Here is a 71,261-nt window from a genome sequence, read left to right as displayed (position 1 = left end):
ACCCTCCTGGACACGTTCCTGTGCAACCTGCTCTGGGTGGACCTGCTTCGGCAGGGGGATTGGACTAGATGATCTCCAGAGGTCCCTTCCAACCCCATATCATTCTGTGATTCTGTAATCAGCTGTTTAGGGCAGATATTTGAGCTGTGCTCCAGGAACTCGCTCATTTATTAGCATTTACTTTGACACTGCAAGAGTAGTACATAAATAAGTACCTCTATATTTAGGCATTGGTGCATAAAAGGAAGTTTGCTGGAATGGGGCATCTGAACTGTGGTGCAGCACACAGCAAGTGGGGGACAAATGCTGGTTGAAGCAGTGGAAAAGAATAACAATGCTGGATCTTTAGAGACTGAAAAACCCTCTTTGCCTCTGGAGGGCTCTGGGGAGAGGGAAAAGTATTTTTCTTTCTGACTATTTTTCTTCAGTTCTAGAAAGGCATAGGCTGAATGACTGCACGCTGTCTCCATTAGCATCTCGTGTGCTTCAGAGAAATACACCTGCTGATTCCTCTGAATAATAGGAGTTAAATGAGGTACATTAAACACGCATTTCCTTGTCGTGAATTTCCAGGAGCTCAATAACGCTGTTTTGGCAGGTTAATTTGGCAGTCCTTGCAGTGATGTCTTTAAAGGTTCATTAAACCTTTCAATGAACTCTTGTTTTTTCTAAGCAGAAGACTAAAACAAAGATTTTTGTGAGTAATAACCTGAGTAAAAGGGCTTGATAAAACCTTTGTTTCATCGTGTGGTACCTCATCATCCTTACAACGATGGTACAATCGTTCTTATGATGTCTTGATGTGGGATAGCATCTAATTGCCTGGAGCTTCCCTGCAAATATGCTGCTTTCAGCAGCTCTGCTGCCCAAGGTGTGCCCTGTCCACCTCAGGCATTTCAGATTTGATGTCACTTCTTGGTGACAGACAGCTAGAGGTTAGGGGTGAAATCCTGCCCAGCCCTGGGCACCCATCAGGGCTGAGGAGCTCTTTGAAGGGAGTGGGATTCATCTCCCTCTTCCTCGCGTGGGGATGCGAAGGCGGCTACAGCTGGGATGCAGACAGGGAAACATAAACCAGCCCAGACAACCCAAGGAGATGACAACCTCCCTCGCATCGCCCAGCCCTGCCCCCCTCCCGTAAATCCGCTCCGTTGGTTTTGGCCAGTAAATGAAAGCCGAGCTGAGGCTTCACTCCAAAACTTGGTCCCAGGCTGTGTGGGAGAGTTTGTACACGAACCTACAAAAGACAGACTGTTTTGTTTGGGAGGTTTTTTGGTGGTTGGTTGGTTGGTTGCCCCCCTTCTCCTCCTCCTCCTCTCCCCCCCAACCAATTCACTTTAGGTTTCACAAACAATATTAAGCCAACAATGTCTGTGCCAACAAATTGTGATTCTAATCCTGCTTCCTGATATTTGCAATCCTGGTTGGTTGGCTGGGTGAGCAGTTTGTGTCAGCTGGCTTCTTCCCTGCCTACCAAATAACCTTTCTTTCCCACTCCTGGGAAGCTCAACGCCTAGGCCAAGCTGGGAATGGCTCTCCTGCCCCAGCAGCCTGTGCCAGCGGGGCTCCCGGCTCCTCTGCTGAATTAGCCATCAGCCAACAGTGATATCAATCTCTGCCCCACGTAGAAACAACATCACTATCTGCTGCAGGATAGGGGCGAAGGAAGTACTGACTCGGATGCTGGGATAAAAGTCTGGGTATAGGATGAGGGGAAAAAGAGGGAAACGTCATTTGCCCACGACAACTGGTTAATTTTCGAGCGGCCTGTGGCTATTTTAGTTACCGTCTCTTTTAAGGAGATCAACACTGAGGGCAAATTCCTTCCCAGATAAATCATGCTCATTCCACATGCACAAGAAAGTGGGGAATTTTGTTTTTCAAGTGGCTGCTTTGCATGTTTCTTTGGCTGGCAGCTTCCACACCAGTGCCAGAGCCGCGTTAATTGTGCAAGAGATGTTTGTCCCTCCTGATGAAGAGGGGAGTTTTAGCCTCATGTGATGCCTAAAGGATAACTCTCCCTGAGATAACACTCTGAAAAGGCAGAGGATTTTTTAAAAACTCCCTTTAGAGAAGGTGTCAGCCCCATGCTTTTAATAATCTTTTGAGTCTGAGGGTAAGTTGTTTGTTGTTTTTTTTGTGTTGGTTTGGTTTTTTTTTGGTTGGTTTGGTTTTTTTGTTTTTTTTTTTAAGAAAGGAAGGGGAAGAATAGCCTCAGGGCACAAGCTGCTTTCCCTTCAGCCTGACGTTTACATCCTAAACCCGGGGCAGCTGCATCCCACTCCATTCTGTGGATCTGCTGCAGCCCCTGCGCTCCCTGCAGGGCACTGAGGCCGCCCTGGGGCAGGGCGGGTGGCCAACAGCAACACCAGCGCTGTGGCCACCTCCCTTGTGCCGGACCCAGCTGCTTCCGATGTCACTTTGGGCCTGAGCTTTGCCGTTCACCTGACCCTGTTCCTCCGAAAGATCCCAGGGGAGATCCACAGAGGCTGGGAGTGATGCCATGGTGAGGACCACGGATGCAGCAGGCCTGTGTCTCTTTGCTGGGACTCTGAGCATCACCGTCTCATGCTTACTAATGACAGATGACAGAATGATATGGGTTGGAAAGGACCTTAAAGATCATCTAGTTGCAACCCCCCTGCCATGGGCAGGGACACCTTCCACTAGACCAGGTTGCTCAAAGCCCACATGAACACCACCAATTATTTAACGAGATTTATCTGCCACTTTTTCATGGTTGAGCCACAAGTGGAGTCTTAATTCTAGATCAGCCACAAACACAGTGTAAATTTTCCATGTCTGTTACCGTGAATTGGGAATCACTAAAGGAATTAAGATGTATTAGTCCTTAAACCAACGCTGGTAACTTCCATGCAATCTGCACAGGTTTGTACCGCGTGATGAGGCCAACACTGCCCTTGGATGGTTTTAAAACTCTGCGTGTTGTAATTGGTTTATAAAATTATGACAAGTGAAAGGGACTGTAAATCATCTGTTCCACTGGCCCAAAGCTAATTTGACTCTCTAGCCAAAATAATGGATTTGGCACCTATTAAAAGCTAGAGATAGCTTTCTTACATTTGCAAAAACAGCTCTAGATTTGAGGGTTAAACTGAATGTGTCTTTGAAGGAGTCAAAAACACATGGCTTGTGTCTCAGGGTCCCTCATGCTTTGTGCGAGTTTTTAATTTCCCATGAATGAGCACCAGCTGAAATTTTCTAGTCCTTGCTGTGGATAATAGCATCTCTTTAGAGGAAATGCTGCAGAACTGTTCCTATGTTTTTCAGTAGCTCTTGACCTTAAGCCAGGCTTCATTCTCTGTAGCTGGCTCCTGTCTCCAAAAGAAGCTGAAGACAAGGGCTAACTCAACCAGACCCAGCAAACCCATTGATCCTGGTCTGAATTCTGCCTCTTCAGCCTCTCTGCCATTTGGTTCATCAATGCTACATGGAAATAAGCTTGCAACGAGCTCGTCTCTGCTCACATGAAAGCGCTCTGATTTCCTGATATGTGTTGTGCATGTTAAACTTCTCGAGCAGATTTCTGTTTTGGGCAGCATCTGCTTTTCCCAGTTTCAGCCCTGCTGCAGCCCTGGTATTGTTTTACAGGGATCTGAAGGCCATGTGTGTTTGTCCCTTCCATGGATAATGTAGTTTCTGTTAAGCACCATCACGTGCTTTTTTGTTTTGATCCTTTTCCCATGTGTTTGGGGTCATCTTTGCTGCAAGCTGCAGATCACGTACAGGGCAGTGAATATTTATTTTCTGGATTTACAAGACAGGTGTTGACTGCAGTTTCAATGAGTTGTTATTACTCCTCGTCAATGGATTTGACAATAAACTGTTTTCTTTGCAAACTTTTACTGCTGTGGATTTGCATTGTCCACAGCAATAGGATGTTCAGAGATAAATACAGGGCTTCCATTTCATTTAGGCAATTCTGAAAATGGTATTTCCACGTGTTCATAGACTAACCTTTTATTTTTTAATATTTTTTTTCCTTAGTTTCAATGTCTGAAGGTTTCTCTTTGCTCATGTTTCAAATACCAGCATGGATTTGAGACCCTGCATGGGACTGCCAATAATGCTCTCCCCTCCATGCAAATTTTCTTACAGATAAGGTTTTACAATATATCCTTTATCACTGTGTGTAGATGGGGAGGCACAGACTAAATTTACCGAGAACATTGAAGTGGGCTGGTTACAGGGGAGCTGCTTTTGGGGAAATGATGCTTCTCCCTTCCCACCCACACACACGATCTCCATCTCGGTCAGTGAGGCTGCGTGAAAAATCCTCGGTGACAGGTCACACGTGGCCAGAGATGTGCCTGGTGTCAGCAGATCTCTTTCAACAGAAGCCGGAAATGCTATCGGTCTATCAGAAATACTGAGATACTTGATTAACATCTTCTTTGTCAGAGTTTCTGAGAGGAATCACTACGGCGACTTTCTCTCGACAAATTGCTGCGTGGGGCGTGTGGGAGGCAACCTCGGGGCGACACTTTCAATACGTGTTTCTGAAAGTCTCTTCAGGCCCCATCTATCGCTATGAATTTCTTTAAAACCCTTAAAAATCAAATTCTAGAAAAGCAGCTCTCGCTGTTGTCTGAACTCTTCTGTGCTTTTGAAAACCTTCCTGTGCGTCTTGGAGCCAAATGCTCCGGTGGTGTGCGAGTCTGTGCTCGGGGTTTAGTTCAAAGGAGCTGGGAGGAATTCCTGGTATTGCAAAACAGGCAGAGCTGGAGGCCAATCGCTGCCCCTGTGAGCGCTGCACGGGACTGGCCGCAGCCCAGGGATGGCAAACTGGTGACTCAAAGCATTAGGTTAGTCACTACTTGACTGGGAATCCAGTAAGACGTCTTGGAAGATCGCACTAGATAGGATGTTCTCCAAACATGGCAAGGAAAGAGTTGCTAAAACAACTGAGAATTCAATGCATGCCTTAATTTAAGCATGCCTTAATCTTCCTAGCAATGTATTGCCATGACAACTCCATCCATATTTCGAGAACAATCACTTCCAGCCATTAAACTATCAACTATGTACTCAGCGTAACAAAATAATTCATAAACCAATGGACTAAGTGCCAGGAAAAGATGTGATCAAGCGGTCTTATGATACTCAAGAGAAATACTGCACTGCTCCAATGTGCATTCGAGTTTATTTTTGGTTAAAAATAGATGGAGATGAACGTAAACTGAACACAGTGAATGTTTGAGATATCTTACAATAAATGCTGGGAGTGTTGAAATTGCAGCACTGAAGGAAAAACGTTGTAAGATCTTGCAGGGTTTGATAATAAGATACTCCTTTTCTTCTGCATTGCTGAGCTCTTGAAGGTTAAACTCCAGCACCATTCTAGGCTTTAGGGAAACGTAGATCCCCTTATATCAATCACTTGTGGCCAAGTGAGAGCTGACCATCTGAGCTCTCCATCCCACTGTTTTCACAGAGGACACTGCATGGTTTTGATACTCGGAGTTTCAGGACACTGGCAACGGGTTTTGCCTTACTAGAGGGGAAGAAAGCAGCAACGTCTATGGCCCTTTGTAGAAGGATCTACAAGTAGCAAGGTGTAGTTTGCAGCTGGCTTCCCAAAACACACACTTTTTTTAATGAATAGCTGACAGTCTGTGCCCAGAAAGTTTGGGACCGCTGAGGGGGGGCACACAGGTCTCTGTGATCCCTGTTTATTGGGGTTTTTTCATTATTAATGAGGATGAAGCTGACATGATTTCTGAGGGATTTCCTAAATATTCCCTTGGTAGTCTTTACTCCAGCTTAATCTCCAAAATCTTTTTCAGGGCGTGCTTTTCTCCTCCTCCTTGTTCCTCCCCTGGGAGTTTGGCTGTGCAGAGTGAGCCCGCTCTGTGCCCTGCACCCCTGAACAAAGGAGGTCTCCTGCAAGCGGGGGACACGTTGGGACACCCCAAAGTCCCCCCGACCATGAGCGCCCGTGCCCCAGCGGCCGGCCGAGCCCCACCGCCGCGGCCGTGCATTCCTGCCTGTAATCCAGGGCGAGACGAACCACCAGATGTCTGACCTTCTCACCCTCCTGGCAACACTAAATGTCCTTTCCTGTAAACTTCTGCCGGGTTTTATTTTCCTTTCTTTTCCCAGTCTCCGACTGCTGGTTATTATCATCATTAAGCATAAATGGCCTCTTTCACACTCCGCAAGGCGAGTTCTCCTATGAATAAAGCCTAACTACCGTGAAAGGGTTTGCACGATGATACTGTGAGTGATTCAGAAAGCATCTTGCAACTAAATTAATAAGAGAAAGGAACATTATGAACCCATTTCACTTTGTAGGCGAGGGGATATTTCCATATGCCTGGATCGTGAACGTATCCTATATCTTACTTTTGCAGAGGTAAAAAACAGACCAGGGAGATCTTTCCTTCGGTTAAGGAAGCTATCAGAAGCACAGCTAGGAAGGAGATTTCAAAAATTGAGCAGTGGATAAGTATTAAGATAGTGATTTGACTCACAGTCCAAACAAGCAGTTGTTTTTCAGTGGTGAGTGCAATTGCCTAAAAGGAAATCTGGCAAAGGGCATCCATCTACGCTACCTGACAAGGAAAAAAATAATATATATTTGACACGGAACAGATGGGTATTGCCCTTACATTGTACTTTTAATTTATCATCCAGCACATCTATGCACTAAGGGCAATCTGAATGCAAATGTTACTTCTATTTGCATGAAGGGCTGAAAATAGCTGAATGCAGGTTACAGTTACGGGCATGTAGATATCAAAAAGCCTCTAACCGCATCCTGTTACAATTAATGGTCTGCGTTCATACCACTTGATGCTGTGATGCCCTCAAATATCACAAACTAAGCAGAGTCGAGCAGGATGGTTATGAGGAAAGGAGAGCTCTGAAGAATCCTCCTGTGTTGGCAGCACGGGTCGCTCCAATTCCCAGCACAGCCACGGGGCAGGCTGCTGTACAGGGGCAAACTAGAAAATCCACAACCTGAGACTGAAATACAGCAGTCATATATATATATATGTGTATATATATATTTAATATATCTTTTTGAAGGAGGAAGGAGATTTTTATCTGTTCACTTTATCATGTTTTGATGCACAGCTCCATCATCCCAATATTTTCCCCGAAAGGCCAGTCTGATAACCGTGCAGAGTTCCTTCCTGCTGGGGAAAAGCTGTTTTGCTCCTCCCTAGGTAGAGTTCCTTCTAGGCTTAAATAGAACCATCTCTTCTCCCTTCATCGGAGATGGGAGCTGTGACACCTGCAGGTGAAGGGCAAGGGGCACACAATGCAGTATGAGGAAGAGAGCAACGATGGGCCACCATTTTTCCAAGAAGAATTGTGAATGTAAGTCCCATTTTGGAAAATGCATCCCATAGAAATGTCAAATCCAGCATTCGATAATCAGGAGGATGTTCAATCCGCCCACAAAATTCAGATCCAGAAAGGCAGGGGGTGACCGTGTCCCCAGCCTGAGTGGCTGTGTGTTTCTGAGTGCAGTGATTTCCTTATGGTCGCCAAAAGCCCCAGTTTCTGAAGGTGATTTTCCTCCCCCTCCCCGTTTCAAAACTGTTTTGCAGAGGTGCCGGGACATCTCTAATACTTGAAAAACATCGTGGTCATTTAGCAAGATATGCCCCCCCCCCACCTTTCCCCTTCCTTTTGTTAGAGCAGATGAGGCTGGATGGCTTCTTGTTTACAGTCTGGTACAGTGGGCTCTTTTACTGCCAATGCCACAAATGATGTCATTTGTTTAGCGGGAGACTGACTATTAGAAATGCCAAATGTAATTAGGATCTTTACTTTCAATTGCCTTTCACAAACACTGATGGTGAGAAACGGTTCCTACCTTTTGAACTCTCAGAACTAGGGGTGGGAGCCTTCCCCTGAAAGGGCTGTTGGCAAAGGTTTCAACCCAGGGAGAGAAGAGATTTCACACGGTATTCGCAAGTCTCCCTTGAATTTGGAAAGTTCATAAGCTGTCAGCCAGGAGGGCAGTGACGTCACCGAAAATAACTCCTCTCCTGGGTGAAAAAAAACCCATCGTTAACCTGTGGAGATTGCAGAGCTGGAGGCTCTGCCCGCTTCAGTTCCTCCAAGTCTGGGAGAAACGGGGCTGAGCCTGGCCAGATGCTGCCAGCTGGTTTGGAGCCAGCGTTCTGGGATCCTACTCCACCCATGACACTTAGAGAGAAACAAAGGGTGTAAAGGGTGTGTTAGGGACAGGAAGAGGCGTGAGGCTTGTGACTGTACTCCAGCTATTCTCCACTGTCAGAAGCCCCCTGAGGGAGGAGGTGGGAGGAGGCGAGGGGAGGAAGGCCAGTAGCAGATGGCATTAATTTAGCACAGCCCAAGGCTGCTGCACAATATGCTGAAGCTTGGTCCTTGCTTAGAACCCAGCCTTAAAAACCTGCAGCCCTGTGCTTGCGGGCTGCCCTTCTACCCAGCAGTGCGAGGAGAGGGAACCTGGGCATCCGAGCCACTCCTGAAATTCACCCAGAGAAGTCAAGATGTTGTTAGGATGGAGCGAAGCTCTGGGGGCCCATCCCAGCGCCTGCTGACGTCAATGGAAACCTTTCTGTTGACTTCAATAGACTCTGGATCAGGCCCCTGGTTTATAATTGCAAGCATACATGGCTTCTCTCCTTCCTTCTTCTGACCAGAGATGGTAAAAAAGCATACCAGACATCTGCTCTTCAACAGCTCTGGCTGCTCAAGCACCTTTCTTACCCCGACGAAGGGAGCATCTAACCAGAATAACGTGTACACAGACACTATTAGACTTTTATGGTATCTCTTTTATTGTGGTTTAGTTCCAGCGTATTCGGCACTAAGAACACCACTCTTCGTGGTAGCTGGCACTGCTGTGCACTGTGGTGTCCAGCCCTGCCCTCTCATCTCCCCTTCTTCAGCAAGGGTCGTCTTCTCAACCTGATGTTGAATTATTAGCTGTAAAAGTCACAGCCAAGCAAGCTCAAAGGGGGTATTTTATTTATTCTCTATTCACAAACCTTCTTAATTGTCGTGCGCGTAACTCATGGGTCCTCTCTGTTCTTCCGAGACAACAAAAGCAAATTGCCCACCAGAGAGCCCAGCCTGTGACCTGGCAGCTTTCTATGGATGTGAAGAAGCTGAATTCAGAACCCTCCTGCCGCTTCTGATCCTCCGGCGCCAGCTCCATGTCCTCCTCAGACTGTTTCCTTGATCCTCTGGAGTCCTCCTACCACCACCTCTTCCAGGGATTTTTGTGCAGGTTATCTGAGGTTACGGATGCTTGAGTGAGAATATGATGATGAAGCACCTGTGTTTTGACTATACACCATCTTTTGCTGCTGGTTTTAATGTTCCGTACATTCCTGTATGATTACTTTTTCTGTGTTGCCTCTCTTTCATTGAGCTTGTGAATGCAAATCAGTGCTGGGATGTTATTCGTTTTCTTCCAGCTGATAAAATGTCTGTGGGGTAGGAGGGAGCATCAAGTCTGGTCCGTGTCCTTTGAGCACAAACTGCACGCAGCCGGCAGTTTTACCCTGCAGTTCATGATTATTCCCACAATAAGTGGATCAGTACAAGAGTTACTGATTTTATTTGCAAATACTGGGAAAAAAAAAGGTTTTCTCAAAATTCTCGGAAAATTGAAACAAGGGAAAGGGGCTTGTTCACAAAACTATGGAACTGGTGAAAAAACAAGTGACTGTTACCTTTGTGCTGCCACTTTTACTGACTCACTTTTGCAAACCCTGGGCACTATGTGGTATTCCTTAAAAGGACAGTCTAGATTCACAGTGCAGAGCTTCCCAAAATGTTCTCCTTATTTTGTGTAAATTTGCCATCACGTTGTAGAAACCTTGTTATTGCTCACTACAGGTTTTGAGGCTAAAGCTTCCTTCCAACTCTTCACATTAAAAGAAATGAATGAAAAATCAGCTAAAACAGACCCAATGTATTTATCTGCTTATTTACAGCTTCTTGGTATTATTTTATTGCAAGTACTTTACGTATCTATGGTACTGAATCCATATAGCTACCTATTTTAATCACTCCTGAATCTATTTTCTGCTGGGTCGATAAGAAAATATTGTGTTACTATTCTTAGGATACATTCTTAGTCAATTGCAGGGAAAAAAATTCCAACCCAAGTCAAGTTATAAGGGAAATATCGTTAATGAACTTCATCTTTAGGGTTTGTAAATCAGCACAGAATGATAGAGATTTAAAGAGGGGGTTCTCGTGTTTCCTGTTACTGTGAAGGCTGCGTAAGTCCAGCTCACTGCCACCTGAGTAACGGGCTGATTTCAATATTCTTTTTCACCTCTGCTTTTCTCTTTAGGGACAGAAGATGGGATGGGAAACTTGTCATTGCATGTAAGTAACTTGGTATCCACTGTACAGGCCAGACTGCAGTTTAGACTGGATATAAGGAAAAATTTCTTCACTGAAAGGTTTATCAAACATTGGAACAGGCTGCCCAGGGAAGTGGTGGAGTCACCATCCCTGGAGGTATTTAAAAGACGTGTAGATGTGGTGCTGAGGGGTATGGTTTAGTGGTGGTTTTGGCAGTGTTACCTTGATGGTTGCACTCCATTATCTTAAAAGTCCCTTCCAACCTGGACAATTCTATGATACAGCGCATCGGCTGGGAAGCAGAGCTTTGGTTTCAGTGTGGGGTCATGAGACTGCTGATTTCTGGAGATGCATCGTGTGACGGTCACAGCCTGTGACTTCTGCCAAGGCACAAGCCAGCATGCTGCTATGGTCTCTATCCTTCGTGACCCTGCTTTATACGGCTGCTGGCTACTGGCATCCTGGTACTGTGGATGCTGAGTGATATGAAGGACCTTGCAAAGAGCTCCATGGCCTGATGCTCCTGATATTACTGCCAGGAGGAGCATCAAAGCGAATGGTCTCAGCAGGGCAGCTCCATCCCTTCCCTGGATGTCAGCAGGAACTGGTGTGGCTGTGTGTGCAGTGAACTCCTTTCCTTTGCCAGGAGGTTAGCCTGAGATGCCGTGATGTGGCCACCCTTTGTTCCAGGTAGAAAGCTGGTGTAGGACCCACGTCCTGGAGGCAGGGAGGAAGAAAACCCTAAGGGAGGATGATTAACAACACTCTGAGTCATGATCCAAGTCTCAGCCTGCCTCCGGGCAGCACGTGTCCTGCTCACCATGAGAGGGGTCCAGGGCAAAGCGACAACAGATGCTCCTCATTTAAGTACTCTGAAAAAATTGCTCCTAAGTTTTCAACTTGATGTTCTAGAATTTAGTGTCTAGACTAGTGTCTAGTGTTTCTCAAGGTGGACATATGGGGGAACATATAATGCCGTGGTTTGTTTAGGAAACGTTAGCGATGAGCACAGGTCAGCGCATAAGGTGAGATAACGAAGGCTGTGCTACTGCTAACGCATCATCCCAGTTTGATGTCCCATCAGAGTTGGTGGCTTTGGCCAATTCCTGAGAGATTCCAGAAGGGAGCTGGATAAGTCAGAAGGAGACTATCAGACTGAGAAGACTTTGCAGACCTTTTGTGACTCAACTTCATCTTGTGAGTATACAAAATCCTTCCATCGCTGACGTACTTGTTCTAAAGAGCTGAGGAAGAGTCAGGAATACTCAATAACTTGTGGCTTGAACTGTGCTGTGAGGAGCTTTGAAAGGAGGAAAATGCCCTTTCCTCTCGTCCCTTGCTGATGCTACATCCTTGACCTGTGTCACAGTCCCTTCCAGGCATGGCCACTCGCTAAGGCTAAACGACCTTCACATATCTGAAGAGGTAAAAGGAGGTTTGGGTGTTTCACAAAAATGAACTCATCAGAGATGTCCATTAACGAAGGGCTCGGTGCGGTTACTTAGCGGAATGTGATAATGAGATGAGTTCTTGTAACACAGTAAAAATGGCAAATCTGACATTTTCTGTGTTGGAAACATAGGAGTTGTTGACAAGAATTTGAAAATCATCAGTAAAAGGGTGCCAGCGGGGAACGCAGACCTTGTGGGGTTTGACACTGGTTTGCCCTTTGCTCCGCCCATGTAAATTCTGACACATTCAGTCACCAAAGAAATCACAGAAGAGACAAAATCATCAAAATTCAAGGCGAAATCAATACCCAGGTGAAAACAATGCAAATTTCTGAAAACAAGGGCAGCAAAACACTGAAGGAAGGTAAAAACTCTTCGCTAGCATTTGGCTCTCCAGCCTCAGATCCCTGGAAAAGTTTGATAACTTAATACAGAGATGTTCTTGTTTGTTGCTTCTCTCCAATCTTTCACGGTCATTTGAAAGTTAAAACAGATCCTCCTCCTCCAGACAGTCTAGTACAGTGAAAGCAGCTTGTTACAAAACACGGTTAAGAATGTTTAAATAAAAATATGTAGAATAAAGAAGGAACTATTCATGATGCATCACTCCTCTGACAGGCTGTGAAGTTATTTCACCCTTCAACACAAGCGCTAAAACATAATGGAATCCCTACTGAGTGTTTTCATGCCTACCAGAACATAAAAAAAAAAGCATAACAAAATGCCCAGTGTGCCCCTAACTATTAGCTTGGATGAGTAAGGAGGCCAAGAGAAAACAGTGGCACTGTGGGAAATATTTGTGGCGAGGGAAGGAAACAATAACTGAAAGTGATAAAAATGGATGATTCTCGCGCAACCACGCATCGGCCAGGGAAGCGCATTGTGCCCCTTGCAACGGAGGACAATCTGCAGAGCATCAATATAGACTATGGGTGGGTTGTTTTTTTTTCTCTCTGCTACCATAAAGAATTTTAAAAGCCAGATTTAGAAAAAAAAAAAGACCTCCAGTTGGGAAAGGAGGCCATTTCTGATCCTTTTGGTTACAAAAAGGGCCATTCAAGCTTACGAGCAAGACTATGCGAGAGATACTTGGAATGCACCATTTTAATCTGTTGGTTTTTTGTTGTTTTTTTTTTTTTTTTTGCTTCTAACTTAACTGAGAAAGTGAAACAGGCACAGATGTGGCATTGCAGTGTGCAAAAGTGGGGCACTAAATGGTGCATTAACATAGAGCTGAGTTCTGCTGTCGTTAATCAGGCCCTATTCAGAAAGAAAGCAGTGAGGCTTTTGCCTGCATTAAAAAAAAAAAAAAAAACCAAACCAAACGAAAAAACCATATGACTTGGCCTTTAATATACAATGACTCATTTAAATGTTACTGAATTCACTGAACTTTATGAACTCGGAGTGGTTGCTCAGGTACACACTAATGGTGAACCGTCTGTAAATGATAATTTGCTCCCAAGCAGCTATTAACTCTTGCTGCTTTTTTTTTTTTTCCTCCTCTGATATGCAGTGCAGATTGAAAGCGCTTCTGAAGCCTTATATCTTATTTGATGTCTAAATGCAAAGAACCTAAGAAGAATTGTCCTGAATTATTCTCATTTACAACAAGGAAGTGAACTTTTATGGGAAGTCCAAAAGCCCTTCCGTACTCAGAAGGTGTGGGATGGTTTAACTTTGTTCTCCCTTCGCATCGATGTAGCTTCATAACCATCCAACGGGAAGTGATGGTTATAGCGTTGTAAAACCGGTGGAAATAACAGGATTATCTTTGACTAACCAGTGGGTTTTCCATGTCAGGAATTTGAACAGCGTGAAATCATTCTGCCCCTGGATGGTTTTCTTCCTTTTAGAAAAAAAGGACTAAATAATATATTTAGGGCTTAAACACGGCATTACGCTCTTCTCAGTGCAAAGCCTGTGAAAGTAAGTGGAAAGGACAAAAGGCTGGCAGGGGAAGCAACCAGCCAGAGATGGACCTCTGCAAACCAAGCCTGGTATTTCTTCAACTTAGAAAGAAGGTATTTGTCAGGCAGGTGAAGGGTAGGGCCTGGGAAAGCCATCCTACTCAGCATTCCTGTTGTCCGTAACTTTTGGAGCCACCAGCAGCAGCACCAAGATGTTACAATTTGAGGGAAAACCCTAAGTTCTCATTGCAAGCTTCTCAAAGTGTCACTTCATTATCACTCATCTTCATTTCCAGCAGCAATACTGGCCTGCAGGACGGAAAGTCCGCTCTCCTTCCACCTCTCTGGGCTGGCCCAGCTCCCTGGGGTGCGGGATGGTGTGAGCGATGGCTCTGCCTTCTGCTGGGGACATCCTCAAAGGAGCATGTGACACCCAGAGCACCCACTGGCACCTTCCAGTTCTTGCAGAGGTGAACAGAAACTTTAAAAACTTTTAAAAACTCTTGGTTTTGAAGGTACCGGCTTTCCTGTCTGAAGTTCTCCCAGTATCTGCTCAGCATTGTTGTTCTTCTCCAAGGAATGCTTTTTCCTGTCTATGAAAATAATGGCAGTAATGCTCACAAGATAAAAATGGAAGTATGCTACATGCTTTCAATCTATTTTTTACACCAAGCTTTCATTAATATCACTCTTCATAGAAGTACTTGTATGGAAAACAGACATTCCGATTTTGCTGGGTTTGCTTTTGGTCTGGTTCCATCAACACTAACAGTGTTAGAAAACTCTGAAAATCTTTTCTTTCACGTTAACTGAAGTAACTGCGACAACGTAACATAATTTATTTCCTTTAAAATGGAATGGTAGTAAAATTGGCATTATTTTATGTCAGTTCTCAATTTGCATCAGAAATATTCTAGCCAGTGGTGGAAGCTGGTTTATGTTCCAATTTTTCAATCATTTTTCTACTTCTTTTTAAAATGGTCACTTCTCTGGTGAACGGATCAAACGCTAATGATGTTTGAAAGGGTTTTTTTGAGCCATGTAAGATTTAATAAAACCATAATTTTGCATTTTACTGCTTCGGCAGGGAAAAACCGCTAATTAGGAGTACCATGGCAAAGAAAACTGCTCTTTGGCTCTGCCAACCAACTGGTTTATTCTTCTTGTAAACAATTGGTCCCACTTAATGACCAGACCATACTGTATTTACTAGCTACCGTCAAGCATTCCCAGACCTCATAGTTTTATGTCTGTGAAACACTTGCATATTATGATCTCACCTCATGATACAGAATCTCTCTATTCAAGTTTATACATGACGTGGAAAGTCTCCGAGATGTACTCCGAGGTGTAAAATCAGTGTAATTCCCCTGGAATGGGAGAGACGTGCCAATTTATCTCCAGTGGAGCTATGGCCCACAATGTCTCAAAAAAACCTTGCTTTTGTCTAGCAAACAAGCAAACAAACGTTCTTCATTTCAATGGAAAATAACGCTTACGTCTCTCCTCGCTCATGTACAGGAGGAGATCAAAGATGGCACAACCTCTTCTCGCAAGGCAGCGTTTCTCTACCAGACAATTAATATGATAGTATCAGGGAAATGAAAATCTCTTCCATGCCTAGGTGCTTCCCCTCATGGACTGGAAAACGACTCGGTTTATCATTTTCTGTCTTTAGGCAAAAAAGTAACTCTTATTTGCATGTTTGTCAGTTTGTGCTGGAGAGTATGAGATTTACTTAAAAACAAGCTCAGCCAGCTAAATGAAATGCCAATGGTCTTATTATCCTGAGAGAGCAAAGCACTTAAGCCCCATGATTAAAATGAAGTTAATTGAATTTAAGCGTGTGCTTAAAGTAAAGCATAGCCATAAATACTTCACTGAATAGACAGGAGATTATTCTCATGCTTAAATGTATGTAATAATCAGTATTTCCTTAAACCCGAGGTTTATAGCCTTCTGTCAGCAGTTCCAGCTACCCCACCGATAAAACCTGACACCAAAATCAGAGTTTTTCTAAGAAATTTGTTCGACAGAATGAAGATCGAGGTGCTGCTTATACAATAAATTGGCAGAGTAGGTCTGGAAATGAGAACACAAATATTAAAATCTGGGTGTGATGAGTTATGTATAAGAAAGGCAGGAAAGAGCTTATTTCAAGTTGAATTGTGTGGCTTTCTCAGCACCACATCCAGGGAATCCAGAATGGAAACACCTCCTTGTTCTACGAAAACCCAAAAGGGCAGTACTTAGGGGGTACTGGGAACTGCAGCGCAACTATAACTCCTCTGGGTTTTTACACCCGAGATCCTCTGTATCAGGTTAGTCTTTGGAATTCAAAATTGGGGGTTAAATTAAAAATTTCAACTCTGAAGTTGCCACTGATATAACTGACATTTTGGATACGTGGGGGTTTTTAGCTGAAAGTAATTTTCTTTGTATTTCTAACAGGAACAAAAATGCCTTTCGCTTAGAAACTATAATAACTAAATATTTACCAAGTATTTTGTTGTCCTTTTGAGCTGCACCAAAGAAACTCTGGCCTAAATCTGTCCCATTGGCATATAGAAATTTGTTAAAATGCCTTGTGACATAACGTTGCATTTTGCTGCTAGTTTTGCACGATGGAGGAAAACAGACAAATGGAAAAGTTCAGCTGCAATCCCATCTCATCATTGTCAAAACACAAGTTTTGGAAATGACTTTTCCATTAGATGTTCCTCGTTTGCATTACTGTTTTAAAAGGAATTTTTTTCCTATCAAAACACAACTTTTCAAATGCCCAATGACCATCCTCCCTGCTACCATTTTCCCTTCACAGAAAATGTAAAAAAGACATTTTTTTTTTTTCCTGTTTGGAAAGGGAACTTTCCCATTTTTGCACAGCTCTGGTCTCACTAGAAGAGACCAGATGCTTGTTTCAAAACACAACATTTGTTGTACTTAATGATATAAAAATGTGGATGCAAAGGTATTATATGGTTAGTTCAGTGAGCATGTGCATTGGGCTATAAGCTCTGCATAGCTGTGCTCTACTAAACTGAAACTTCACTAAATTGAAGCTTCTATTTAAATTACCTTTAATGTGGCATTCTTAATGTAGATTAGAATAATTAATGCATTTTTGAGTTAGTGTAAACTCATTAGTGACTTTTTGGAAGCTTTGCTCCTGAACATACTGAGAAAGTCAGAGTGGTACACTCAACAAAAAGTATTTCAGTTTTTGACCAGAAGAGTTTTATTCCTATTAACAGATGCATTCATAGGTGTAATTTGTATATACATAAGGATATTTTTGGAATGGTGGAGAGGTAGAACTGGGATATCACACAATTTGGAAAAAATACAGACCAGAATTTGTGATAGTTTAGACAATAAACTGTGACTGCGGTGAGACGGGAGCTTCGGGATGAAAAGCCCTTCTCCTAAGAGCGCGTGAAGAACGTGAGCATGACCCTATGGGGCAGGATCAAAGGGTTGGCGAGGTCAGTGTCCTGTCCACCAGCCAGCAACAGGGGATGCCCAGAGGAAGGGTGTAAGAACAGGGCAAACAGTGATGGCACTGAATACTTGCCCAGCGATTTGTAACTGAGGGAATTCCGGAGCCAGATGTCAGTGTCTTTGTATTTAATGACCTTTAATGGGTTTTTCTTTTGTGAATTTGCTCTGTCACCGGTTCTGCTTTTTGAACACGTGTAAACTTTTTGGGTCCTCAAATATTCGGTTGCAGAGATTTGAACCACTTATTATGCTTTGCGTGAAGAACTACCTTTACCTTCTCAAAACCCCGCAGCTAAGCTTCCTCTCACTTCCTCCAGAATGGGAAGACAAAGTCTTCTTTCACCTTCCCTGTCCCACTTGGGCTTTTTGCAGAGGTCCGTCATATCCCTTCTCAGCTGCTTCTTTTCCAGATGGAAGAGACTATTTAGACATTCCCTGCACAGGACCAATTTGATGCTTCAGATCCCTCTTTTTGGCCTTGTCTGTACCTCGGCCAGATGTAGCATTTCTTTTTGAGATGGAGAACCGGCCCTTTGCGTGGAACCTGGGATGCAGGTGCACCAGGAATTCACAGCGTCAGAGCGATCTTTGCTTTGTTTGCCCTTCCTTTTGTAGCGCTTCCTGATATTCAGTGCACTCCTCGGTGATCAAAAATGCATCCAACACCTGCATGGAACTATTATAAAATATTGCTCCTGAGTAATAATTAGAGCATGTCTTGGATGTGACTTCACTCCCACGTGGGCAACTTTGCGTTTATATTTACAGCAAATTCCATCTGCCTTTTGTTCCCTACTCAGTATGGCCAACTTCTCCTTCAGTTCTTCACACTGAGCCCTCATTTTCACCTTCCTGGACAACTTCGTTATCCACAGATCATCTTACTGAGCCACGCTCATCCCTCCCCTCTTTAGGGGGGGTGTGTCTGAACCTTCTTTGCTACTGTTGGCTCAAATCTTGCCAGAAAACTGGAGCTCTGGCACAGGAATTCAAGCCTGCAGTGGGAGACCCAAGTTTTCTCACAAACTAGGGTCTGAGAGGGTTGAGCTGGTCGTTCAGACACAACCCTACTCATCTTCATGAAGACCAACGGCTAAATATTAGACACAATCATAATAATCTCATTATTTTAGTAAGAAACGCTATGATTCTGCAAACATCTAATCGCATTGATCTTATTTTCTGCTTTAAGTGTTTCTTCCAGGGTGTGCAGCTGTCAGACTGCTCCTATTAACTGGACTTTGACACCTCTATGAGCTATGTTGTCAACAAGAATAATCAGCTTTTATTGTGTTTAGCTCAGTAGATTCACAGGGAACAATCCGCCTTTTGCAGACTGACACTTTCATTTATAAATGTTACTCTATTTTTCGCCCTCTTTGTACACACACACAGAATGTGGAAGGCCTGGTATGAAGATCCTTCATACTTTATAATTGTATTTTTTTACATGAAAAGCACCATTATCCTAATTAAACTGGCCCATTTCGAGGTGTGTGTGTGTGCATGTGTGCACAGACATACCATCTGAATGCCTTAAATGTGTATATATATGTATTTATGTGTATATATATGTATTATGCATGTATATACACATTTATATCCATTAAACGCATTCAGATTGCGAGTATTCTTTTTGTGCCAAGAGACCTAACGCAAAGAGTCGATACACTGTGATTGTAGTCATTCCCATTTTGCAAACTAGATAAATTATTCACCGAAAGGGATCAGCCGGCGCTGGCAAAGCCAAGATTTACACCGCTGAAGCGTTTTTGATCTACAGATTTGTCCGAAAAGGCACAGCACAAAAAGATGGCTGCGTCGCATTGGACCAAAGAGCGTTATTACAGGATGAAGGAAGGCAGCAAAAATAGACTTGACACACAAGTATTGCAGAAAGTTTCTAAAGTGGGAATTTGAATTCTCCGCAGCCGGCGCTGGGTGTGCTGCTGGGTGTGTTACCCGATCCCGTCCCTGCGCTGGGGACCCTCCGCGCAGGGCTCCTCCCCAGCCCCAGCATGAGCCAGAGAGGAACAGAAATCGCTCGGAAAGGCAGCCGGTGACAAAATAAAAGGGTCGGAAAATGGAGCCGCAGTAATTTTCTGGAAGGTAAAGCTGCGTTCATTCCTTATCGCTGGTTGTTTTTTTTTTTCCGAGGAGAGCCCGCCTGCCGCTTGATTTGTTGGGCTTTGAAGTGCGTTTTGCAGCAGGGGGAAGGAGATTCGCGGAGATGGCGTCACTTTATAAAAGTTTCCAGATTTTACCGAGCTTCTTGTTTGTTTTCTCTCTCTCCTTTTTTTTTTTTTTTTTTTTTTTTTTTTTTTTTAAGGAGGGGGGTTGTACGATTCGTAATGCAAGTGGGCGATGTGGCCGAGAGCTAAATATACGCCTGTGAAAACAGAACCCCTGAGATAGCAACACCAATAGCAGAGGCTATTGTTAACTTTTGGGATTCCAATTAGATCCTGCAATGTTAAATATTTAATTAATTACTGGATAGAGAGCAGGAATTCTCTCTGACTACGCTAATGGAGTCGGAATAATGCAGTAAGGGAGAGTTTTTTCTCTCCTCTTCCCCCCCCCCTCCTCCCAATCTAAATAGCTATAAGCAAGCACAGGCGAGAATATGAACACTAAAGGACAAAAAGTTTCAGCTTTGTTTTAGGAGTTATGTTTCAGTCGGGTAAGCAAACTATATCTCACGTATTTTTCCGTATCTTCAGCTCAATCCAAACATAACATTCCAAAGGGTAAAATCTGTTATAAAATAAAACCGACTTCGTGACAGCTGAACTTCTACGCGGAGTCTAAAAATTATCTAAAAGCGCCTCGAGAATCCTAAATGTCATTCCCAAGATGTGGTGAATTGTAATTAGGGTTGTGAACTATTTTAGTGACAGTGCCTTACATGGGGCCCATCTAAGCAGCTGGAGCATTTATGAACTTTTTATTTTTTCCTTTACTGTATGACATATGAAGTTGTTTAGGCAATAACAATAATCCTAATTTGTTTCAGATTTGCAGAAATGTAACCAAAATTGAAAATGTGTTGGTTTTCCTTCCTGTGTTTCTTTTTAAAACATATGTCAGAGGGCAGTGCTTAAAGAGTGGAAGAAAACTTATCAACAACAAAACAGTGAAGAAAAAATAACATTTTTTATTATGATTATGAGGGAAAAAACCCAATTTTGTGATTTTCTCACCTTACTGGCTTCTCCAAAACGTCATCTTTGTTTTAGAAAATTATCCAGTTCCCTGCTCTCCTAACAAAAGCAAAGAAAGAAAAATAAAATTTCTGTGGAAATTTTGCAAAGAGAAGCAAATAGCTTGCAACACACTCTCCAAAAACTGCACTACACTATGCCCAAAAGCCTTTTAATTTTATAATAAACATTATTATGCCTGTATATGCAGATCTTGATATTGCAGAGGAAATTATTAAACCCAACTATTTGGTCACGAGGGTGGTAAAAAAGTTGTGTCCCTGAGTGTGCCACGAAATTTAAATACAAGTTGTGAAGGCCCAGCGTCCTGTAATGTGGGGACTTTGGCAGAAATACAGCCAGAAGGAGAAAGTCAGGTCCTGTCGGTTCCTACCTGAGAAAGCTGGAGGACTCTGCCTTGCCATCACTAATTGTTTTGTGTTGTGAAATCCCGAGGTGATAAACTGCTGTTAGAAAGTTGGCTTGTGAGTAATGAAGTGTAGGTCTAGCCATTAAAACCTGATTTGTTACTCACAGGCTGCACTCATCTGCTGCGTCTTCTCTCCAGGTACAGATAAACTCGGTGTCCTTTTCACTGGTCTAAGCCAAAAGTATCTGCATAATGAATGGAGAGAGATTTTAGCTAAAGGTATTGTTCAGACATACGTCGTGGGATGAATTACCTTTATCGTAATAGGTACAATTATTGTCATAGATCGCTTCTATCTCAAACTGTTCCTTTCCCCTGTCCTTTCATTTATTTCCAGAGGAAATACTGGAGGATGTGTACTTTTTTTCATTTAAAGTTTAAAACACCAATTTTACTCATAAGCAAAAGTTTCCCTTTTTTTAAAAAAAAAAAAATAAATTCTGTTTCAGAGTGTTTATTATATTCCAGCTTCTCCATAGAGTGGGTGTAACCAGGAGAAGAATTTGGCCCATGATGTGAGCTACGTTTTCAGTGCTTCCACTATTTAGAGCTCCGTTGCACTAAAAATAGCTTTCCTGTGGTTTTGGCCATGGAGCCACAAACACAAGTTTTCAGAGCACAGTTATTGTGGATGTTGGTCCCAACTATTGCTACAAGAAATGGAATTCCAGCTCATGACTGTGTCAACAGATCATTGCGTTGAGTGTGAGGCTGCATGGGAGACCTCCTCACGGTCTCAAAGCAAGAAAGTGTCCCACCTGAACGCCAGTCCCTTCCAAAAGGGACTGTGCTCAGGAGGCAACGCTAGGGCTGGGGAGTCAACAGCTCTAGGAAAAACTGGGTCTATGCAGGCAAAAATGTTGAAGAATTCACCCAGGAGGCTCTGCATTTGGCTAATGATGAGGGCCATAAAGCAAGTGGTAGGGAAGGGAGTAAATCTTTAAGAAAATAAGACATAATTTTACTCGTGGCTAATTTTGAGCAGAGTTCTCCTAGAAGAAAAAAGCTTATAGTGATCACGGGGTTGCGGTACGTGGAAGGAAGTTAACCACGGTGTTAGATTAATTCTCTTTCTGTACTACCTTTTCTATCCCACTTCCAGGGTCCAACTTCTCTGCTGTCCACAGGTATTTGGTCTGGTTGATATAGGCAGCTTTTAGGAGGCAGGGGCTCTCCTTCTTCTGAGCTTAGTAGTGGGTGTCAGACTCCAGAAAGTGAGGTCATGTTCTGCAAATAGTTGAAAATCACTGATTTAGAAGAATGAGAGTACTGCATGTTTCTGTACTGCTGATGCAACGGTGAGGGCAAGCTGCAGGATGGTGTGGAAAAATAGCAACACTGGAGGAATATTCAAAGGAATTGTGCCATTTAAAATTCTTTTCTTTATCATTTCCTCTGAGAGAGCGGTGTATTACTTTGTGTTAATCAGCTGGGACATTTTTTCCATTCCTCCAGGAAGGTTTCCACCCCCTGTTCCAAGAAGCAGATCCAATTTAGCAGTACTCTGCCCTGACCAGACTCTGTCCACAGGTGTCAATGGAAGAGGGTTCACCCTCTGATGTGGACTTTGACAGTTGTCAGGCAAAGGCTTCTCTAATTCATTACTTCTTATTCCTCTTACTCTTCCTGAAGTGTTCTTTCCCCCATCTTAGGATTTTGCCTTCTTCTGTATGTTTTTCAGACATTTATTTCTTGAATTGCGTGTTCAGCTTTGTACCCTTAGTTGACTCTCAGATCCGTCAAACTGGATACATCATCCCCAATACATTCACATTTTTATTCTGTAGAGTGTGAAAAGACACCGTTGAGCTGAACTTACAAAACCTTTACGTAATGTCTTTGTTTCTAACATCTCCATAGATGTACCAGTATCCAGTTACATGTCTCATCTCATTTATTCTTCCAGTCTAGGAAGAAAAGCTTGCAGCTTTAACCTTGCTGGGAAGTGTACCTTTGCCTTGCCTTTCCCTCTCCTGGTCTACAATTTCATGTTAACGTCTTCTACCTGTAGCTTCAGGAAAGAAGACTTAATTCTTCTCTCCCTTTCTCTGTACTTCTGTGTGAGCTGAGTCACGCAAGGTACCCAGAAGTGTGGCTGTAACAATAACAGGGTACACAATTTATTCTCCTAGAATTCAAATTGTGAGCTGGTGAGTGTAACTTCACAGGAGCCCACACCACCAAGGGCCTCGTAGACAAACAATTTTAATATATTTCCTCCAGACACTAAAGAAATCTTTTTTTTTTTTTTTTATTTTCTTACATATGTGATGCTATGCACACACCACTCGCATTGCCTTCTCGTTGTGAGGCAGCTACTTACCATCCACCGTGCTTGTTCTCAGCAAGCTGTAAATTGCAGGGTTATTTCAGAGGACCAAATGGCCGGAGCAAAACGCCACCTCCCTTTCCACTGGCTGAACTCCGCTCAAACATAACGCTGTTTTTCTGCCTCAAAAATATATGTAAAGGTATGTATAGTATGTTAGCCCCTCCTTGGCCTTTCCCACCCTGAAACTTCTCAAACAGGGATGGCATGTTCCTCCCTTCACTGCCAAAAAAAAATTAAATTCCTTTCTCAGCATTTCCCCCTTCCCCCATTTCTTCTCAGCTGACAGCTGTGAGTAGAACCTTCTTCAGCTTTCCTACCTATTTCTACCAATCCTGGTTTTAAACTAGACTTGGGTTTTTGTTTTGTTTTGTTGTTTTTTTTTTTTTTTTTTCAAATTTCCCCATTCCTGCCCCCCAGCAATTTAGAAAGTTGATAGGGAATTAAGTTGAACAATGCACTCAATTTCGGAGTCACAGGAAGGCTAGAGTTTCATAATAAAGCAACTTTTCTCAAGACTATTTCCTTCTAATTCAAACAATCTATTTGATTTTCAAACTATTAACTTCTAACCAAACAAAAATCTCGTTAAGAAACACAGGGATCGTATTCAAAATCTGGAGAGAAAAATCAAAATAATGCAATCTAAGATACTCGTTGAACTTCATGGTTGCTTCTCAACCATGCAAGGCCTGAAGCAAACTGGTGGTGGTTTTTCTGTTAATTGTTTTGTACTTTGATCAGCCTGGATGGTTACAGCCAGCTCCAACATAAACATCTACCGTAACGTGGGTTTATGAGAAGGCAGTTTTGTGTCTTCCTTGCCATTAGGCTGTGCTCAAAGGAACGTCAGGCAGATACTCGTGCTTTAGTTGACTTTACAAGGCAGGACCAAAAGTATAAACATATGTGCAGTTGGTCCCTGCAGACTCTGAACGGACAATTAATAATTAAAACATTCAGGTAAGTAGAAGGTTAGCTAGTCATTTCCCCTTGGATTCTCACAGTTGTTGGAAAAATGTGTTGGAAAATCTAGGTTTGCCAATGCTAAAAAAGGATTGACGGTTCCATGAGTTGTGAAATTCATGAATTCATGAAATCACATGATTTCTGGCAACTGTGTTCAGGCTGCCTTGAGCTTCCTTGTTGCAAGCCTTTAAATTAACTTGATATGTTACTAGAGTGGACCCACTGGAGTGTGGTCCTAGGGATTTAAGTGATGGAAACCATGTATGAAGTAGACAGCGGTGAAAGTGGCGTTAATTCTGTTGTGACCTCAAGGATGTACAGACTCGAATCATTAGATAGCAAACGTAACTTACTTCATCCTCTACTCTGTCTTGTTGACTAGGAGATAACTTGACTTCAGACATTTGGTCTTTGGCCGTTCAACATTAGTCTGTAACAAAATGGCAAAAGAAAGAGGAAAACTATTTTTCAGGCTGTAGATTCTATCCGTTATTACCAAACTCCAAAATAAACTGTATATTGTGCTTAAGAATCACTGCTTTCTGAGGAGTGGTGTGCTGCAAGCACACGTACCAAACTTGCCTGCAGCTTTAAACTGAGAACATTTTGGAAAAATGTTCTTAGTTTTGGAAAACTTAAAGAGTTTTCCCATACAGTCGCACACGCACCTCCAGCTTTCCTCATAGCTGGAACTCTAAAACCTCCGCAGGAGGAAGCACATCGGAGCTCTGCGTTGTAGCTTCATCTGACAACACACAACTGTTTTGTAACTTCTCAATAAGAGAACATTTTGTTTTGTAGAGACATCACGGCTGGCACATGAACAACACCTAAAATGCCTGCTGCCAATTTGTTGTTTGTTACTTGGTTTATTAATTAAGTTACACAAAAGATTTGGAAAAAGACCAACAGGGGTTTTTTTTGTCCCACAGTTTGGACGGCCTGGCCAAAGCAGAACAATTGCTGGTGCAGAGATACATAGGAGTCCCCAAAGGTTAGCTCTGTTCTGTGAATAAACTACACCAAAGCCTTGCGCCTTCGCCGCTGTCGTGAACTTTAGTAGAGATATCCTGTCGGGCTATTAATTGACCTCTGTATAGATCTGATCAGAGTACACTGCTCCTAAAAAACTTCTGTTTACATAAAAAATAATCAAGAGCCACGTAGTTTTGACCCAGAAGAAAATGTCTTCAAAGCTCAAGCTCAAATATATTTGAAATTGAAACTTCAGTTTGGCTCACTGGTTATTTTTCCCTGTTTCTACAAACTTTACATTGCTTTTCCTCCTTTTTTTTTTTTTTTTTTTAATTGGTCGATGCTTTACCCTTAATTTTCACAGATAAAACATGGGGTTTCATGTGGTTTCTTTTTAGCTTAACTATATATATATTTGCATATATACAGTATGTATGTATATATAAAGCCACTTTTCATTAGATTTGCTTGTTTCTAATATTTTTTTTTCCAAAAGGAATCTGTTTGATAGCCAGATCCAGTTGGCATGCCAGATGCCACTGGTATGCCAGATTTTTAACTGCTGCAAGATGGTGTAGTTACATGTTCTACAACAGAAATACAAATTTATATACAAGTTATGATTTTGCCCCGTATATCTGTTCCTACACAGTATTTTTGCCAGAGGGAGAAACTCTTCTTGTAGGAGCTTCTGTAGTGGATCAGATTAGCATTCAGCTTAGTTCAGTGGCGTGTCTGGAACCGGCTCTGATCAGCCTCCTCTGAGCTAGGCAGCCTTTGGGTTATGAAGTAATCTTCCTGTAGGAAAAGTTTCTTCTTAAAATCACTTTGTGGGCTAAAGTGTGAATTACTTTCCCCTAATGGTGGAAGTTCCCCTTGCCCATATAAAGCTAAATTTCGCAATGCCTTAAAGGTTGGGGTCTTGCCCGTACTTTGTGGCGAGAAGTTCCACCTGCTCATGATCGAGTGAAGATGAGCAGAGGTGGACATGGATCAACCTTCCACGCGTTGCTCTAAGGTACCTTGGCTTTTGTAAGGGAAACAAGAGTTTGCCGGTCCTTCCCTACGATGAGAGGCCTGTGAATGCACAAGTCATTTTTATTATCGATTTCAGTGGACGTATGTATTCAGATCTAGTGGAAATTTAGGTGTCTGGAGTTCCAAAAATCAGCTGTATATTGAGGGCAATTAAAAAAATTAAAACATTTTGACATCAAGTCATGGCGCGGAACTCAATTCGTCTTTAATTTACCCTTGTATCAATCAATTTATTGAGACGTGAACAATTACGCTTGCGGTATGTTTAATCAAAGGCATTGTTGGAGGTGCTTTTGGCCTTGTACCTCTGAAACTTTCTTCTGTGCTGATCAAAAAGTCGCTTTGAGGAAACAGTGGTCGTTTCCATTTCTTGCGATAACTGTGAGAAAAGCGTACTGTATGGAAATCCTGATCATATAGTCCTTTCTAGAGTCAATCCTAACACTGGTAACGTGTTTTCTTCAAGCTTTACTATGTGGTTTTAGTAACTAGCCATCTGAAGGACCTCAACTGCCCCTCAGCACTGTGGAGAAAAGCCAACCAATGCTGCCAAATAACGCTCAAGCGCAAGGGCCGAGGCTGATGGCCTGGTATCAGCCACCAGGAAGGCAGCACAGGGGACCGGGCAGTAGAGACTGCTGGATCTCAGCCCCAGCACCGGCTGCCATGAGGCCTGGACAGGCCTCGTCGGAGGCGTTCCTTCTTGAGGGGATCACCACAGGCCCGCGCTCAGCTTGAGGCAACTTTTTCAACCCCCGGCCTTGGGGCAAATTACTCTTTCGACAACAAAGCCGAACGCCTCCCTTTCTTGTTTATTCTACTGGCTTTCTCGGATCCAGGCTCCGAATGGCCCGTCCCACAGGGCCCCCTCAGCCCGCCCCGGCCCTTCCCGCCGCGTCCGCTTCCTCCCGCCGGCGCTGCGCATGCGCGGCGCGCACGAGCCCGCCCGCGCGCTTCTCCCCCTTCCCTCCTTCCCCCCCCCCCCCCCTCCTCTTTCCCCGCGCACATCCGGGTCCCGGCGCTGGCCCCGCCGGCGCCGCCGCGCCGCTGTCCCCCTCCGCCGGCTCCCAATAAAGTTTTGTTGCGAGCGGGCGGTCGCGGCCCAAGCGGCGCTTCCAGCCTCACCGACACCCGGCCCCGGTACCGCCACCGGCGGGGAGGCCGCCTCGCTCCGTGCCGGGTGGGTCAGGGCGGCCCGGGTTGGGGGGGGGGGGGAGGTTGGACCGGGGGCAGTGGGTCGGAGAGGGGTGGGAGGGGGGGAGCGGCGGCTCCTCAGCGGCCTCGGCGCGCTGCGGTTCGGGGTTCCCGTTTTTTTGTTGTTTTTTTTTTTTTTGGGGGGTGGGGGACGGGCCCTTTAGGGAAGTTGGAGGGGCTCAGGCCTCTCCCGGCCGCGCGGGCCCGGCGGTGACAGGGTTTGGGGCGTCCCGGAGCGGGAGGGGGCCCGGGAGCGGCGTGTGGGGGAAGGAGCAGCCCCGGGAGGGAAAGGGGAACGCGGGCCGGGCTGCTGAAACACGCTTCGTGCTGGTACAAATAAGTCTGTGCACGTAACCGTAGCAGCGAACTGTTGCAACGCTAATAAGAGGCTCGGTGGTTTTTGTTTCTTTTCTTTCTTTTTTAAAAAAAAAAAAGGAGGAACTCCGCTCGCTCGTAGCTCCAATAAGGCCTGACCGAAAGGAAGGGAGAGAGTAACAAACCCGCACGTTTCGAACCCGTCGGTTCAGAGGCGATGTCGGGGCACACACACTTGTCCACCTTGGCCCTTGGTGCGTGCATCCGAGCCCTGACAGCTGCCTGACAACAGATGGACCGCTTAAGTGATTTAGAATGGCAATTTCTGTTTTCTGCGGGTTGTAAACTTAATAGAGGAAATATGGTCTTGCGGTTAAAAGCACAAGACTGGAAATCAAGTGATCTCTGCTCTGTTCCAGTCGTGTAGTTTCTGATGTGACTTTAAGCTAATTAAATGAAGGGATTTCTCAGTGTAATGAGGTAGAGAGGAACTGATTCAGCAGTACTTGTTGAATATATTATTGGATAGGTTCAATATTACTCACCGAGTCTTTTGCCGGAATCTGTAGGGATTTAGAGATCTTGCTTAGTGAATGACTTGGGCTCTCTGCTTTAACAAAACCTCCAAGGAATAACTGTCAAAATTTGCATCAGCCTGTAAGTTTTGTCTTGTCAGGGGAAATTAGATTGTCAGTATGTGATGGTTTTAGATGAAATCTCTTGCTGGTTTTCATCCCTTTGTTAATTTCAGGTAATTTACCTTCCATGGGTGGCTTCAAAACACTGAAAAGTGAAACGAGCATTTTTTTGTTGTAAATCTCAGTTATGGAAGTTCTGCACAGAATATCCTTCTGATATTCTGAGGAGTCACAGAATTTGATTGAAGAGAAGGGGTGGTGGGGAGGAGGTGCAAACATGCTATTGCAGTCATGTGCCCGTGCTCTTCAAAAGCTGTAACGCTTTATGAAGTTGGCAGCTGGTGGTAGTGGAAGTTAATAGAAGCAGCAAATAACTTAATTGAAGATGTTTCATAATTAGTGTGTTGTAACTTTTGAGAGTGCCCTGTCTGTGTAGGGTGGTGTTGGATTTAATGTCTTAATCCCTACCGTTTGATAGTGGTTTACTCTTACCTCTGATGTTAAAATTTTGTTCACTTGGCCTTGAAGTGGCTGTGAAGTACTTAATGGCACACACTTTTGCAAAACAAAACAAAGCTCCAAGAAAACATGTGCTTATTGGGGGAGCCTGCCTTTGTCAAACCTTTATTTTCCTTTCAAATATGGAGAAAATACACTCGAGGAAGGGATTGTCTTTTTTTCTAAAGAAGACTTTTCTAGTGGAAGTCCAAGATGGATATGGTGATGAGAAATGGGAAGGGAGGAAGAGGGGCTTCCTCTGTGTTTCTTTCTTGTGATGACAAAAGGTTGCAACAAAGGAGTGTGCTGCGATGATGCTGCATACAGCTGTGGTGGGTGTTTTTTATGCGAGGTTTGGAGTTTTAACCTCCTGATGGAACCTGAAGGAATGATAACTGTGCATCCTGTACTACTTGGCTCTTGTGTTGAAGTCAGATTTTTAATCTTGCACCTTGAGTGGGTCGTGTCCTGCGCAGAGTTTGCATGTTGATAGAATATTATCTGAGCTGGAAGAAATTCTGTCTCTCAAGATGGAGTGCTCGTGCTCTTAAGCGTAGTGCATGTTTTTGGATTTATTCAAATGGTCTTTGCAAATTATGTTGTGATCTTTAATATTCCAGAGGACACTTTTAATTTCAGAAAAATGTCCTCTATATTTTCTTTATAGTTCTCTAAAGAAAACTGTAAAAAATCTTTTGTTGCTTTTGGCTGAATTATATACCTGCATAGAATTGCCACAGCGGTATTTCTGCCTTCCCTGCCAGTTAAATGTTTCATGTTGATTAAAATGCAACTTTTTTCTATGATAGATATGCTGAAATTAATTTTATTGTATTAGTATTTTTTCTTTAAAGATCTTTAGATTACTTTTTATAGCAACAGGTAAGGAGAGCAGTTTGTGCTCAGAAGGAAAAGATTTGTTCTTGTGTGAGCTACAACACTTTAGATATTTCATGGCTAACGTTGATATCAACAGCTCATTAAAAGCAAGTCGAACAGTAATTTAAGACTTTTGCAGTTATCATTAGTCGCAGTGCGAGTTCCTGCACTGTTTTCTGGAAGCCTTTTTAGCCGTGTTCCTGTGACCACGTAGGAAAGTTTGGCTGGCGCTTCGGCGTGCTTGACCAGTGTGGGTTGGCAAGGTGCGGGATGCCGCCTGCCAAGTCTGTATCCCCACTGACCTACCACCAAGGTTGAGCCTGCCAGGACTGTCATCCTTGACAGAGGATCTTTGTCAGAATCGCTGCTACTGATCCACTAACTATGAGGTAGTGTCTCTGAATTCTGGGTCAGTGGATGTCACAAACTGACAAATTTAGAATACTTTGCCATTCATTCATTCTGTGGAAGGGGGAGAAAAAAAGCTTGCTGAATTACTATTGTCAGTGTTCCCTCCAAATCCTGTAGCTTTTGTAAACTTGTCACAGTCTTAATGCAATTCAGTTGGAGTGGAAGTGTATACACACACACATACACATCTTTATTCTACTTCCCTACTTTTAAAGCTTTATGAAGGTCTGTACAGTGTAACCCTGCTTTCAGGTTACACTTTTTGTTGCCAGTTTGCATTTTTAGTGGCAGTACTTAGGATGTTACTCTTTAATGAAGGTCTTGCATATGAACATACAAATATTTGGAAGGCTTTGTCCAGCTTGTTTATTTTTCAACGTATTTCAGGGTGTGTGAAAAGTATAAGATGTCCTTTATTGTCCCATTTTTTTCTCCAGGTGTAGTACTGAGGTCATTCCTAATCACCCACTTGCCTGTCTGTGTCCACCAGCCTACCTACCAGTGGAGGCATTGGCTTTTGTTTTCATGGTTGGAGAAATGTAGTGATGCTCTTGTTTGTAGCTTTAATTAAGAAATTATTGCAAACTTGTAGCTGTCTGCTGCGGTTAGAATAGATCTTAACCTTAAAAACATGAGGCAGTTTCAGGGCTGACTTTCAGATGTGCCGACTACTGTCGATGATGGCATTTTTCAGCATAATGCTTCTGTTGGAAAGTGCCAATTAGCTAAAATAGAAGTGTGAGAAAATGCACGGTTTTGACAAAACACTTAAGGGAGAGAGATTTCGGTTCTAAGATGGAATTAGTAGTTTTTGAGAACTTGTACAAAAGCTAATTGCTCAGTAATTAGAGTAGTTGCAGAGACCAGGGTCATGTGAGCATTGGATTTTTTTTGTTCAAAGTGGATGCCTGAAGAAATAGATGCTAACTTTTTTAGTCTTGGGAAGCTTTTTGTTTTTCTCCCTCCCTCTCCCTCCTTTGTATCACAGTTAAATTTAAGTTTTGCCATGATGCAGAACAAATTCAAAACTTTCTATTATTCGGGTTTACTTTTTCTGAGGTTTTCTTGACATCAGTTGGAAATGAGGGTGGTTTTGAAATGCAGTAGAGCTCTATTAGTGAACTCTTTTCTTTCTGACTGGACCTTTTTTGTGATATAAATCATTATCAGTTTTATTATTTTTTTTTAGCAGTGATTTTTGAGAAGACAAAAAAGCCCAACAACACAGAAGTGTCACTCTTGCAATCTGAGCTTTATGGCTTTCATGATACCAGTTCTTTCATGTATGGTGCATTACTTGCTGCTTGTGCTTGGCCTCAGAGGTTTTTGTTAGTTTCTTTTAAGAGGGTGCTAGTTAAATACTTCTTAGCTGACAGAGTTTTATGCTTCAGGTTTTTGGGGTTTTTTTAAACTGTGTTAGATGGTGTACAGATGTGGAAATGAGAAGAAAACTATTGTGTGAGAAAGCCATGTCTGAAGTTGTCGATATTTTTTTGTTGTTGTTGTTTGGAGAGCGGTCACGGTTAGTAAAATTTTTGAAGATACTAAACAATTCTTTTCTGTTCTTGTTTACATGTATTATTAGTTAGAATATATTGCCTTGTGAGGCATTGTTGAAGCAAAGGTACCTGGTGCTAGCATAAAAGCATTTATCGTAGGTTTTGGTCAACTGGATGTGCGTTTGGATATGCAAACCCAGTTCTGGTGAAGATACCACAAGTTCTTTTTGTTATCGTTCATAAAATTTCCTTTCATGTGTTACTTATCCTTAAGGGAAAGAGGGGAAAAAGAAGAGTTAAATCATCGATTGTATTCCTTGATGTTGCACAGGACAACTGAAAGAAATTTTTGTTGAAAGGCTATGGCAGTGGTAAGGGAAATATGTAGGTCCTTCAAGTTTGTTGCCCAAATTCTTTAACCACTCTGTAACTTGAGGGTTTATTTTATCCTTGATGTGCATGGAAAAACTATGGAGCCAATGTTTCTTCTATATTTGTTCTCAAGAAAAGGCTGTAATGAATGCCACCACATGGGACCTTGCGCTAGGCTGCACTATAAAATGTGGACTTGGGAAAATGATAATAAAGCCAAGTGCAATCCTGCACAATTCCTTTCAGGAAATTTATAGGGAAAGAAGGGCCTTAATAAAACCAGGTGAAACTGATGTGCGAGGTTATGCTTTTAGGTAGCTTAAAGAAAATACTGATAACTGGCTATAGCGTGATATGCTGTAATATACTGTAATTGAGTTTCTGAGCTTTCCGTATGAAGGTGTAATGTGTTAATGTGTGTACGGAGTCAAAATATTTGAGCATTTCTAAGTTTGAAGGGGCAATAAAGTTTGGCACAAGAACTGACTGCAAAACACAGATTTAACTGCAAGTCTGCAGCAGCTGTAATGAACTACCAATTGTGTAGTTATAAGTGGTGGTTTGTTTATATTATGAAATTGGGTCTCAAAGCAGCTTCTAATCATGAGCAGTGAAGTTCCTTATTTCACATTGGATATGATGCTACAGGAAGCTTTCTTAATTTGCAAACAAGTAAATTAAGCAGGAAAAGAATAGTGCTTGTACATACGCAATACAAGCTCAGTACTGGCAGCAGGAAAGGATGAGGACCATGTAGTTGTTACCCATGTTATTCTTATGCTTGTGAAAAGCATCGTTCATTGCCATGCTGCTTGGGTTGATGAATTGCATGGTTAATGGTACTTGAAAATTATATTTTGGAGGTGGGAAATTGATTTGGAATCAATGGCAGAACGTGTTACGTAAAAAATGCATGTCATTAAAATAAATACACTGTACCTAATTTTATATTGATCTGTTCTGCTGAGACTCCCGCCCAGGCCCCAGAAGATTCCTTGATAGCAAATCAAATTAATCTGCTAAACTTGCCAGTTTAATATAGTAGGCTAAGAAAATCTCAGAAAAGGAACCAAAAGGTAGCTGTGTGGCTTAGTATTTGTGATGGTAGGTTGAAAGATAGTCTTTCACCCATCTTCGCAAATGAAATGTGGTTTGTAAGTTCTGCTGTTAACCAACTTTGTATCTAGCTGGTTTGATGAGGTATTAAGAAGGGGTTCAACAATGGACCTGTTCACACAGTTTCCTTCCATTTACTGTAGTCATTAACAAGAACTTTAAATGTCTAAATAATGCCTGCCCCAAAGTCTAGTTTTGATACAGCGATTACTTCCTTTTATATTCACCCATAAAGCCCCCTCGTGTTACCCCATGCAATGCATTACGCTCACTCTTTAAAGAGCGTTTGTAACTGCTTTTAAATGTAATAACATATTCTTCAGCCGATGTTCTCTTGTAGCTCAGCTGAAAAGTCATTGAATGAAGAAGGTAATGGATAGTAGAACCTCTGCCTCCTCAGAAAACTTAGAAACCTTTTTTTTTCCTTATGAAAGTTGTTACCAGCTGCATCTGGAGGTGCAACAATACAAGTAATTTGTGCAACACTGTGAATGAAAATGTGACTCTTTAAAGCGTTTGTTTCTGTGCTCAAATCTTCCAGTGATGGACTGTTGTACTGCAATCACAGCTCATAACATGCACTTTCAAAGCCTTGGAAGAAATTGATTGTAAATATAGATGATCTGATGAAGCTGTTCCTAGCAGATGTCATGATTACTCAGAAAGCTTTCAAAAAATTAGGTGCTGAAATTACATTAAATGCAAGTAAATGTTCTAAATGTGGTTTATGCCATTCATTCAGAAATTTAAAAACCCTACAGGAGTTGCAGTTTCTACATTAAAATGTTTGGTTTCTACATAAATGCCTGAATGTGTACTGCTTTGTGACCCTAAATGGCTCCAAAGAAGGGAACACTTTGAGTCTACAAATAATTCATGAATCTTTGTCATACTACCTTGTTTTCTTAAGAAAAAGCAAAAGCTGTAAACCTTTGGTATTTTTGCCTCCCAGAATGAACTTCCGAAAGGCCTATAATGAGGTAAATTCGGTGTCATTTCTACCTCCCAAAGCCTGTCAGTTTGTCGCAGGTTTTCTTTTTTGCCCTTCCTGTTCTTGAACAGGTAAAAATACACTTCAGCAGAAGACTCTGGAAAGCCTCGTGGGTGGCCAGAATTGATTTACAGTAAATGCTATTAAAGTTTTGAACTTCAACAGTCTCATTTTTCAGTGGTTACAGTACAAGCATGTATGTGGAAACTTTTCTTAAGAAGTTGAAACAGTTTTGATCAAATCTGTTATGATGCTTCTGGAATACTTGTTCTACTAGGTTTTGCTTTGTTGATAGGTATTCAGACCAATATAAAGTTTTTAGAGCTAATTACGTTACTTACTCCAAGCAGATTATTTCGAAAATCATAAACAGTCATTTATCAAAATTCTCTTGACACTTGCCCTACAAATACTACTTACTGCAAAGCATTGTTTTAGTAGAACTGTTTCAGCTTTCTTTGCTTTTAGTTGCCTTGTTTATTCCATGAGCATACTTGTGGGTAAATGATGTTGAAATGATATACAACCAGTAAAATTTCATTCCTAGTTGCTGCATGTCACTGTGTTTGAAATACCAAAAAAAAAACCCAATTAAAAAATTATAAATTATCATAGAATAGAACCGTAGATCTGTAAACTTGATTGCATAGTGTAGATGGGACAGCTGTAATGGAATAGATCAGAGTGGCGACAGCCAAAAGGCATTTCTTGAAATCTCTTCTGAGCTTAACTTAAGTATAGGAATTTCTAGTGTATGTTCTGCCTTGATGATTCTTAAGATTCTTTGAAAGCATAGCTGAGAAACAGAAATAGAACTTTTTTAATTGTCTTCTTGCTTGTCTGAGATTCTAGGTGGGTTCATTTCCTTTTTTAGGGGTGTGAGCAACTGCTGATATCTGACAGCTATTGAATGTGTGCAAGGCTTGGAAGTAAGTTAATTGTGGCTGTAAACAGCTTTTACTTTTTAGAACACTAAACTTTTATCCTCAGTAAAAGAATAAATTTAGTCTGTGTTCTTGGCCAAGTTTATCTCCCTTTATGTATTTCCTGTTACTTTGAAGGGTGCAAAAGTTCTCGTGTAATAGTTCTAGGGACCTAAATTTATACTTTTAGTGCAGACATGTCCTTATTTCTGAAGAAATAAGGGGATACATAGTTGGTTTTTTCTTTTCTTTTTGCAATATTGTCTTCTAAGGGCTTTTTGAAGCGGTGAGAGACTTTTGTTCCTCTAATTTCTTTTTTTTTTTTTTCATTTTTATGAGAGCTTAGGAAAAAAGATCTTCAAACAGTTTTTCTGTTTGCTTTGTTTTTCCCAATTTTTTCCATATTATCGAAACAGCTGAATAATCAAAGTATCACCAATGGTATTAAGCTACTGTGTGAAATAAATAGATTTTTTTTTTTTTTCCTGTAAAGGATGTTTATAAGTTTTTTTTTTTTTAAACTTACACTCTTCATTGTAGCCAAGTGTCCTTGGGCCTGTTCCCTCCTTTCCTCACCTTCCACCTCCCCAGTAGAAAATCTGGGATGATTACATGTGGGACATTATAAATGCTTTGTCTAGGGATGTTTGCTGTATCTTTCGCTGATGATGCTTAATATGTGGGTTTGTTATAAGAAAGTACCCATCCATGTGTCTGAGGGAGCTTGTAAATGTGCCCAGACACTTAAAAAAGCCTTATCAGTTGACTTTTTAGTTAATCAAAGATGGGAGGACAAAAAGATCCCCTTGATTAAAGGCAGCAATCTAAGAGAAGCAGCACAGAGGTACTTAAATCTTGCTTTCTCCCCACACACACACCTTTTTCTCTTATGTGCAGATTTGGTGTCTCGGGGTATGTTAGGTGTTCTAATTCAGCACGGTTTATCAAAAGTTGAGAGACAATGTTGTTTGGCAGTCTCTGTAGCAAGAAAGGAAGCATCTTTTGTTATTGACATCCTTTCTCTTAGCTCTGCTCTTGCTTTTTGCCAGCTGCTCATTGTCTATACTTGCTTATTTAGTATTCACAAGGGATTTTACAAGTTCTTATCAGTTCGTTGCCACAGCACATCATTTCCTCTTGTCATCGTTACTCCTTAAATTGGGGGGGGGGGGGGGGGGAGGATTTGCATTAGAGCTGATGAGTGGTAGAAAACACCACCATTCATGAGCCAGTTTGAACTGCGCAGGGTTCTGTTCCTCTCCTTTCTGAGGCAGCTTGTAGTAAAGGTCACATTTCTAGTACTTATTCTGCCATGCTTTCCTCCCCTTGTCTCTTTCTGGGGAAAAGAAAACGTTTTATTTTTTTTTTTTTTCCCAAAGGCTAAAAATATCCACTGCTTCAAATATTCGTCTTAAAAGATATAAGGAAGTGCAGCATAAAAATAGCCACAGCTGAAGCGGTTGACCACCTTTCTGAGTGTCTGGGGAGGGGCTGGTTTTAGGTTTTTATTGAGTTTTTCTTTTAAGTGTTTTAGTTATCTGCAGTTTCTTCCTCTTTTCTTTTTTTTTTTTTTTTTTATACTCTTCAAAAAACTTGGGATGCCTAATTAGAGCTCGAGAACAAGTAGATGCTTTAGTATTTTCTCCTTTTGGGAAATGAAGATTCATTTGAGGAGCACAGTACTGGCTATGGAACTACTGGTTCCACCGTGCCCCTTCCCTGTTTTCTTCACAGCAAGTTTAAGTCTTCTGTTGAAGCTCTGTGATGGGGATATAATACCAGTTTTAAACCATATTCCCCAAGCCTGTCTTCTGAAGGAAATTCACGGATTTAAGGAACGTTGTTAACAGAAGCTGTGCTGTCCCTTTGTTCCCTTGACTGTCCTTTTTCCTGCTAATCAGTAATGCAAGAACTGGGGAACTCTGATCACGTTTTACTTTATTTAGCTTTGGGTTGAGGTTCCTAGAACTTTTGGGATTTTGTTCTGAAACAGAATTGGGTGCAATGGCTAGAGCTGAAACAGGCATTCTTTTAATATCCACCTTTTTGTTTTGCCACATTCCTTACTTGTTTGCTAATTACTTGTTAACTTATCTTTTTAATAGAACTAAATTGGAGGAATTGATCATTATTTTTGATGTGAAGACTTCATCACTGACATCTACATGTTCATTTGTCGGCCTCCAAGAAATAATACAGCTCATCGGTGGCAATAACTGCTTTTGGTGTACACTGACATTTGTTTGAAAAAACAAATAAACAAAAAAACCACCCCAACAGACAAAACCCAATAAACCTTTTGAAGACTTGTGTCAAATGACGTCAATGGCCAGTTTGTTCTCCTTTACTAGCCCAGCTGTAAAGCGTCTGTTGGGCTGGAAACAAGGAGATGAAGAGGAAAAATGGGCAGAAAAAGCTGTTGATGCTTTGGTAAAAAAGCTGAAAAAGAAAAAGGGTGCTATGGAAGAACTGGAGAAAGCCTTGAGCAGTCCAGGACAGCCCAGCAAGTGTGTTACTATTCCTCGCTCTTTAGATGGACGACTTCAAGTTTCTCACAGAAAAGGCCTTCCCCATGTAATTTACTGTCGTGTTTGGCGTTGGCCTGATCTACAAAGCCATCACGAGCTGAAGCCATTGGATATTTGTGAATTTCCTTTTGGATCTAAACAGAAGGAAGTCTGCATCAATCCATACCACTATAAGAGGGTGGAGAGCCCAGGTATGTTTGAAAAAACTAAAAACTGAGCAAAATCTCCAGGATCCACCCTTGTTCCCTCCCTCCTCAGTACTGTGACAAATTACATTTGGTGTATGGGGGAGTTTGGAAGAAGAATGTTCAAAGTGTATTTTTCTGGGGGGGTTTTGGGGGAGGTGTGTTGTCCATTCTGTAGTAGCTGTTTTTCTTTATGGTAAATCACACTTTTCCCACAGATCTTTTAAGCCTCCTACCCTTAAAGTTAGTGGCAAAATCCTCATTTATAAGAAAATAAGAAAGTAGTAATCGAAAGTTCCTCAAAAGCTTTGAGAAAGTTGTTTAAAAAAAACCGCAGTCCTTGCAAGGAGGTTGGTAGCCTTCTTTCAGGGGCTTAGTATGTCATCAATGAGGGACAAGAATTGAGGAGATTAAAAAAAAAAAATAATAATTTTAGGGTGCAGTGTTCCCCACTTGATTTCCCATTAGCGGGCAGTAGAGCTGAACAGAAACAAGGGTGTTAATCAGTTAGAGCAAGTGATGTACTACATTAGTGTCAGGGAGCAAGTCTGCTGTTAAGGCACGTTGCCATGGGAGAAGGTGAGGAGGATTGTGGTTACGAGTGGGAGAGATGAATTATGTTGCTCTGCAAAGTATAGTGAAAAGTTGCTTCCGTTGTTCCACAAAATGGTTGTAATTCTACTGCGGCCGGCTGTAGCGCTCAAGTGCTCGGCTGTAGCACTTGAATTCCAGACTCCAGCACTCTTGAATGTAAAAGTTAAAACTCCAGCTTAGCTATAGTTGTATATCGTAGTATAGATTTTGTTTGTCTTGAGTGAAAAGGACTATATGGAACTATATGGTTTGACTGTAGTTGTATAGACTGATTTGATAGCGTACACATACAGTGAGTTTTGCACTTCTAAATCAGTACTTTGGTACGTGCCACGTGTGGATTGTTTGCTTTTTTTTTAAAAAAAAAGGTCTGGTTGCATTTACATGAAAGATAAGTGCGTTTCTGCTCTGATTTTTGTGGCAGTAAAGTTTGAGTCTTCCATGAAGCATAATGTAAAAAAAAAAAAATGAAAGAGAGAGGATGGGGTAAAGGCATGACTGATAAATCCCCTACTCTTCTTTCCACTCCAGCTAGTGTTGAGATTTTCGTGATGAGCACATTATTTGTATCTCTTCCCTTCTTTCGTAGTTTTTAATCCAAGTTTCCCTGATTTGTTTGTTTTTTTCCAGTTCTACCTCCAGTGTTAGTGCCTAGACATAGTGAATTCAATCCACAGCACAGTCTACTAGTTCAGTTCAGGAACCTAAGCCACAACGAACCACATATGCCACACAACGCAACATTTCCAGATTCTTTCCAGCAGCCCAACAGCACTCCATTTTCCATTTCGCCAAACAGTCCCTATCCACCTTCTCCAGCCAGCAGCACTTACCCGAGCTCCCCAGCCAGCTCTGGACCATCCAGTCCCTTTCAGCTACCGGGTAAGTACAGCCTAAATGTCAATTTAATAAAAATAATTGAAATGCCGCGTGCTGTTGTGTTTTATGACCTCAGGAATTTGCGATATTTGCAATAAATTGCTTTTCTATTTGCATTTTAGGGAGGTTTCCTAGTTTTTCACTAGTCAGAGTTAATTGTTATGCTTTTGTATTTCCAAATGTTTTTTGTCACCGATTCCGTAGTGGTGAGTTATTTTGCACAGCTTCAATGTAGATTAACTGATACATGCTTCAGAAGAATATCTAGTGATGAAGAGAAAGCAGATGTAAGAGGCTGAGCAAGAAGTTTATTGATGTCTTTCTCTGAATATAGATGTTTACATGTGGTATTTAACTGGAAAAAAATAGAGCAAATTTTTGATAGGAACTTAACTGATTTGGGAGAAAATAGGGGAAAACCCAACAATTGATAGGGGCAAAGGAAAGAAGCCTTATTGAGTCTGTCTGGTTATTGGTGTGGTTTATAAACCCAAGAGGTTAACAGATTTAAGAATTTATTTTTCCAGTAGCTTAGTGGCATCATCTTTGTTCTTTCTGGCTGCCCAGTGCCGCAGAAAGAGTGTCCATTCAGTGGGGTATCCCTCTTGGATAAGGACTGTGATCACCGCGACGGATGCATTCATGGTATCTGGAGGGAGTTTCTGAAATAGGGGATAATAATGTGTTGGTACAATGACTGCTGTGCTGAATGGAAGAATGCAGAGGTCCACGCTTTTATAGCGAACTCAGCCTGCAGAAGCACCAAAAAAAAAATAACAGGTTTAGGCCTTCGTTATGCTACAGCAAATAGTTATTTCTTCTACTACTTCTTTCTTTTTAAACATGGAGAAGAGGGTAGAGAAGAAAGCTAGTGGTTGTGTGGGGAAACAAAAAAAAAAAACAGTGGGAATTACAGTCATCTTGCCCAGCTGCAGGAATGCAGTTGTTAAAGAAAAAAGGCAAAAAGAAGAAAGCACATCTCTTAGTTTCCCTCAAGTGTCCAATCTTGTTATTAGTCCCATAGGTAAGAATCCAGCTATTGAAGGAGGTTACTGTAAAGACAGCTGGCTGAGCTGTCTTCAGGTTACTTTGAAAATGGGTCCAGATCCTTTAACATCTCCTGTTCAAGAGTATTTTTGTGTGTTTACAACTGTAGAATGAATAAATAAATATTCTAAATTGTTGACGTTTATTCTTATTTATGTTTGTAGCTGATACTCCACCTCCTGCATATATGCCCCCCGATGATCAAATGGGGCAGGATAATTCTCAGTCTATGGACACAAGCAATACAATGATCCCTCAAATCATGCCAAATATATCTACCAGAGGTAAGTTGTATAGTATGGTGTAAAATTAACATAGTTTGGCTTCTTACAACTCATGAGCAAATTGAACGAACAACTTCAAATGGTGCAGTAAATCTTGTTGGCAAGTGGAAGCAGTCCTCCAAGGCAAACTATGGCTGTAACAGAAAGAATTGAGAAATAAAACTTGCTTGCTTATTTGCATCTCTTGCTTTTAAAGCCTTGGGTGCTTAGTATGGCTTACAACAAGTTGAGCTTTCTTCATTTCTCAGAACTAGTCTTTTCTGCTACCTTTGCCTTCTGTTGGAATTGTATATGCTCTGAAAATTGAGTCCCAAAATATCAATTAAAACAATTTTTTTAAAAGTGAACAGAAGAATCATGTTTCACGTGATATCAGAGTCATCTTTATTTTCTTGTGTAGGGTTTTTTTTTTTGTTTGATATCAGGCTTAAAATAGGAAAAAAAAATTATAAAATCAATGGACTAGCTAAAATGCATGAAATTAAAAATCATTAAGATCTTAATCAGGACTGTTCTTCCCCATCATAACTGTTGTCTAAGCTTTCAGTTATCTATTGATATTTTTCAAGGCCTGCTTTGCAGTTTTAGATTTAATATTTTAACATTTATGTAAACGGTTATTTCCATTTTGCTTATTTTCAGATGTTCAGCCCGTTGCCTATGAAGAACCCAAACACTGGTGTTCGATTGTGTATTACGAATTAAATAATCGTGTTGGGGAGGCTTTTCATGCATCTTCTACGAGTGTCTTAGTAGATGGGTTTACAGATCCCTCCAATAATAAAAACAGGTTCTGCTTAGGTTTGCTCTCAAACGTTAACCGTAACTCAACAATTGAGAACACTAGACGGCATATTGGAAAAGGTAAAGCTTAGTTGTGCTATGCATGATTAAGAAGCTAAGCCTGTGTTTTTATTTCAACTTCTCTATCCTGTAACAGTGATTATTCTCAGATAAGAATAGTAGAAGTAATCCCTGATTTACCTCTCCAGTATCTGAAGACAACGTACTCGGGCATAGCTTGATTCTAATTAGTCTAGGTATTGCATGCATTTTTCTTTGGCACTAATTTAAAAGATTAAATATCACATCTTCCTTACCAAACTACGTTGTTATAGGGGTTGGTTTGTTATGGTTAATGGTAGTCTGCATGTAGAATTTTGTTTCGGCACCAAGAAACATATTGCAAGACTTCTGGTACTCTGTGTTGTATCTGCTGCTTAAATCAGATTCTTCATACCACTTTACAGTATATCAAAGATATTTTTTTTTTTTTATGTTGTTGTTCATGCAAGGTATTATGCTGCTGTCTACAGTGTGTTCAAATATCTTGCATGAGTTGGCAGCAGGACTTTGAAGTGCTAATGCAAAACTGCAAGGGCTCATTTGTCTGAGTGAATCCATGGGGTGTGTACGTGTGTGGGAGGGATTCCTGGAGACAGCAGGTTTTGCAAGATCTTCTAGTTTTCCCCTACTGTTTGGCTGATAGCACATATAGATGCAGGGTTTTCATCTTTGGTGGAATGTGCTTGGATTACCTTAAAACGTAGTACTCCTTTTCTGAAGATCTCCTTTTTGTAATGAAGTCAGTCCTAAGAAGAGAACCCCGTCTTTATTGCGCCATTATCTAGAGGCCTTTTTAACACCTGAAAAGCTTTTGGTACAGTTGGCCTTGAGTTGTTTTGTTGTTTTTTTTAAATGAAAGTCACTGCTGCTTGTAGTATCTCTTCAAGACCTATCCTGTCCCTTAGCAGTCTTTTGATTAGAAACTACTATGAATATGGCAAAATTTTGCAGATTCTCTGGGGACCAAGAGATACATTAATATCTGTTGGAAACTTGGCTCTGCAATTCTGTTGTTCAAAAAAATCTGTTGTTATAAAGGGGGAACAGCTGAAGTCTGGGGCGTGGGCGGTTTGTCAGGTTCTTTTGTTTTGACTTACCCCTTTCGATGGCACCAGCAGAGGAATCTTGTGCATCCACCTAAGGTCAGAAATGTAACAGAGTCCAACATCATGTTGTAGAGTAGCATTGACTGCAATGAACTTTAAAATGTCAGCATCTCTAATACTAATTATTAAACTAAAATTTTGCTCCATTGGTAACAGTTCTGAGAACGATCAAGATTGTTTAGGGGATAAAATACTAATTATTTATAGCTCTTGTTTGGAAGGTCTTGGTTTTTTGCCTCCTTGAAATTATCGATCCTATTTGCTAAGATTTTTTCTGTAGAATTGTTACATTGCAAGCACAAGTGACTTCTAAATGTGCATTGGATTATTTTTGAAGTATCTGTGTTCTCAGACTGTTAGATTACACAGCTCCCCTCTTCAGAAATCTCTTGGAAGTTCTTTACCCAAAAGACCTTAGCTAGCAAGTGGTGGTCTCTGCCATTTTAAATGAATAGGGTTGTGTTGTGAAAATGTGTTCTTGCCCACCCCAGATTTTCTCATAGCTGCTTAGAGTTGATGAAGTCCCTCTGTGTAACCTTCATCCTACCTTAGTCCCAAGCGGCTCTAGCAATGTTCACAACAGTTGCTGCTGTCTGAAAGATTAACTTGCATCTGTTGACTTGCTGCAGCCTCATCTGGCAAACCACGGGATAGTCTGCAGTGGATTCCCAGGGTATTGCAAGGAAGACTTAAACTGAACTGTATCCCAGCTGTATAACAGTGGTGGGTGGGGGAAAGGGAGATCTGGGAGAAGGAAGGTGAGTATCTCAACTGAAATAGCAGCGAGAATCTGTGTTTGGATGCTGAAAGGATTAGCAGCTTTTATATTTTAATTTTTAGTCAATAATAGTGTTATACAGGCTTCAGAACATAAAGGGAGGGAAGAACAGTGCTATTCGGTACATAGCTGAATCCAGGGAGATGTGATAAATCTAGGGGCACTGTTGATTTTAGGGTCTGTAAAGCCTGATGGTATTTAAGTTGTGCAACTAATTGGACTTACCTCTCTTTTTGCTTGATAAAAATACATGGGAAATCAGAGCAGACTACGGATATACTTTCTCATTCATGTCTATCACTGCCTCTTCTCCCAGGATGTTTATTTCTGTTGGAATTGCCATAGGCAGAAACTACCAGTTTAATAAAACTGGAGATTTAAAATCCGCATAAGTTCCCTAGGAGAATAGCTTGAAATATAACTGCTGATGTGTGGAAGTATTTTCATTCTGTTCTGTAATTGATGAGAGAAGGACATCTAGTGGCTGATGTATAAAGAAGCCTAATGTATTTTGAAATGAGAAAGTATGTTATAGTGTGGGCAAAAGAGCATTTCTGACCTCAAACAGAAAATTTGCTGTCTCCAATTTCAAGGGGATTGCATTAAGTACTATATTTTTGGAAAGAAAAGTAATTTGAAATGTTTTTATCTTTGTTTTCAAGGAGTTCATCTCTACTATGTTGGTGGGGAAGTCTATGCTGAGTGTTTAAGTGATAGCAGCATATTTGTACAGAGCAGGAACTGCAACTACCATCATGGCTTCCATCCAACAACTGTATGCAAGATTCCTAGTGGATGCAGTCTGAAAATTTTTAACAATCAGGAGTTCGCTCAGCTTTTAGCTCAGTCCGTCAATCATGGATTTGAAGCTGTATATGAGCTCACCAAAATGTGCACCATTCGAATGAGTTTTGTAAAGGTAAACAAATTATTTTGATGGCGTTTCAATTTATTGTGCATTTGGGTATTCAGCAGTAATTACATTAGCGCTGTAAGGGTGTAGCAAAGCTATTCTGACCTGATGTGGTTCTTATCAATGACAACTATGTTAAAAATGGGTAATTTGGGGAGAAGGAAGAAAGCAAGCAAGAAAGGAAAAGCACAGATTGCTCTATTGGATGTTGGCTATGTATTTAGTTACTTCAATATTCAGGACAGGGATTTAATCATTGTGGCTGCCAGAATTTTATTAAAGAAGATTTGAGCTCATGCTCTAAATGGGACAGAACAAACAAGACCACTTAAAGAATGTGAGAGGAGCATAAGTCATTACAGAAAAAATTGCAGTTCCTTCAAAGATATTAATATTGTCTTTTGAAAAAATTGATTATGGAAAAAAAGACATTATTTGAATTTCTGAAAACAAACTGTGCTGTTATTCTCACAGTAGTTGTTTTCTCAGCATTGTTTAATGAAGATGCCATCCATTTCAGATTTAGCTCGGAGTCTAGACTTGGGCCTTCTGGGGTTTTTCTGCATCTTGTCCAAAAGATGTCTTGTTTGTTTTGTTGAGTATTATAAATACTTCTCAGTTTTGAGAGTGTGGAGGACAAGGGAGCAGGAGGGAGAAACGGGAGAGAGATGTGGCCGTAGCCAGGAGTCATTCTCGAGTCCGTGGTGCGCTCCAGAGAGGAGCTGGTGTAGTCACTCCAGGTCTGTGGGAGACAAGACTCGATCCAGGCTTCCAGCTGCAGCTTCCATCCCGCTCCTTCCCAACCTCAGGTTTTTTTTTCCTTTAGGTAAGAAGAGTTGCTAGGTTGTGAGCTACCTTCAGATCTTAGAACATGATTTCCTGCTTCTTGTTGATACAGTTATTTTGGAAGACAAGCATGTTCTCAACTTGATTGATAACATTTTGTTCATTTTTATAGGGCTGGGGAGCTGAATATCACCGACAAGATGTCACGAGCACCCCATGCTGGATAGAAATTCATCTTCACGGGCCTCTCCAGTGGCTGGATAAAGTACTTACACAAATGGGTTCTCCTCTTAATCCCATCTCATCTGTTTCATAGTGCTGAAATTCTATCTTCAGCGTTATTTTTAGCGAACTTAATCTAATTCTAGAGAAACTTCCCAGTGTGGATACTGTGAGCTATATGGAGAATGGATCTTACGGTTTAACTTTTTTTTGTTTGTTTTTTAAAAAATCCCTTTGTGACCAATTCCATTGTGTATAGCTAATCAGTTTTACATTTCAATTTGTTCTTGTGATGCTTAAGTGACAGTTGAGCCCTAAGGGAAAAAAGTCTATTGAAAAATTCAGAACGCTTTTTCCCTCCTTCCCCTAGAACTTAAACAGGCATATGTCTTAACTGGAAATTTTTTTGTTTTGTCCTGTAGGGACAAGAATTTGAAGACTAACTTCAGAAAATAAATACATATCATAATTTGGGATTTTTTTTTTAACTTTTATGGAACTGTTTGAACATGTGCAGCTCCAGCTTGCAAGCTGTATTTTTAGCATAGTTGTTTAACATCTTACGGTTGACATCTGTCATAAGCAAAATTAGACTTTATTATGGCTAATTTGCCTCAGATTGAACAATGTGATTTTTTTTTTCTAAGTGTACACATGAAATATACTTTTTACAAATATTGGAGTGGTGTAAAAACACTTGTATTGTCTATTGGAAAATGCTGTCATAAACACACTGTATGTTAATGCAGAATAGCAGTTTGTAGCCTTTTCCCACTTCAGTTTTGTAATATCTCTTTTAACCACCGTTTTAAATACTAATTGATACAAGGTAAACATCTTGCACATTTCTGGAGTAGTAATTCTTGTTTTGCTTTGATTTACACTCATGCCGTTTGGATTTGGTTGCCAAGGCTATTTCTTTTTAGGTACCCTTCTCTATTTTAACATAAACACTACTATTTGTAAATGGCAGTGCTTACTACTTTTTGGAAGGAATAAGTTTGTTGGTTTTTTTTTTTTGTTTTCTTTTTGGTGTTCTAGCTGTTTATTTTACCTGTCTGGAATTGATCTGTGTTAGGCCTTTTTAATCTCTCAGTAGACATTACGCAGTATTAGTGATTACACTGTATTTAATTCACTTTCAGTATGAGTTTGAGTCTCTTTGAAGACTGTGAGTGGCTTAGCAAATTAGTTACTGAATGCAGAAGCTTTTATTTCCAGATCATGTAATTTAATACAGACCTGTTGGTAATGACCAAAAGTAATCACTTCTTTGTAGCCTACACGAAACAGTGGTCTCGATCCTGTCTCTGATGGCAGGAGTTCAATCAGAAGACTCGTAACTGTAGTTGGCAGCTTTATGGGATTGAAGGACTGCATTAATATGATGATGAAACTTCTCTCTCACATGTAAGGAATCCTGTTGCCTGTGCTGTTGTATTACTCAGTAGAGAATTTAAACACTGTACTAAACACTAAAAGAAATCAGTTAAATAACGTATGCATATTTTTCCCCTTTAAGTAGTAAAAAAGGAGGCTGAAAAATATTCTAAGAGAATTAGAAGTGAATTATATACAAAATTTCTTTGCATGCAGAAAAAGACCTATTGTATTTTTTAACTTCTCACCCTCCTTGTTCTCTTTCCCGAACACCTCTTCAGAAAAGGGTTCAGTGTTTGGGGGAGAGGCTGAAAACTCTAAAATTCAAATACTTATTAAAAGACGTGTTGCAGTTAATTACTGCAATCCTGAGACATTGATTGCTTACACAAGTTCTTGTGTCTTCTATCGAATGACAGTTTCTGCTCAATGTGGAAATCATGCATCGTATGGTACCTAAGTAACAAGTGATCTTAAAGGAATAAAATTGTTTACGTGTCATTAAAATGTTTCTTATGAAATGCCTTAAAGGAATAAACTGTAACACTTCTGCAGAACCCTAATGTTCTCTTGTACAGGAATTTCTGTATTACTTGGTGTTTTGTTCTTTTGGTTTTGGGTTTTTTTTTTTAACCAGTTTCTCAAGTGTGTTTAAAAACAAACAAGTGCATCTTCAGGAGAAGGGGAATAACATTATTTGCCGCTCACCTTTGGGGTCTCCTCTTTCGTTCTTTGGAACTGCAACTCACAGATGGTTCTTTTGATCAAATAAGATGCGAAGTGAGTTGGCCACAGGATCAGGCTTCTGTTTTCTTCTCCCTGGGCCTGACTTGTTGAGTTGCTGAATATGTATATTTGACACTACAGGATCTTTTTTTTTTTTTTCTTGGCTAGCTTCTGTAATAAATGTCATGGCACATTGGACTAAGGAAAGATCTGAGTTGTAGGTACAAGATTTCACTTTTATCCAAAATGTTTTTCACCTGGCTTCGTCTCTGTTCACTTGTATGTTTAGATGTGGCCAACTCAGTGACTCACAGCTGGGTGCTGAAGTGGGTGTTCATGAGCCAGAGCTGGTGCTTAGTGCTGGTGTTGTGGTTAGATTGGCTACCCATGCACTGAACTGTAATTTCTGCAATAATATCCAGTTAACCCACTTCTGATGCTGTCATTAAGTACTAAAATGCTCTGGCATTTTTCTGCTTGTGTACATATTCTTGAACTGTAATGTATGCAGTGCTGGGGATATCCTTGTGGTTGCTGATTTTGCCAGAGCAGGCTTGCAGGAGCAGACCCAGTAAGTTCTATGTTCTACTTTTCTGTTCCTTTTAAGTAGGACTTTTGAGAGCTTTCTAGTGAGCAAATTTTGTGTGCTACTGGTTTGTGGCATTCCTAATCATGTTTCATTTGTCTGTGCTGCCGATAGAAAATTCAGATTTCAGTGCAGGGGTGGATTGGGTGGAGAGCTGCTTGACCCTAATGATGTTTTAAGTATAGCCATAGCAGAGAGCACTGCTCCTGTTGCATCATGCTCGTGTATAAGTCAATTCTTGATCTAGATGGAGGGATGGAGAAATTGAATCAGCCAGTAGTGTGGTAGCAGAAGATGGAGCCTTTCCAGTGTAGCCCAGCTTAGACTGAATGTAACTCTTCAGTGAAAACTGGTTTGGCTTTTGTAGTGTAAGTATTTTCTTCTCTTTGGGCATCTTTCTACTTTGCACCAACCACAGCATTAACTAACAGCTTTGGCAATACCGGCAAAGAGCCTAGAACAGGCATAGACTGAAGTTCTTCCTGGGTTTGCTTTTACAGTCACTAAGATGAGATAGTAGCTTGGATATTCCTCCTTAAAGGACTTCAGTCTCGCTGGCAGTCAATCCAGTGCCTTGTGTAAGTATTACGTTCATTTAAGTGCATTAGGCATGAAGTAGTCATACATGAAAGGGTGACACTGGGTTATAGTATGTATAGGACCAAAAAAAAAACCTAATAGTATGATTGATGAGAGCCAAATCTAACAGAATGGCCCGTTAATGAAAAGAATGATGAAACAGCCCCTGTGTTATGATTTGGTATAGTATTGTTTAAAATATCGGAATTCTTTTGGGTTTTGCTTGAAGCTATTTTGGTTTTCCTCTGCAGTATTACAATGTGAAAGTTGTCAATTCTTGGGCAGATACTCTTTGCAATGTAAGTCTAGAGAACATTAAAATGTGTCAGGCTTTCTCCATAGTTTGAAAAAATAACTTTTCTCAAGATATTGTTTCAGTTGCCCAAAGTGTTGCTAAACAAAAACAAACCAAAACATTTTTCTAAATGTTTTTCTTCAAAAGACAAACATGTGACTTAACTTTTTTTTTTTTGTAGTTGTGAAATTTCTGTTTAGGAAGGTAACCCATTCTGAATTCAAATCAATAGACCAAGCCATCAGATTACAACATAATGTTGCTTTATTGTGCTGCTCCATAAACCTGCTTCTGTGTTTGTTGCGAGCATAACCTTTATGCTTTTGTTTACATTGTAGGAAACACAGTTCTAGCGATGAGTTGTTTTGGTTTTTTTCCATTTAACTCTAAACATCTTTTTATTTTGTTAATTTTAAAAATTATTAGGTTTTGCTATGTTATGTTTTTAAAGATATTTTTTGCATACTGCTGCTCGTATTTCAATAAACAAAACAAAAACCCTACAGATTTTTCTGATTTCCTTTATCTGTAACATAGTATGTCTCAAATATTTCTTTACAAGGGTTGATTTATGAGTTCTTGTAACTCTCGATGCCGATGCCTTAACATGTACATATTCCTCCCCATACAAATGAGATCTTGTAATTTTAAAAATACTTTTCTATAGCTTTTTGGTAACACAAAAGCTGCAGTGTTCTTGGAAGCAGAGACTAATTCATTTAATTAACTCAAGAGTTCTTTTTTCTTGTAGAATGGGGCCAGCCAAAACAGTAACAGTTTGTTGGTATTTATAGAAATATATAAATCAGTAGTACAAAAAAAAATGTGTATCTGTAAGACTTCAGCAACACTCATGTGTGGGGTCGTTGGGTTTTTTCTTGGGTTTTTTTTGTTTTGTTGTTTTTTTTACCATTGTGGCCAACCATAAGGCTTTTAAATAACCCTCCTCGTGTCTGAATGTGTAGAGCTTTAACCTGACGACTTACAGCCTTTTCATTGAAATGAAGGCTCTTCCAATATCTCTTGAAACTCAAGTACTGTTCCAATAAAATGGAAATTGGGAAGTTTAGTGAGGTGTTTTTCTACTGTCTATTAGCCTTATTTTTTAAGATTGAGGGGGGAAAAAACCTTTCCTTTCGTTTACCAAGATACTACAGAAATAGAGAGAGAAATAATGATTGGTGGTGCGCACAAAGTAAAAGAAATCTCTTTTTTGGCAGGATGAGTACAAAAATACTGAATCCCGATTCCACAGAGATATCCATATAAGAACTACAGAAAGGACACAATATTTTAGTATAAAACTGAAACAAGAGTGTTGATACTGCTTGGTCTTGTCTGTGCTTCCTGCTTTGGGATTTAATTTGGCTACAGGCTGCTGCCTTGCAGTAGTACCCTGTGAAGTTCTCTCCTCAATAATCACAGCTTTTTTTGATCTGAATGTGCAACTGTACTATACGAAGGAGGATCCAATGACTCAATGATTTTATTTTTTTTTGTATCTCCTGTTGCTGTTTTGATGGTTTTGCTTCCAAAACGATGATTGCCGTCTAAAGTTCCCAGAGGATTTACTGTGACAGTATTACCTAGATGATACAGTCAAATTTGTGAGTAACATCTCACATTAAGTGTTGTGGTGACTTGCTGGCTTTCCAGAAACTTTATATGGACTTGTATTAGTAGGTTTCTATAGAAGTAAAAAACAAACAAACAAAAAAATCTTGGTTATTAGAAGTTTTAAATCATTTTATGGCACTGAAGAGTTTTTCTTAGTCTTAATAGTCTTAGTCTCGGGGGAAGTTAGAGGTGTAGTAACCATTAATTTACACCTCTGAGTAGCTAGCCAAAGTAACCTGTGACATTGTTCATTTATGGGTTTTTTTCAGAAGAAAAAAAAAAAAGCTTTGGGCAAAACACACCTCATCCACTCCCACTGCAACCTGCATTCTGTGTTGAATGAGTCAAAGGCTGCTTCTGTTCACTGCTATTTAAAAAGCAAGTATCTCACTGGCATTTAAAGTAATTAAACATTGAGTGTCCTATATCCTGTGCCAAGAGAAATCCGCCTTTCTTGTCCTAGAGCGCTCCCTGCGTTGTTGTAGCCAAGGACTGTGCCTTCTCTGACACCATCCCAAGAAATCCTACTCCTCTAGAAGAAACTGTTTCATAGCAATTAGGAAAATTTAGGAGATTATTTTTACTATCGGTACTCTGATCAGAGGACATTGGTGACTGGAGTGTCAAGTCAGTGTGCCAAATCAGGCTTTTCCAAAGAACTTTCCCGAAGTAAGCACTGGGTGGAAATGCAGATTCCATTTAACTTGCCAAATTCGGTATTTTGGCCTGTGTGATTTAGAGCGTGTGTGTTTTCCAGACACTGGTACCATCAAAAAAATCATTGTACTTCACTCGGTGATGATACTGGCTCTAGTTTCCTTTTAAATCTTAAGCACTGTTAATCTTCTGATTTAGGATGCCGAGCAAGCCATCTTTTCTGGGTGCGCTGAGCATTTGTAAAAGGTCCCAAAGTACCTGCGAATTGTCAGCCACTCAGTGAAATGTAAATGTTTTTAGATACTTTGTCATCTTAATGCTCAATTAGTATTGGCGAGAGAACCGGCTTACGCTGATTAGCGTTTTTTAGTCAGCCAGCGTATGCACTCGGCGTTGGTACCATTCAGCACAAGTAATCATTCCCTTCAGCGTTGGGCGTCTGTGTATAAACTTTGAAGTAAAGAAATGTCATCCTCTACATTTTTTTATCATACAGGCGCAGCAAAGGTGGTTGTCTGTAGCTCTGAAGTGTGAATTCTCTCTCCAGCCTCTCGTAAATTTAATAGTGAAGCAGAAGAATGCTGCGTGCTGGGAAGTAGCTTACCTAGACTGAAAAACGAAGCCTACGCAAGCTGTAGAGTGGAGGTACGAGATTTGTGCAAGCTCTGTGTAGCATCTGTCCCCAAACAATGAAAGTAGAAACTAAATTTTGGGGAAGAAAACAACTGTCAGTTCCCACAGCATATAAAGCCATCACCAAAGCCACTGAAAAGACATAACTCGTAGAGTCTTGATGTCTTGCTGCTTCTCCCAGATGTTCAGTTGTTCTTTTCCATGACTTTCCAACTCCTGCAGGTTGGAAGAAGGGTACTTTGGCCTGATAAGAAACATCATTTTGAAGTCTCTGTTCCTTTTACCATGCGTGATGTCCCCTGCACAGGTGAAGGGGACTTGTGCCCAGGTTTTCAGACACGCTGGGGAAAATGGCATGTTGTGCATTGAGTACGTCCTAGCCATCTGCTGCAGGTAGATTAAAACGCGTGGTCTGGCTTTGCCCTATTTTTCTATATTTACTATGTTAGTATTTAGTATTTTCTTCCAAAACCCTTCCTGAGGGGTCTCCGAAGTCCAGCACAGTCAAAGGGCTAGACTTCAAGATTCTGAATAAGAATCCTCTGGCTGGTGGAGTTCTTGGGGCACGTTCCCATTAAAAGGAGGGAACAAGCCTTAATAAAAAGACAACTTAGCCTAAGCACAAACGTGTACAATACCAGTGTGACAAGTGCTTCACAGTTTTACAATTTCCCAGCAGTTTTCATCAAATTCTTTTTAAATATATTGTTAACTGCCTTACGGGCCAAATGCTCAAGTGTGCAAATATTTCTTTAAGGAGCATTTTCTAGCTCTAGTTGAGCGGCAAGCCAAGGGAAGGGCTGTCTTGGGATTCTCTGAATCCTGCGATGCGCTTCTAAAGGTGAGCGTGAGGTCGCAGTTTCATCGGCTGGTGGTTGTAGGACGTGTGGGGGTCCGGTTAAAGCAAACATCGCAGCCACCAACAAGAGCGACATTTGAAATGGCAAAAAAAAAAAAAAAAAAAAAAAAAAGCCAGTCTAAAAGTTCATTCCAAAAATCTGGAGGCAGGAAATCTATCCCAACGGAGATACCTTTTCAGGCAAGATAAGTATTTTTTTTTATTTTCACTACTACCTTAAGTTTGTGCTGGAGTGTTGATCATCTGCTCTTGCAAGGATGGCAAAAAGCCAGCATCACAACAGTGTCCTGTTTTCCGAGCGCGGTGGTCGCACCTGATCTAGAGCAAGCGGTTGCTGTTGGGCGATCCCGCAGCGAGCAGTTCTGCGTGAAGGTCTCCGTCGAAGGAGCTCTGCTCTAGAAGAACACTAAAAGTTCTATGATTAATCGATTAACTCTCTGTATTGCTGTTTGAATGGTGCCGGCTGGTGCTGCGCTGGAGGGAAGAGAAGCAGGAGGAAAGCAGTCGGGCAGCGCATCCCGAGGGTGCTCCTGGGGTTGCCGTACGTCACCTGGAGCCCACCAGCCTCCGGCTTGAGGTAGGAGTTGGTTTGGGCCGTCACCGAAGGGGTGCTCTGAGCAATCGGAGACTGGGCTGCTCCAGTGCGAGTGGTGGCTGCGGAAACAGCGACAGTGTTGTGGGAATGCTGTGGGTGCCCCGTACCTCCTCCAGGCGATGTAGGACAACTGAGGCATGGTGAAAGTCTAATAAATACAAAATAATAGGTAGTTCTTACACACATCAGCAAGTTAATATGAAATCTCCATATTTTTTTTTTCAGTCTTAAGTCTTGTAAAAGAAAATTAAATTCAAATTCGTGTTCAGAAATAAGTCTACTTCAGTTATTAAATCCCTCCCACCAAGACGAATCCTATAAAACTCTTTCAATCCCATGGAGATGGAGGTGAGAGTTTTTGGGGAGTGAGGTTCTGGGCTGTGGAAGCCATAGGGTCATCTCCAGCCGTTCTGTGTTCCTGCTCCTTGCAGGCTGTCACCTTGGTGAACCCAGGCTGCCGGACTGGAGAGTGGCAACCTTTCCTGCAGACTTTAATACTCTATTTTGCATTTTTTTTGCCTCTGGCTCATTGACTTTACTAAACAAGAGGGGGACAGGTTTACTCTTTGTCACACTCCAGTGTTGGTAGCGCAGCAGGGTTATAGTCTTGTATCTTGAAATACAGGGAAGATAAAAAAAGGAGGAGTCAGCATTTAAAACATTAGCAGCTCTTTTGTTCTAGTGGCAGTTTTGTTCTTTATAAATAGGTTTTTTTCCATTCTCTTTTTGAACTTGCCCATCTGCTGTTGCAAACACCACGGTTATTTCCAGGACTAAATAAGAAGCGCTGTGTAATCCAGTCGCTCCTGCGAAATCTCATTTTCTGAAGTCTCTCAGATATAGAAACTGCTTTCAGCAAACTCGGGAGCCTCTCGAGAAAGCTCAGAGCTGTGTGGGTGATTTCGGCTTTAGAGCAGGATGGGAGGAATTTGAGAAGACAACACAAAATAGACAAAATAAGCTCATTTCTGTAAAAGCCAAGCGGAGACTGGTTTTCCTGAGGTCTGTGAGATTTCAGGTCTCTGTGATCAGTCTCACTCTAAAAGATCTTTATAGAAGGAACTCTCCTTAAGTTGCCTGTAAGAAATTAGAGGTAAATAACGTATGTTAAATCTGGAAATACAAGTTTAGGAGCGAACAGGCCGTGTCCCTGGAGATGATTCGCCAATGGTACTGCAGGTGCTGCCCGGGCAAATCCTCAGTCCCTCGGGGAGGAATTTCACTTCGCAAAGGGGGCAAAAATGAGAGAGAGAGGAGGAAAAAAGCTTATGACGATGTGACTCTGTGTGTGTAACTTGCCCAGGAGACTTTCTGTATGGATTAATGGACTTAAACCAAATTTCTTTGCTTATACCTGTATTTCTGTATTTGCTCGGTGTCCTGTGAGTTAAGGCTTGGAAGAAACAACCTCCTAAAGCCAAATGAGCTGTGAACACAATCCAGCTGTGTCTTCCTTTCATCTCCTCAGTCTGATGTATCTGCCAGTGTTTTAAATGTTCCGAATGTCAGGTAGATAATGCTTCTGGCTCTGAAAAGGTTTAGGAGGAAGAGGACCATGGTCAGAGCAGCATCCAGGGAGGGACACTGCGTTGGCCGAGCAGAACCAAACCTCTCGCCCAAACACATCCGTTGGCATTGGGTCCGGCCACACACCCCTTTGTATGTGTCAGCTGCTTGTCACTAGGAAATTAAGGCTCAAACCCTGTTCAGCTTCTCCAGATCTTCTCTGAAATCACTCTTTGTAAGTTTGGAAGGGCAGCAGTTACGTTCCTCAGGAGGAACATAACTAAACCCTCGCTCTTGCTAGAGCTCACTAATGGCTTTACTTAAGTCCTCAGCCTTTTCTCTTCCTTTACTTAATGGAAGCTGAGGTGTGGAGGAGCCTTCATCTTGGTGATTCCTGTTTTGAAGTGGTGTCTTGGGATAAGGGCTTTTCATTTCTTTTGAAGATGCTACCAGAAGAAAACCCATTAGAGCAAGCGCAGTTACAAATCGCTCTGGCTCCTGTGGTTTGACACCTGTTTGGAGAGCACGATCCTGCAACGCAGCTTTGCTTTCCGCTTTGCCGTGTGGCGCCAGGGCATTTACCTGCCTGAGGTATCCCAAATAGATGTGGAACATTTAGGTTTTGAGATTTATTCTTTGCTTTTTGCCTTGCTGTGTACTTTAACAGACTTGTGAGTCCTGCAGATGACTCCTTTCCAGGCGTGAGTTGTGGTGGCCCTGTGGGGTGTAGGAAATGCTCAGCTCCTGATTTTTGCATGGGGGAAAGGGAAATGCAGGCGGGCCAATGCCCACAGAAAAGCCCACCTACGGCTAGGAAATGCCAGAAGATGGGTCCTGCTGGGTCCCTGAAGTGTTAACAAACCCAGTGTTCAGGCAGAGCAGTGGGATGAGTGAGCTCCCAGTTTTGGGGTGTTCTTGCAGAGGAGCATCGTGCTGGTGGCTCCCCTGGGGGTACCTGGTACCAGCACTGCAGCAAAATCACCGTGGGCAGCGTCTGTCCCAACATCTCAGGCAGCTGGGATCAAAACCAGCCATGGACTAAGAGATCAAAGCCAATAGACTGAAATATAACTATAATAATAATAATGATCCATTGGAAGGGTGGCATCGGGTGCTGAAGGTCTCACTGCTTCCAGGTGGAAGTGATGAGTTGTTTCCCTGGCCCAGAGGAAAAAGAGTTAAAACCTTATTTAACACACAGGTCCTGATTCAGCAGAGCACGTAGCCGTGCATTTAAGTGTATGGATGCTCTCCAAAGCGTTATGGGAGCTACTCATCCTCTGATGAGGCACAGCATATAATTAAGAGCCTCTCTGAACTGGGGCCAGCCCACTTCTCACAGCATCGTGTCCCAGATTTCTGGTGTTTTACTCGTCCTTCAGTTTTGGGCATATTGAACTCCAACCTGCCTCGAAGAGAAGCCACCGGGCAGGAGGCTGCTGCAGGGCCAGCGGTGTCGAGGGGGCTTTTTTGAAAGGCACGTTGAGAAAGTGGGGTTTGCTGTAAAGACACAGTGAATGGTGTATTTGGGTCAGGGCAGGACTGTGACTGGCAGAAGGTGAGGGGAAGGGATGGAGAATACATTTGGGACCCCGTGTGTGTCATGCACCTAATAATCCAGTTACAAGTGAATAAATGCCCATCGGTCCCTCTCTGGCATGCCTGTGGTCGGGAAGTGGATTTTATGGTCAGCTTGAATTTTGGGCCTCGTGAAAGAGAATATATCAGATGTTTTCTATACGTACATTCCATACATCGGTTAAAATGGCATTGATAGAACTTTTTTTCTGTAGTGGAAGTGATTCTGGGTATTGATGAGAGCAACACAGGGCATGCATAAAAGCTTTCCCAGAAAATCAGCACTCTAAGCATGACAGGTTCTTTTGGGGTATTATTCCAACTATCGGGCTGTGGAGAAAAATAGGATTATTCCAGGGTTATTCTCGAACATTTAAATAAAGTACAGGAGGGTACAAAGCAACATATGCTTTATCAGGTTCTGAGGCTTTTGCCAACAGAAATTCTTAGACCAAACTCATTGTGGCTGATAGCTGAAAACAAGCTGTCGTTACTTAAAAATAAATAAGAAATGTCTGATTTGATAAAACTTGATTTATTCAAAAAGGGCTGATAAACACACTTGAATTTATTCTCGCTTTCTACATTAGAGTAATTACTTGGAATTACACCAGTTAAATTTGGTTCAGAGGAGATAAAAATTGGCCACCTACTGAGGAATAAAATATTTAAGCCTCTTATATAGTAGTTTAACTTACTTGAGCATAATAAAACATGGTAACCAAGACAATGACATGGAAGTGTTATCGACTGTGCAATTTCTGTGTAAAAAAAGAAAAAGCTTGCAAACAGGCTCCCGTGTGTGCACCTTCTGTCTGGGTGTTTGAGTGCGAGCCTGTATGTCTGTAATTGCATTGTAAAATCTTTTCGTTTGGATTAAATAAGTTATATACATATATACACACACAGCACTTGTGCTGTGCTCTGCATGTTAAGAAGGGATTTAGGGGCGCAGCATCTGACACCACTTGAACGCCGTTTTTTCTGATAGGTGATCCACTTAGCAAAAACCGGAGCAAAAATAGGATTTAGGAGCCTGTGTTTCTGAATAGCTGCAATTCGGTTGTATGTTGAGTTACTGGGGCTAAAAAAACCCAAGAAACAAACAAAAAAAACCACCCCAAAAGGCCTTTGCCCACTGTTTGTGGGATACGGAAATACGGTTCTGGGATTTGTGCGGTTTGATTTGGAATTGTACCGTAACCGCAAGTTTATTAAAACTAACCATCTATAAAATAGCGTGTCAGCTAACAAAGTTAAGCAGGAGCTTTTAGAACAAAATCAGGTAGCTAATAATTTAAACCAGTGTTTTTTTGCCGGGGAGCGATCAAACTGTTGCCATATTGATAAAGCATGCTCCTAACTGTTCCAGATTTATATAAAGAACAAGGAGTGGGGATATTGTGCATTAAAGCAACTGCTCCTGTAAAACTGTGTTTTATGGCTTTCAGAAGTTGTCTACTTTGTGTACTGAACTCAGAGCACTCTGCTCTCCCCTTTCATTAGTTTACATACATATTAATGATATTTATTTTCCCTCCTTCCTTCTCCCCATCTTGATTATTTTAGTTTCGTGCCGTGGCGAAGAATGTCCGTTGTAGCTTAAGAAAGTTGAAAACAAATTCCTTAGGTATTTAGTGTTTCACATAAATGGTAACTTAGAACCTGTTGAATGATGCAGTAAAACATCAAACCCACCCTTAACAGAATCACAATCAAAAGTCTAAATAAACATTTTTCGTTTTCTCCTCCTGCCTGGCAGGACTCCCGCTGTATTACCACGCAGCTTCGGCAGCACTTGAGAGAAATGGGTCTGGAAAGTAAACTCATACCCACAGCTCGGAGCCCTTAGGTAAATATACTGTGTTTTTTTACATTTGATGCTATGGTTTCATAAACACGGGTAACAAGCTCCACCACATGCCCAAATCAGAGATTGTTGTTAATGCAAATATCCTTGTATGGACACTGAATGGGTGGATGATGACATTTGCATACATATAGAGCTTAATCTGGAATCAGGGGGCAATTTTTTTGCACAGAACTGTATAAATTTGCTAAAGCATTCTCTCTTTAGTTCATCACAGAGCTTTTTATTTACAGCTATTCCGATTTGCATACAGCGTGTTTTTCAGCAGCCTTTTCCTGCGACGCAGCCTGTTTAAAGAGGGTCACATCCATTCGCGGCCACATGGCAATAACGCCTGATTGCCCAGGGTTTCTGGTGCCTGCTCCTGCTGCAAGACATAGTTTCTCTCTAGTGTCAGACAGCTTGTGTCCTCCACGGGCTCCTCGCTTCTCGGAGCGATCTGTCGTAAGGAAGAGTAGCAAAAAAAGAATTTTTCAGCTGGCAGTTTATGAAGAGCACAATGAATGTCACAGTCAAGAGCAGAAAGAAAAACAGAATGATGTAAGTCACCAGGTCTGGCTTATTTATTTCCCCTTCTTTTAACACCCTGGCTGTCGACATGTAAAAAGCGGAGGAGCTCACGGGTCTCGGCGTGCTGCTCAGGTAGGGCGTGTTGGTCTGAATGATGAGGTGAGCTTCAGTGGCGCTGGTTGAATTTAGCAATTCACTATACATGTTCTTGCTTAAATTTCCTCCACAGTTGAAGTAAAGCAGGAGAGAAAATGCAGTCAGTCTTTGGCATAGGAAAGGAGTAATGTTCCTGCTTGTAAAAGGCTGAAAACCAGCTGCATTTTGTCTAAAAGCAAATTAATTCACTTACATGGCTCAGTGACTTTCTTTTAAATCTTCTTGGCTCATATTTACAGCATTCACCCACAAATATTAATCAAAAATGATAGAGGTACCTCGTGTCCTGGCCCTCGTTTTCCCCAGCACAACTCTTTTGGGGAAATGCGCTGGATCATCTGCTGGTCAGCTGGGACGGACTGGGAGCTCCGGGAATCTGCTGGGAGCCCCTCTCCACCTGCATGGGAACAGGCTGCGGCGCTGGCAGCCGGGCAGAGGGGAGCTCACTCTCCGTGCAGGGAAGGCACGATGGGTTTCCAGCTGCTTTTCGGAAGTGGGATGCACACAAATCCGGGGTTAAACGGCATCTGCGGGGAGAGGCAGCTGCTGCTGCTTTGAGATCCTGCTGAATTTGCTGTCTCGGTTCTCTGCCTCTGGAGGCTCCGTGCTGTTGAAATCCTGGTGTTGTTGAAGCATTAGTTGACTTTCTCAATCCCAGTTAACGGCACGCTGTGGAGCCCACGTTAAGAGGGCTGAGCTTTCTGCTTGAGCTTTCCAGGCACTCCTTTCGATTGCTTTGAGAAAAGTAAATAAAAAAAAAAAAAAAATAAAAATTGACCAATATCCCTTTGTTCAAAAAAAAAAACCACCAAAAAAGCCTCCCTGTGAATGGGAGAGGGGGTCAGTTCTTTGGAAACCTCCTCCCTGCCCTCAATTCAGCCCAGTTGCAAGGTGGGACTGTGCAGGGTTCTCTCAAACATGACTTTTTTTTCCCCCCGACAGAAGCTCCACCGCAGTGTCACTTGCCACCGTGGGAAGGGGAGAAGTGCGTGGTGGTGCCGACCGGCTCCGCAGCCCGTGGTGCATCTGGCAGTGACACGATGCTAAAAAGGAAGAGATCTTCCGATAAACCCCTGTGAGTGCCTGAGGCTCCAGCTAGAGGTTCTGAGCTGGGGGAGGGTAGGAGAGAATGGGACAAAAAGAAGAAAATTGCTTCAAAACCTTTCTTTCTTCTTCAGATCTCTATTGTTAAAACCTAGAGTAATCAGAAAATGTCTTTTTTTTTTTTTTTTTTTCTCTTTTCTTCTTTCTTCCTTCTATATGGTCCCCAGCACCCTCTCCAGCCTGACAATTAGCATGTTAATTTTTTTTTTTTTTTTTTCTTTCTTCATCAAATTGCTTTTATGCTGCTATTAGCTGCTGGCTGCTTGCCAGCTCGCTGTCTCAATCCCTGGCTCCCATGCATCAGATAAGCGCCCCTTAATACTTTTATTTTAACGCATTGCAACTCGAAAAAAGGGGCAGGGGGGCAGAACCCGGAGGGCGAGAGGAAGGAGGAAGGGAGTGGAGCACTTGGGAACTGGGCAGAGGAAAGGGGGAAACGGCTTCTCCGGTCCCAGGGTGCTGATCCAAGCAAACGCTTAAAGCTGCTTATGATGAGATATTGCAGCCAACAGTCCCGGGTGGTTAAACGTTTCAATTAGCCTAATAAATGTTTCTGCTGGGAGAGGGGGAATGAAGAGAGGAGAAAACTTCTGGTCAGTTAGATTTAAATAGAATGAAATGAAGTCTCTGCGAGAGGGCAACACCCTCTGAGGCCCTGGTCATCCCGTTCCTGGTCTCTTGTCAAGCTCCAGGTGCTCCAGTTAAACCCCTCGTGCCTCCAGCAACTCTGCTGGGACGGTCGAAGGCTGTCACATCCCTGTTCACATCCTTCTGCATCTGTCCTCGGAAAACCTGGGTGTTTACCTCCAAATCTTGGGGACCTTTTGAATTTACAAGGAGGTCTTCCTCTGAGGGCTTTCCTGATTTTTGTTTCTCTCTTTCCCCCCAACCTCCTTGCCCCTTTTTCAGCCCAAGTGCTGACTCTTCCACACGCTGCTCTCCAGGATGGTCTTTCCCTGCCTGTACCCTGCTCCTCCTGGGGACACATCTCCTGCCCGCAGAGCCACAGTAGTTACACCTATTTACTCTGTGCAGGTTCAAAGAACAGGACGCCGAGGCAGGCAGCCAGCACAGGGGTTGGAAAAATCAACAGAGTCATAAAAAAAAAAAAAGCTAATATAGTTTGCAACTGTTTTACCTACCGTGCCTCCTTGAAATCAGAGAGTTTGTGAGCAGCAGCACAGCATGGATGTCTGCTAGGCTGGATGTCTTCCCAGGACCATCCCGTCTTTGGCTCTCTCTTCCCTGAACTGTTTCTGAGTTTAACCGAACTTTGCGTCCTTTTTTATTTATTTACTTTATTGTTTTTATTAGTCTGTAGGAAAAGCAGGAAGGCATCTGGGGGCCGAGTCCTATAAATAGCGTGGACAGTTTTAATGTTTCGCATACTTTAGCAAAAAGTTTGTTATAAACAGCTTCTCTGCAAATGTTACCGACTCTGCGGGGGGGGGGGGGGAATGCTATAGAGGATGCACATGAATTTTGTAGTCATGGGTGCATTTTGTCCTTGCAGAGAAATGTGGGTTTTTTAGCCCTGTGGTGCTCTGCTTCATAGCTTGGAGTCAAACTGGGCAGAGGTGAGGGAGGAAGGGCTCTGCCAGGATGGCTCCTCGGTGGCCATGAGCTCATCCTCCACCTCCCTTCTTCCCTCAGCCCTGCAGGGATCATCCTCCTGAGCCATCGGAGATGTCCCTGGAGGTGAATGGGACAGTCCCACCAATGGGACAGTCATCTCACTGCTGGGAGGGGACAAATGGGCTGTATGCTCTGCCAGGTCAGTGCCTCCTTATGACCTCCTGTGGCTGCAAGTCCCTTCTCTGCAAACACAAGGTGCCCCCTCTTGCCACCCCCGTTCACATGCAGACACTGAGCCAGAATCTTTATTTTTTTTTTTCCCCTTTTACTCCTACAAAATGTTATCTTTCACTCTTAGATTTGTTTCCTGCCCCAAAGATACAGTAGTTCAGCTCCAGTGCTCGCGCTTTGGGTTGAGAACCGTTGTTAATGCTCACGGTCCAACCGCCCACTGCTGGGATAAATCCTCTGGGTGTTCTACAAGCACCCTGTGTGCATGCAGGCTCGGGAGTGCACAAAACTCCTCCTGCTTTTTTGGCTGGCTGCTGGGGCTGATAGAGAAACTGATGAGAAGCCCTGGGAGCAAATCAGATGTGTTTTCTGCAGCACTGTATCGAGGCTTAATCTGGAAAAAGCTAAATTGCTATAAATAATACCTTAATTGCAAAAATGAGAGCTGATCCTTTCCCTTTGTTCTCCTTAATTTGGAGGACCATTTAAAGTCTTCAGTTCCTTGTAATTTGTACTCATTAGTTTATCTCTTATTTAGTAGCTTTATTGTTATTGTTGCTTGCTTTCTTTTTCTTTTTTTCTTTTAAGATTTTCAGCATTTAATGACTTGTTTTCATTAGTTTTTTAATGTGCACTGGCAATGGCGCTGCAAGGACAAACATAGAGCCTCTGACACTGCCTGGACTTTAACAACAATAATAAACTTTTCAGTGTTGCAACTTCCCGGCGTGTTTGGAAGCTGGGTCAGCATCGTCGGCCATGGCAGCATCACAGGGACAGTCCCTGGGGTTGGACAGGCCTCCACCTACTCCTGTCTCATCCTCTCCTATGAGCATGTCTTTTCCCAGCTACTTTCAAGAGCAAAAAGCTGCTTCTCAGAGATGTTGGAGCCTCCTGGAGCTGACCCCAAGGAATTTATCGACGGTCGCAGTGACTTGGTGGCAGTTCTGGCCTGAGCCGAGTCTTGCCATAGTGTGAAATAAATAGTGGCATAAACTATCCAGAGCAGAAAGAAGGGAAAATGGAGCCTGTGACCCTCAGCACCACTCAGCTGCCACTCTCTGGGCTGGCAGGGCGATTATATTTGCTTTAACGATCCTTCAGCCAAGCTCCCACCAAACACGATGCAAATCTTAGCGGGTGGGAACTGCTCGGGGTTCAGCCGCTCTGTGAAAGGCTGGAGCCGTTCCCCATTTCCAGACTGGTAAATAATGCATGATCTCTCTCTTTCTCATACGCTTACGCAACCCCTACCACGATAAATATCAACTGAGGGAAATGAAAGTGGAAAGAAACATTATCTTTCTCAGTAATGCAACCATTTACAATCTGCGTTACGATCCTTCTGCTCTCAGGAGTGAGCGGGAGTCAGGGGGATGTTTCTATTAGCAGACCAGAATGCAACAAATCACAGGCTGTAACTTTCCACTGCTGCGTAAAAGCAGCCTTAAAACCATATAAAGGAAAAAAAAAAATATATATACAGAGATCATTTCCTTTTTTAATCACTCCAAAGGAAAACACTTATTTCCAGGTGCCTGAGAATCTGATATTAAGGACTATATTTTCAAATGCAGGGCCATAAAACTAAGCACTAGACACCTAATCTGTGGATCTTGCCTTTGGTGATTAAATAGGGGGCTGGATGCCTGAAGAAATTGGCCCAAGTGAAAAAGCATCTTGAAAATATTTTGTTTCAAAAGAGCTTGTGTGCGCTATTTAAAACTAACTTCTAACATTAGGTTTTGCAGGGTATTTTCGCACCAGCTGAAACAGAAGCATTTAGAAAGTTTCCAGAGAAGTCTGTGAAAAAGGGAGCTCGTGTGCATTTTATCAGGGCTGTGTCTGAATCCTTTGTTCTTCTCTGAGTTGTGAGGAGCATCGTGATTCATCGAGGCAAGCTCCATCGACGATGGGCAATAAGCATCCTGCACCTCCTGCCATCCAGGTAAGCTTTGTCACTGCTCAAGTGGATGTAGGGAAATAACTCCGGCTGTTTGGTGACCACCCCAGCCTCCCTGCCCTCCCATCACTGGTCCCGCACACTGCAGCAGCTCGGTAGAGCTTTAAAGGGGTTTGGCAGTGCAAGGAGCTTCACCTGTAGTGAAAGGGTTTGTGTCCTTGTGTGGTAGACATGTGGATTCCCCGTGTCCCGAAAATAACTGTTTTCTCTTCACAATAGCTTGCTTGGTGTACACAGAAGGAAAAGCACAACTTCATAGAGTTTCATACAGCCAGGAGTGGGTGGGTGTCCAGTGATGCTCCAGGGGATGCAGCATCAGTACATCCATGTATGTAGAACGTAAGCAGGAGGGCGTTCTGGAAGTGAAGGCAGAAAGTGTAATTGTAGAGGAAGGTTGCCTTTGGTACCTCCTTTACACTCAAACCGATTTCTAGTCACGAGGCACTGGTTTTTGAGCTGAGCTGGGTGCGAAAGGGGATGCAGACACTTGTGCTGGGCTCCGGGACAGCCCAGCTCTGGGCAGGAGAAAGGTTTTGCCCAGGCCACCAGGTGTGTGTCAGCTCAGTCCTCAGACAGACACGGGCTGCTCCGCGGGCTGCCTGGACGTGTCAGCTTGTGACAACATCAGTCCTGTCTCTGCAGCACAACGGTGCTCCCTGGGGCTGGTTCCTGGTCCAGGCTGTCACTACCCAGGGAGATACGCCCAAGAAGAGGTATGTATATTAACCAGGCTATGTGCTGAAGGCATTGTCTGTATTCCCAGTGTTTAACCCCAATTATTGAGGGTTGAATTTTATTTAAGAAAAGAAGGAATGAAGCATTACAACTCACTGTGAGATTTTAGTTTTGATTACATTTTACTTTTGGTGCTAGTAATCCCTTACCAACCTGCAATATGAATCAAAGGCAATGCCTGTCCCATCCTGAATACGCTCTCCGGGTACCAGAAGCGGATTTGAGGAGGCTGTGGGGAATAGGGCTTTTCATCTCTCTCCTATTCATGTCTTTTCTCAAAGGGAATAAAATGAGTCTTTCTCTGGGCTGCTGCACAAAACACATCCCACCTGTATATATAACCCTCCTTCTGCCTGTTCCGCTGGTGTGCTGTGAGGCTTCATGTTTAACCATAATATTAGCTTCATTGTAGGGAATTCAGATCAGGAGGGGCTGGAGTCTCACCATCATCTTTTGAAGAAAGTGTTGAACTCTCAGCTAGAAATCCTCTTCCTCTGGCATTGCCCTGCTTCTCCCTACCTCAGTTTTGGCAGCATTAAGTGTTTGGGATGAGACAAAGATTGTTCAGGAAGCTTCACAGATCATCACAGAGTTCTTTTATTATCAGAACCTGTCTTTGTTCATGGCTTCTTGCTTGTACCACTCACTGTCTGGTGTCAGAATTTTTTCCTCCTTTCTTGTAGGCATCTGGGCATGGTCTGTCAGTGATGGGAAGCTGTGGCTGAGTCTATCAGACGGCAGATGACAGGTTGGGCAGACAGGGTTCCTCTTTCTTCTCTGGTTATTGATTTTTGCTTTGGTTTTTTTAAGGTCCATATCGATTGTAAATTTTGAGGGGAGTCAACACCAATTACTGAGGGTGAGTTGTTAAACTTAGGTCATCCCCTGGACATTATGTATGGAAGTTTCTTTTACAGACAAGGGACACCCCTGCCTCCCTGCACACGTGCCAAGCCTGGATATCTGTCTGATCAGGTTCTGTGCAACAAGCTGTCTATTTTGCAGCCCTCTTGCCGGTTTGAAAAATGGACTTGATAATCCTTCCTTACCTGCAGGGGTCTGGAGGATTAATTGCTGAAGGTGGCAAGGTGCTCTGATGCGGTAAAAAAGACTAAAGAACCATCTAAAATGGGGTGGAAGAGGGAGCTGAACCCTGGGAATGATGGAGCTGAAATCTTAATAGGCATTGACACTCTCTGGAAAGTTCAACCTTGGTCCTGTTGCTCTAAGACAGCCCCAGCGAGGCTGTCCTTGCCCTCCGAGCAGCACTGGGGTTTGCTGCACCCGTGCCGCCCTGTTTACGTGGCTTAATAAAGCAGATGTGCTGCTCGAGGTCGATTATTTATTATTGGTCTCGGTGTGAACTCAGCCTGCTTGCAGCATTAGCTCAGAGAAACAACCATCACGGAAACAGGGCTGGCTCGCAGCCCCTTGGGTGTCCCTCGGAGATAGGAACAGCAGATCAAATTAGAGAAGAGCTCATCACCCTTCTCAGACTGGGCAAAAACTTTGGAGTTTTAGATAAACTTTGTTTTGGGAAGTACCAGACTCTCAGGGTGGCTGGCTACTGCTTTAAGGCATATTTCCATCTATGACTGCAGAAAAAATTAAGGGAAAATTGAACACAGTGTTCCTCAGCAGGCCAGGGAATTGGGGAGTTTAATTGTTTGTGTGCTGCTTGATAAAGAAAAACAGTTTTATAATTTCTAATTTGTCATTCATAACAGCCTGACTCAACAAATCACATTGCTCATTATTTTTAACTCAAAGGTCTTTTTGGTGTTAAGATAGAAACCTTCTGTAAGACACATGGAGCACCTCTGGAAGTGGGTGGCCTGCCCACAGCAAGGGATGGTCAATCCTCAGCAGAGCCAAGGTTTCCATCAGCTGAACTCTTGTCTCCCAAACTGAAGTCATCTGTTGGATGGCAGAACAAAAGGATTTGTTTCAATTTTTTTCGATTTTTTCGATTAAATCCTTTATTAAGAAAAAACACCTTTTCGCTTTTTCTACTCTCCAAAATCACCTGCAGATGAACAAGAAAATGATAAAGTTGTAGTTTCAATTCCTTCAGCAGAGCTGATCTGAAAGATTTGCACTCTTCACTGGACATATTTGCCAAAAAAGCTGGAAAAAGGCTCATAGACCTGTATGTCAGGTTTCTGTGTCTGTTTATTCCTCCTTCTGTGATGGAGTCTGAATCCTGGAGAAGAACTTGATATATATTGTCAGCGCTCTATATTTAGGCTCTATTTAATTATATAAGTGACTATGCAACATCCCTGCCTGGAGCAGACCCAGCCTTGAATCAGACGAAATCAGTCAATTTTTCTCGTATTCCCCATTTCTAAGGCTCCCCGTAAACCTCGGAGCACCCTCTCCTTGTTTCTATGGCAGGTTACTGGTCAGGACTTTATGGAAAGCACGGTTTGCTTTTGGTTATTTGTGTGTTTGTATAAACCAGGAGGAAGAGGAAAGCCCAGTTGCCAGGCAGAGATGGGAAAAGAGACCTGTGAGCGGCAATCCTGGCCGGCAACGTCTGTGGAAGGGAAACCACTCTTACTCATCGTCTTCGTTCTCCAGTTAATGTGGCTTAACCTCGTAAGTCCTCTTCACCCTCTTCATTAACTCTCATGGCTCGGTGTCTTTGGCTCTCATTGCCTAAGACTGTAATTATTATTAGTGAAGGCAAGGTAGGTGCCCGTGGTGGCCAAATGGGATGGGACTGCACCGTGCTGGAGCAGCCCTTGCTTTGGGAAGCCTTGGAGAGGTGCTCCATCGTAGGGTGGTGGCTTCTCTCTGAATATGTAGCATCCTGGTGGACACTGGCCACTCCCCAGGGAAGCTGTAAAATGCCCCCAGCAAAAGTGGTCTGAAACTTATGCTCCTGGAATACACTTAGAAAGAAAATCTATCAGCATGTGACAGGGGTTATTTTAATAATCTAAGATCTTATTGCTTCGGGAACACCTGCTCTTTCATGGAGCAAACAAATTGGTTTAAATTTCATTGCCGCAAGTTCACAGAAATAAATTTGAAAAGCTTGAAAACTAGTATCACTTAGACTAACAATATTATCTTTTTCACATCTATAACAGTGTTCATAAAAGGAAAACTGCATGAAGCATAAAGCAAATAGAAATACCTCAAATCTCAGCCCCTTGAAATATTTACAACTAATGCCTCCCTCTTAGTAAAATAAAACTGCACCTGACAACTTTGCAGAAGAAAACAGTGTTATTAAATGCTTCTTTTTGAGACAATGCAAGGAGATGTTGTTACTCAGTCATGTTCCTTGCCTAGAGAGAAGCAAATACATTCCCGTTGTATTTTAATTAGTTCTGAACCTATGCTGGTGAGAAATAGAGTACAGTATTGTTATTAAAATTCATGCTTTATAATCAGTACAGTTAGTACGGTCTCTGAGAAGAGCAAGCTAAAGTACTTTTAACTTTGGTTAATCGTGGAATTATCTAACTCTTGCTACCCATTGCTAAATTTTGAAGAAGAGAGAAATGTTGCAATTGTAAAGAGAAATCGTTACGTTGAGATCTTTAAGAAAAAGGTTGTGATTCCTCTGAAAGGCTACATCAGGCCAGCCATTAATTATGAATGCTCATTAATTATAACAAATTGTCTGTCATAAAATCTCTTTAGCTGAACTTTTGAACTGAACTTCAGTAGGGCACTTTTGACAAATATAGAAAGGACTGCCCCTTTTAAAATTCTGGGGTTTTATCTCTCTTGGCATCTATATTTAAAATTAAGCAAAGTGACTAATGAAGTTAAGAAACTCATTCTTTAGAAGATCAAAGTCATAAAATTCCGTTAATTCCCTTCGAGAAAAAACTATGAATTATTGTTAAGAGATTTTTCCTTGTAACTTTGTTATTTTATTCCAGTAACTGTTTCATTTTAAAACCTCTCTAATTGTTCTCCAAGGTGGTCTCCCTTTCTATTTTGCTGTAAAATAATTTGCTGAAGTGTCAGGAACTAAAAAAAAAAATCTCTAGGACAAAACTTATCATATATTCTTTTTAAAAACCAAAGTAACACCTTATTCCTTCTTAATAAAACCCAGCACAGGCTGTTTGGTTTAACCGAGAGCTCTGCTGGCATTAGAGTACACAAAATCCACATTCATAGAAAGAGGGGGATAAATCTTGGTATTTTTGTTTAGCATTTGTACTTCTGGTTTTCTCCGCCCTGAGCTGCCTCGGTACGTTTATAGGGTAAATTTCAGGTGTATTTCTTAAAACCAGCCTTCCCAAGTGTTTGTTTTTGTGTCCCCATCCATTTTTTGGGGGGGATCCTGTAAAGTAGGGAGGGCCAGGGACGTTTGGCTGTTGAACCTCGGGAGCGCACAGATGCTTTGTGCGCACAGTCAGTGATAACTCTGTGGTTGTGATACAAACAGATTTGGCTGTAGTTTTTATTTAGCTTTAACTGGAGTTTTTAACTCTTCCAGGGCCAGGTTATTCCTAGAACCACTGTCATTTCTTTGCCCTGTCTAGTATTGTGTTGGGCTGCAATATCACAGATCTATGTGGTACCCACTTCATCTATGTGGTACAAATACACTTCAATTACTGACAAATTTCCATGGAAGTATTTTTCCCTGTGATATTTTAGAAAGATCTCGTAGGATGAAAATGTTGCATCAATATTTTTAATGGTTATTTAGAGAGCAAAGTGTTTGAACATGCTTGAAAATATTGCTGGGCACCTATTTGCATGTGTAGGTGCTTAAATATCTGAGAAAAACGACCATCTGGTGTCTCTGGACTTAGATCCTCAGAAAATATGTAGACTACTGAAACTAAGGGAATTTAGGCACATACATTTCTTTTGATGATTTGTTCAACTTTTAATGTCTCTATCTCGAATGTGCGGAGGAAGAATATTCAAAAGACTTTGAAAGGCTCTGGTAGCTTTGTACTGTCTGGATGTGTTTTACAGATAACATTATAGAATATTATTAGGGAAAAAACCCCCACCATATGTTTTGTACAAGTATTCTGCCCTCCATTTTTAACACACATTTGAGCTCTTACTTTATAAAATAAATAATTGCTTACCTGGTGCCCAAGTAGTATTGCCAATTAGTAGTAATTCTAAGTCAATTAATTTCTGAAATAACTTTGAGCTACTTCAAGCTGCTTCTCAAAGATCTTTTTTTTTCTTCCAGCATCTTCTAAAAGAATTTCAGATTTGGTCTTTTAATTTATGTGAAACTCCTGGGTTGGCTATAAGAGAGGATTTGGCCTCAGTGTGCTGGAATACAAACCATTTTGATGTTGGAATCCTGCTTTAAGCATGCCTTTACTTGCTGCAGAAGACAAAAGCATTAGTACCCCGATGCAGAACATTTCTGGTCTGTGCATCATGTCACTGGGAAAAAAACCCCACTCCTAAACCTATTAGTTGTTCCAGCTTCTACAGAGGGAAGCCTGGGACAGGGAATTAGTAAAGTCATTATAAATTTCAGTGGTGGCTCTTTAAATATAGGACAATGTATTGATTCTGAACCTGTTACACGACCATTTTCCTGCAGTGTTGGTGGTATTTACTGCCAAAATTGATTAGATACTCATTGATGCTGGGCCAATTCCCTGACTTGCACATTGTCAATCAGGTAGAAATCCAAATGTTCGCCCACCCTCTAAACCATTTTCTTTCTCTCTGACACCACCAGAAGCACATGACACATCCTGTGGATCACGTGGAAGAAAATCAGATATTCTTTCCCTTTCACTCTGACGGAAAAAAAGCCCCACAATTCCTAACTGTATAATCGTTTCCTATAAAATAAATTACTTATCTGTCTTAATGCTGTCACACTTCTGTTCTCCAGTGATCTACATCTTCCATCTGTGTGCATAACTGTAATCTTTTCTACACCTACTCTATGTACTCTCAAGTGTCAAAATCTACCCTCAATCATTCCTGTCATTAGTCTCTTGTTCCTGACGGGATAGCGGGCAAAACATCGTATTCCTCAGACCTCTTCAGATGATCACCGGGCTCACTTTGCAGAGTTTACGTGAGCTATCAGATATATGATGCGACTGAGTTTTGTTTTGGTTTTTGTCACCTGAAATTTTCTACTTATTACTCTTGAAACTCTTGTGGTTCTTTTTTTTATTGCTCTGTGTGTGTCTTGTCTCCATCATGACTGCTTGCTGCAGCGAAGCGTAACTTCAGGAGATATCCACATTACCCAAATCCCGTGCAAGTTGATTTGCTGTTTCTTATTGAGTAATTCTGTGTGACTCATGCTTTGTTCCCTGATATAATTTTTTACACTCATTTGCAGAATATTGTTCAGACAATTGAGCTTACTTACCCAAATCTTTTATAGCGAGAGGGTGCAATCACTCTCCTCTTTCACAAAGCTGTTGCAAGAACAATGGGGTGACCCATAAATTAGACCATCTTGTTTTCCTTAAAATACAGATTATACTTGACTAAACGAAATAACTGCAGGAAAAAAGAAACCCTCTTGGAAGCTATGCATCTTCATAGTTTAATGTGGTGACGTGCCTCTCCTGCTGAGCTGTGACCTACTTTGCTCACAAAATGCTCTCATTACCTTCCCCCAAACACGAGACTGTTGGAGCCTCAGGAATTCTTCACCTCGGGATCCGAAATGTCAATCACTAATGAACGGGCCTGCGAATCCCTCCGTCGGGTGCTGCGCTGCTTATCGCGTCTCATGTAAATACCCCCTCTTCTCCTACAGTTGCTGTTTGTCTAATTTCTTGTCTCTGCTCCAGATTCCAGCCTGCCCCCAGCATCTATCCTTCAAATTCAGAGCTGGATAAATTTTGCCATCTTGTGAGAGATTTTGATATTTTTTTGGGCTGTTTTTTTTTACTAGCTCAATTAAAATGTTTTGCTCTGCTACTTCAAAACATTTCTCTCTCTTTTTTTTTCCTCTTTCCTTTTCTAT

The 71,261-nt window shown here is 41.9% G+C and overlaps 2 protein-coding genes across 3 annotated transcripts; one reads left to right on the top strand and one right to left on the bottom strand.

Moving 5' to 3' along the window:
- Window positions 1–19,221: 19,221 nt before the first annotated feature.
- On the top strand, window positions 19,222–49,201 carry SMAD5 (SMAD family member 5). 2 transcript variants are annotated; one of them, XM_074156629.1, is made up of 7 exons: window positions 19,222–19,315; window positions 37,092–37,705; window positions 38,924–39,175; window positions 40,384–40,503; window positions 41,146–41,367; window positions 43,896–44,152; window positions 45,105–49,201. In XM_074156629.1, the coding sequence occupies exons 2-7, from the start codon at window positions 37,303–37,305 to the stop codon at window positions 45,246–45,248; spliced, it is 1,398 nt and encodes a 465-aa protein (XP_074012730.1). In that variant the 5' UTR covers window positions 19,222–19,315; window positions 37,092–37,302; the 3' UTR covers window positions 45,249–49,201. The 2 variants fall into 2 exon arrangements, with proteins under 2 accessions (XP_074012730.1, XP_074012729.1); XM_074156628.1 differs by lacking the exon at window positions 19,222–19,315 and adding an exon at window positions 27,168–27,330.
- Window positions 49,202–58,428: 9,227 nt separating this feature from the next.
- On the bottom strand, window positions 58,429–58,749 carry SMIM32 (small integral membrane protein 32). Its single transcript, XM_074156578.1, has one exon. The coding sequence runs from the start codon at window positions 58,747–58,749 to the stop codon at window positions 58,429–58,431; it is 321 nt and encodes a 106-aa protein (XP_074012679.1).
- Window positions 58,750–71,261: the final 12,512 nt, after the last annotated feature.

The sequence above is a fragment of the Numenius arquata genome, chromosome 11 (assembly GCF_964106895.1).
Source record: "Numenius arquata chromosome 11, bNumArq3.hap1.1, whole genome shotgun sequence".
NCBI lineage: Eukaryota > Metazoa > Chordata > Aves > Charadriiformes > Scolopacidae > Numenius > Numenius arquata.
This window is presented reverse-complemented; position numbering and strand designations above follow the sequence as displayed.

Excerpts from the sequence above, each read along its gene's own strand:
- SMIM32 (XM_074156578.1), bottom strand. The coding sequence starts at position 58,749 with ATGTATAGTGAATTGCTAAATTCAACCAGCGCCACTGAAGCTCACCTC.
- SMAD5 (XM_074156629.1), top strand. The coding sequence starts at position 37,303 with ATGACGTCAATGGCCAGTTTGTTCTCCTTTACTAGCCCAGCTGTAAAG. Across the intron at positions 39,176-40,383 it reads CAGTCCCTTTCAGCTACCGG|CTGATACTCCACCTCCTGCA; the intron begins GTAAGTACAGCC and ends TTATGTTTGTAG. Across the intron at positions 41,368-43,895 it reads TAGACGGCATATTGGAAAAG|GAGTTCATCTCTACTATGTT; the intron begins GTAAAGCTTAGT and ends TTTGTTTTCAAG.